Below are 72089 nucleotides of genomic sequence, written 5' to 3'. Positions count from 1 at the left end.
AATGAATAGTGGTTCAAAAAACAGATTTCAAATATGTATAAAACAAAACATTAATTTAATAAACAATTAGAGAGCCTTTATATCATAGAGCACCACCATGGAAAGTGCTTAGAATAAAAAATATAAGATATAATCCCAGACTTTGAGCCATTCACAGTCTAGTTAGGGAACAAATAATTACACAATAGTTCAATTATGTCTTTCCTTTTAAATTTCAATAAGAATAAAGCCTTTTTGTAATCCCTCGGAAAGCTGGGTAAGGTATATTATATCAACAAGACAGTAGATTTTCCAGTCTGGTCTTGACAGATGCACAGGAGATCATCAAGAGAATGAGGAGAAGAGAACTGGGTTTGTGAACATTGCATAGAAATACTATTTATATAAATGGAAAGGATCTTGCAAAAACGTATGCATTTAGAGATGAAAGAGCATAGTTCTGTGTGGTGAGACAGAGAGTAGCAAAGGCTAATCCTGGAAACCCAGGTGAGGCCAGATAATGGAAGAGTCTGCATGTTTTGCTAAGTAATCTGGGTTTTCCCTTGCAAGTAATGAAGAGCCATTGAAGGTTTTTAATTAGAAAAATTACATTACAAAATGTAGACTATGGGTGGAAAAACTGGATAAAGAGAGATGGACAGTAAAAGTGGCCCAGATGAGATCACTAGATGGAGAAGAGGAGAAAATCAGAGCAGCATTTAGGCGGTATAATTGCACATCCCCACCCCCAGATATGTAAAGAGAAGAAAATTTATGCAAAAGAACCCATGATAATCTTGATTAAATCTTTGCATCCTCCTTTAAATTAAAATTTCATTTTCTGAACCTACTCTCTGGGATTTGAGCATTGTAGGGACATGTGATCAGTGTGTGTTGATGTATATGATTTGCCAGCTATTAATTTTGAAATACTTTATACATGGTCTTTGAAAACATTAATATGTAGACTGAATTCTTTTGTGCTAGTACAGATACGTGTGAAAAAGAAAGAAGTTTAAAATGTAACGTCTTTGGTGAAAAAATGTTATATATTTCTGCAGAGGTTAAAATTTATTTATTTGAATTTCAGTACATATTTTCTGTTTGGTTTTACCATCTCTGGGTAAAGATTATGAAAAATGGGTAGAATTATGAGCACAGCTTACAAGAATTCTTTTGGAATCCTCTGGAGTTTAACTTTTCAGTAGACATGGTGTATCTTTCCTAGTAAAAAATGTATTTTGTTAAATATAGGCACTTTATATCCTAGTCTCTGGATTCAGATTGATATGAGAGTGCAGTGGATGAAACACTGGTATTGAATGTTTTTGTGCATAAGATAGCTAATGGGCAGTACATAAGAGTAGCAAGAAGTCCATTGTACACTCCTATGTGTGCTTCTTTAAAAGGAATCACAATTTTTAATAAAAGGTCAGCCCTGAGGACTATATAACGTGGCATGTATCAACATGCTACGTTACCTTTAAGTTTACTGTTAACCTGTAGCCATTCTGGAGATCAATTTCAAGTAAGGCATGTAAGTTTTATATATATATAACTTACTTTATTATATATATTATATATATATATAATATAATATATATATATATAATTCTTTAGTGTTCCCAACCTCTACTGTGGTAGGCTGAAATAAGATGCCTCCCCATGATGGCCATCTCCTAGTTTTTGTTACTCTGTGTAATCCCCTCCTCTTGTGGGTGGTGGGGCCTCAGACTTTCTCATAACCAATAACATATGGCAACAGTGATGAAATGTCACTTCTGTGATTAATTATATTACAGTATATAAGACTCTTGCTAGCAGACTCGTGCTAGGAATTCTCCTTATTATTTTGGTCAAGTAAGTGGCCTTGTTGGTAAAACCACATAGCAAGGCACTATGGACAGCTTCTAGGAAACATGCCTGGTCTCTGGAGCTAAGGGCAGCCTCTTACATTACATCACCAGTTCATACCTAGCAAGCGTCTTGGGCCCTCAGTCTTGGAAAGGGAATGAATTCTGCCAATAACCTGAATGAACTTTGAAGCAGATATTTCCCTCACAGAGCCTCCAGATGAGAACACATCCTGGCCAACACCTTGATTGTGAGACCCTAAGTAAAGGACTCAAACTGTTACCAGCCTCCTAACTATGAAAAACTATGAGATAATTGATGTGTGCTGCTTTAAGCCACGAAATTTGTGCTCATTTGTTGTGCAGCAATAGAAAACGAATACCTCTTCTAAACTCAATAACAGAATGCTTTGGGGAATTCTCTGATGGTCCAGTGGTTAGGACTCTGTGCTTCCACTGCAGGGGGCATGGTTCCATCCCTGGTTGGGGAACTAAGATCCCCCATGTCACTCGTTGTGACCAAAACAAACAAAACAAAACAACCCCAAAATGCTCTGCAGATAACCAAAGTCTGAGATGCTTGCTTCTTTATTTGGCATAATTGAGTTGAGTGAACACTCTAAATAATTATCTGGGTGGAGAAAGGATTGTATGTCAGAGAAAAGGTGGGAAGACAAGAGGAAGGCAGAGGAAGAAGGTAAAAAAAAACTCAGAGAAGAGTAATTAAGTGGATAATTTTGGGGCAACTATTCAAATTTCAAAATTTTAGTCTTACTAACTTAGAACCTATTTTTACTATCTTGAATCTCTCTTTATTCCATGCTGACCTCTAAAGCTTACATGCCAAATGGAGGCATAAGGAATTAGGGGGTTTCTTCTTCCCCCTGCATGAATTATCAGACTTAGCTTGGTTCCTGGGGACACATGGACAACAAGGCCCCCCTCCCCATTCAGAAATTCTGGAAGGGCAAAGAGAACAGTAGACTGTAGTTGAAGAAGGAGGGCTCACCATGCTGACAGCTGCCTACTTAAAACTTATTCATCTTCTGTCAGACACTTTATGACAACTGGGATATTTCACACATGGTTTCCCTTAATACATATGGTTTTCTGTCATAACATGTATGAAAATGTAATATAATAATAAGAAAATATATATTTGGTCTTTATCTCTGGTTCCTGGCACAGAGCTCCTAAAACCCTTGTAATTTTCTAAATAATAAGGGTGATGATAGGAGCATCTTTTTTTTAATAAATGTTTTGTCCTGGCCTCTGGTTTCTATACAAGAGTTTCTAAGACCCCTGCAATCTCCATTGTGTTAAGAATATATTTTTGTATACTAAGGACTGATAGTGGGAGCCCCCAGATAGCTTCAGGATAGGGCTCCTTGCCAGAAAGACCAAGGAGGGTTGAATCTTTCAGTTAATCACCAATGGCCAATGATTTAATTAGTCATGTGTATGCAATAAAGCCTCCATTAAAAACCCAAAAGGACTGGGTTTGGAGAGCTTCTAAGTTGGTGAAAACATTCACATGACAGGAGGGTGGTGCACCCAACTCCACAGTGACAGAAGCTCTTATCTTCAGGATCCTTCTGGACCTTGCCCTATGTACCTCTTCATCTGGGTGCTCATTTGTATCCTTTATAATAATAATACTAATAATATTATTAATAATAAACTGATAAACATAAGTAAAGTTTAAGTAATAAGAATCTGTGAGTTGTTACAGCATATTATCAAACCCAAGTAGGGTGTTATGGGAGTCCCCGATTTACAGCCAGTTGGTCAGAAATATGTGACAATCTGGGACTTGGGACTGGCAGATGAAGTGGGGGACAGTCTTGTGGGACTGAGTCCTTACCCTTTGGGGTTTGTGCTAACTCTGGGTAGTGTAAGAATCGAATTAAATTATAAGGCATCCAATTGGAACCTGCAGATAATTAAATAATTGCTTGCTGTGGAAAACCCACATATTTGATGTCAGAAGTGTGAGTAAAACCAGTTTATTAACATCTAAGTTAGTACTTCCTAAATACATACCTAGATTTTCCTCAGTCTCCCATACATTTCCCTAAGTAACTACTTGTCATCCCTCTAAAGGAATTCTAGTTAAATCACCAACTTCTTCCATATTCTTTTTAACTAAAAGGCATTTCCTGGTCTTGAGGACAAGGAATTTTTATTGTTGGACAAGGAAGATGAAAAATAGGAGAAACATGGTACATAGGAAGTTTCTCCCTACATGTGGCAGCACTCAAAACACAGATACTCCTTAATTGTTATGATTTTATTTTTACTATGAAAAGAATTGTTAGTAATCTTTTTCTAACGCACAGTTTTAGGGAAAAAAGGAGATACTGAAAAGTGTTGAGAATAAAGTTTTGTTATGAGCAAATATTCAAAAATTTCCCCAATCTTGGTATTGCTGGGCTTTGGCCAACGAGGAAGAATACAGAAATGAGTCTCTGGAGTGCAGGTACTTGGAAGTGAATTTTCATTTTAGACACTATATTACTGAGTCATAGTTTGTGATTTGTAGAGGGCTGGAGATCTTAAGGGTGAACAGGGTGTAAATGTACTGAAGTTGCAGCTGAACATTTAGGTTTCCATTTGATTTTCAGAGATTTCAGGTTCAGTGATAAAGTAATAGGGGTACATGTGGAATTCTGGGGAACACGAATAGTTTGAGATAATAAGCAAATTTGTTTAAAAAAGAAAAAGGAAAATAAAAAAGGGCTAAGCTGTCAAGGCAGAAATTTTCCTGCCATGACTCAGCTTCCTTTCTCCCAAATATTAAAGTCTCTCCTCAAGGTCAATGGTTAATTCTGGATATTTTATTTTTAATAGTATACAAAAAGTTGAGAAATAAAATTTTAATGGAAATATAAAAAATATTCTATTTTAGAATAACAGTTAGCAAACAATGCATACATGCATAGTGTACACTCTGGGATTGGTGTTTGACTATTTAAAATGTAGAAGTTTAATTCTACTGCCAATAGACTATTCTTCCCATCTGTGGACACTGATATTTTCCAAATGTCAGGGAGAATTTTCTTTCTGCTTTAGTATAGCAGTTTTCCACTAGAGGAAAATTGATGTATTTACCTATCTCTTAGAAGGAACCATCCATATTTTTCAAACTTTTGAACATTGCAGGGATCTGGGATATATGCCTTGCTTAGATTTCTCCTGGTGACTTGCTATCAATGACCACACACCAAGGACAAAGCCTCCTAAGTCCTGCAAGTTTGAGGGGAAAGAGGTGAGGACACAGCTCACCACAGTTAAATTCTCAGTTTGTCAAAGACACATGACCCAATTTGTGGACCAGCCAAGTTCCTTTCTCTTGTCCTGCTACCATTTTAGTGCTTTTGGGAAACTATAGCAAACCATGAGAGGAGGAATTTTTTAAAATAGAAAAAAAAAAAAGAAATACTAAAATTTTTAGCTGTGATGCTTCTGAAAAATCTGATTTTAACTTCTCTGTGTAAAAGGAAACAAATATAAGAGGTTTACATATGTATCAATTAAGTATTATAACAATTCTTAAACTTTCTAACTGAAAGCTGACTTAACTCAGGCCTGGATTTGTAATGGTGGTGACAAAGAAGCAGGACGGGTGGCAAGGCAGAGGAGGTATGGAGGAGGGATGTATTTCATTTTTTGAACTAAATTCCTGATTCGGTACTGATAAAGTTTTCCAGTAGCAAAAAGCAGGTGATCTGCCCTATGGCTCAGGCAGCATGACTTAGGATGCAGGCCTTTAGACTGTTCTTACCAGCATTGCATGAATCACAAATGTCTGTTCACGGAGATGGCCCAGATTCCAAAGGAATTAATGAGCTCTACCCCACAGAATAGTCCCAATGCCCTTGGCTGGTGTGAATAGCAGAACTTTAGGAATGGAAGAAAATGTAGTCTTCAGATGGGTGAACAAGAACATAGAGAAGGCAAGCTCATGGGTCACAGTCATCCAGCTGCTTCTGTTAGAACTGAACCAGAGCCCACTCTTCCTGGTTGTTTCTCCAGAGTTGTTGGTAGATTCCCTCATGTTAAATTTCCAGGTGTCAAAATCATATAATATCCTTGACATACTGTGATGAGAATGTCACTTTACCTCTGGTCTTCCTCCCCCAAACCCCTAACCCCAGTCTAACTGTGAAAAAAAATCAGACAAATACCACTTAGAGGTCATCATACAAAATATCTGACCAGTACTCCTCAGGACTGTCCAAAACAAGGTCACCAAAACCAAGCAAAATCTGAAAAACCATCACAGCCAAGAGAAGCCAAGGAGACATGATAACAGAATGTAGTAATGTGGTGTCCTGAATGGGATGCTGGGACAGAAAAGGGACACTGACAAAAAATAAGGAAATCTGAATAAAGTATAGACTTTAGTTAATAATAATGAATAATAATGTATCAGTATTAGTTGATTAATTGTGACAAATGTACCATAATAATGTAAGATGTGGAAAACATGGGAAATTGGATGTGGAGTATCTAAAACAATTATAAAATAAAACATTTATTAAAAAATTATATTTATCTATGACAGGCATATCTACCTTTTTATTAAACAGGAATTTGAGTCATTAGTTGTGAGTACAATTATCATTGCCTTTTGGCTTTATAGGAAAATCAAAACAAAATGTTTCTGTGAAATAATGATCATGTTTGCCAAGATTCTGAACATTTTGACATTTATCTGGTTATGAATGCATGAATTTTAAATCCAACTGCTGACTAAAGTAGAAAGATAAATTTTCCAGACAGGGTAAATATTTCCAGAAAGGGTAAATATTTCCATTTCAAGCTGATTCATATTCATAATATTAATTTTCTAATTAATGAATTCCAATTGCTTGCTAACCCTTTTATAAGAATCATTTTTCATCTACTGAGGGAAAAATTCCAGACTACAAAAGGATAAAAAAATATTAAATTATTAAGAATCAGAAAAAATATATCCCACTTACTGGTTCATCCTAAGAGAAAAAAGTGTTCATGAGCAGCCATTTTTTTAAATTATTGTTTTATTTGAGCTAACTGTAAATTTACAGGCAGCTGTAAGAAATGATACAGAAAAATCTGAGTAACCTTCAGTTTTCCCCAAAGGAAGTGTCCTGCATAATTGTGGTGTAGAATCACTGTCAGGAAATTGATACAACCTACCAAACTTATTCAGATTTCATCAGTTTTACATGCACTTGTGTGTGTGTGTGTGTGTGTGTGTGTGTGTGTGTGCGTGCGTGCACCCATGAGCTTAATTCTATTCAATTTTGTCACAGGTATAGAGTCATTTAACCACCATCACAGTGCAGAGGAGGAAAAAGTTTTCCATGAGCCTCTTTGCATTCCTGGCTGGGTCTGAAAATTTAACAGACAAAGACAGATTAACAGGAGAAAAGCATACAAACTAAATTTTTACATGTACATGGGAGCCTTCGTTAGAGAATGAAGACCTGAAGAAATGACCTTTACACCTTTTAGACCAAAAACAATAAATCTGTGAAGAGGCAAAGGGGTTTGGGCTGGGAGTAGTAAATAATGAAGAAATAACTAGGAAGACAAGGATTAGTTCAACAAGGTCTATTTGCATAGATTTCTCAAGCCCTAGTTCCCTGTCTCTGGTGATAAGAGTATCTCCTTTACCTCTGGTCCAGAAGGATACCTCTCACATGGGAGATTTACCTCCTGATTTTAGGGAAGAAAGGCAGGGGGAGGTCAGAATAACCTTTCTGCTTTTGCCATTTTCTCAAACACCTTCAGCTAAGATACAGTATTCAATCTGTCAAGGTGCTGTATTGTGGGGTAGTGGGCCTTGAAGCCCATCCATAGTCAAGATACATAACAATCCCATCAGCACAAATATCCCACCATGGTCACACACCCCTCCAGCTGTGCTCTTGCCGTCTTCCTAATCCCTGGTAACCACAATATATTTTCCATACTTATAATGTCATTTCAAGAATGTTTTATAAATAGAATCACATAGTATATGAACTTTTGACAGTGATTTGTTTTCTCCACTCAGCATAATTCTCTTGAGAGGAATTCATGTAGTTGTATGTATCACTAATTTGTTCCTTTTTATTGTTGAGTAATTTTCCATGGTATGGATGTGTTTAATCATTCACCTATTGAAGGACATCTAGTTTTTTTACAGCTTGTGGCTAGTATAAATAAATCTGCTATAAATATGTGTGTACATATTTTTGTATGAATATATGTTTTTTTTAAATTCTCTGGGATAAATGTTCACGAGTACAACTGTTGGGGCATTGCCTAAGTGCCACAAAACTCTTTCCCAGAATGGTTGTATTACTTATATTCCCACCTGCAATATATGAATGATCTAGTATCTTTGCATTCTCACCAGCATTTGATATTATCACTGTTTTTAATTTTAGCTATTGTGATAAATGTGTAGGGATATCTAATAATTGTGGCTTTAAGTTTGAATTTACCTAATGGTTAATGATGTTGAATATCCTTTCATGTGATTATTATCATTTTTATATATTATTTTCAGTTGGGTGTCTATTTATGTCTTTTGTTTTTTTAATTGGACTGCCTGTTTTATACTTGAGTTTTGAGAGTTTTAATATATTCAATATAAATATAATTCAAGAATATACTTTAAGAGATTTTAATAGATAGATAGATAGATAGATAGATACAAGGTCTTTCTTGGATATGGGGTTTGCAAATATTTTCTCCAGGTCTGTAAATTGTCTTCTCATCCTCTTAACAGGGTCTTTCACAGAGCAAAACTTGGTCTTTCTAAAAAAAAATTTGATGAGATCAACTTTATCAGTTTTTCTTTTCATAGATCATGTTTTTCGTGACAAGTTTAAGGACTCTTTGCCTAGCCCTAAAGTCTCAAAGATTTTCTCCTATATATTTTTTTCTAAAAGTTTTATGGTTTATATTTAAGCCCATGATTGATTCTTAGTGGATTTTTGTATAAAGTATGAAGTTTAGGTTGAGGTTCATATTTTTGTCTTCAGATGTATAATGGCTCCAGCAACATTTATTGAAAAAATTGCTCTTACTTCACTGAATGGTTTTGTACCTTTGTCAAAAATGAGGTGGGTGTAGTTGTGAGGGTCTATTTCTGGGTTCTCTATTCTGTTGCATTGATCTATATTCTCCTGCTAAGTCCACACTATCTTGATTACTGGCATACAGATTTTTTGCAAACCTTAAAAAATTTAAAATTTCCAACATTTTTTCCTCAAGTAATATAACTAGTTTTTACCTTAACAACAAAGAGGACAGTCTGCTAGAACTTCATATCTATCACTGGGGCAGGATTGATTGGCTAGGGACAAAAAGGAAAGAAGGAATCACTTAGGGACTTCCCCAGTGGTCCCATGATTAAGACACCACCCTCTCAATGCAGGGGCCCAGGTTCAATCCATGGCCAGGGAACTAGATCCTTAATGCTGCAACTACAAGAGCCTACATACCACAACTAAAGAGCCCACGTGCTGCAACTAAAGATCCTGAGTGCTTCAATGAAGACTCTGCACAGCCAGATAAATAAATAATTTTTTTTTAAAAGGAAGGAATCACTTAAAATTTAGAGAAGGATAATTAGCAGAGTTCTTCCTTCACTTAGAAAAGGATTGAGATTCCTGATAACTCTGGGAATCCTTTCCCCATTCCTTCCTAACTCTTTGGCACACTCATTTATCCACAATACTTTATCTTCTCTATTTTTACAGATGAAGACATTGAAACTCTTTTTACAGATGAAGACAGAATATGATAGGACAAATGTCATCCTAGGAAGCTAGTTTGGTTTGGTCTCAGAGTTCATAATTTTATCCACTATCTGACACTGCCTCTGCTATGTCAGATTCCAGTGCTACTCAGATCAACAACTCTCACATCCACTTGAAAGATTTTGGAAAGTCTAAATTATTGTCTACTGATTGTGGCCCAAAGCAATCATCATATGGAAAGTGGTTTTGTTAATTTAGTCATAAAAAATTTATTGTGTATCTACAGACATGCCCTGGCTGCCCCAATATGGAACTTACATTTTGTGGGAGAGGAAGACAATGTGTATGTGTATATATATATATATATATATATATATATATATATATATATATATATAATTTGTTTAATAAATATATGTTTGTTTCTATATATATAGAAACATATATATTTCTCCAAATCACCTATTTACAATTCTAAACTCCAAGAGGCCTGAAAGACAAAGATACAAATTTTTATAACTTATCTCATGACAATAGCTCCCTTGAACTGACATGAAGCTATCTACAGTCTTTATTTATCCTACTAGAGATTGATATTAATGAATTTCATTATGAGATGGTGGCTCAGACCAGGGGTATTAGGGTGTTACAAATATACAGTAAAAACTACACACTTTCTTTCTAAAATTAATTCTTCTCAAATATTTTTGCTAAGGAAATATAAACCTGTATTATTAAATTCAGGTGGAATAGGTGCTATAACAAAAAACAGATTCATGAAGGATGAGGGTACTCTCTTAAATAAGGTGCCGGGCAAGTTCTGCCTGAGGAACTGACACCTGAGTGAGTAGAAGGGGTGGGCAAGCCATGGAGAAGGAGCCTCCAGGTGAGGAGCCAGTGCAGGAGACAGATATGAAGTTGCACATAGGCTGTATGCCTTTAATCATGAAGCAAACTTTATCAAGGTGTTTCCACTCCCTTCTTTCCACTAATTACCTGTATGCTATTTAAAAGCCATTTCTATTTCACAGCTGAAATCTCTAAAATGGTTTGGTTGTGGGTTGCAAACACACTACTGTCATCTTTTAGGTCTCAAGACATTGATGTAGCTTCTTTGTAAACAGCAAGAGAAGAATTCTGATTCTTTATAAAATAAAACAGTGATGATATTGACACATGGGTATGCTGAGCTAGAATATATAAAATAACACCTCAATACATGATTCGAAGTCCTTAGGGAAAAATGCTAATTTTAAAATGTAATACTGTATTATAGTTTTTTTTTTATTCAAGGAACATTCTTTAGATAAATCAAGGTTATTGTTCAAAACTATTGAATTAGCATTTTTCTTTTCCTTCTGTTAAATCATTTTCATGGCTACTATTTTCTAAAAGGCAGATTTCTACTAAATCAATGAAGTTTGCTTGACACTTTTCTGCATTAGTTAACCAGTTACTTTTCATAGGATGCTCAGGTCCTTAATAAAGATAAAGGTTTGTAGTCCCTTATTAAATCAACACAAATCTGGGAAGGATAAACTATTATTTAATATACAATCCAGGTGGATTTAGTGGAGAAGGATCTAATCAATTAAAATTCTTTTCTGGAGACAGAATAATGCATTGACCACAAAGTGTGATCTCTGATGCATCTATAGTTTTGCCTGGTTTATTCAAATGCTGATGCAAGAACCTGCTTCTTTCCTATTGATAAATGGAGTATTTCCTGCCATATCAGTAAACAAAGGATGCCACAGTCATCAGCACTTGCAGCCCTCCAATGTGAGCCAGTGAGCCCTGGAAACTCAGGAAGGAAAGAACACCTGCCATCAGCAGCCATCAGATTGCAACCACTCCCTATGACAAGCCCTGAGGAAACTCAGGATGTGAAAACAGAGGATACTGGCCCCAGATAGCTGAGGTGCAGATCAAAGGAATGATTTCAGTGAGCCCAGACTCTTGCATCTTCCCATACATAGAAAAGCACAAAATTCCTTAACTTGGGATACCTGGTTTTCCTTAGTTAACAATAACCTTTCGATGTTCCCGACTACCTGCTCTTTGTTACAAAATGTCTATATAACCTGGCTCTCCACCTCGCCTCCTTGGAGAAGTTCTCTCAGGGTTACTTGAGATGCTGCCTCCCAGGCTTAAAGCCCTAAAAATTCCTGCCAAATAAAACATAACTCTCAACTTTTAGGTTGTGAATAATTTTTTAAGTACACAGTTATGGCGACTGAAGAAGGGACCAGAGCAGCTTCCTCTCCTTCTCCTGAACTCGACAAGGATCTGGACCCTTGGTGTCAGCAGACGCCTTTTGCGCCCACCCACCTCCTCGGCCAGTCCAGATGAATTTGGTGAGTCTCTCCTGGTTCTAAGATCTCACATTATTGGTTGATGATCCTAAGTGTTGTCCTTGAAACTTGGTTTCAAGAAGAGGTACCTGGGTAATCCTCAGTCAAAGGCCTGGGAAGATTTTGCTCAAGTGGGTTATCCTCAGTGTAAAAGGCACTGGGAAGAGAGACTCAGGATACTGAGTAGTTATCCTCAGTTTAGAGACTGGGAAGGCTTTGCTCAGTTAAACACTGAGTAAGATGGGACCGAATTATTAGGGGGAAGACTGCACTGTCATTTTTCCTTGAATTGGCTACCTTAATAGAGTTTGTCGAAATAAAAACTAAAATCTTATGAGACCTTCTGAGCTCCAAAGAAGGGACTCTATCCTCCTGGCTGGCAACGGCTTTCTCCGGCAACTGAGAAACTTGCAGGAGTGGTGGAGGTGAGACCTCATGCTGTGCAGCTGTCCCTGTAGAGAAACCCACTCATTTAATTAACAACCTGCTCAACCGGGTACTCATAACAACTGGCCATTCCGTGAACTGAGCATCTGTGGTAGACTTATACACCACTGGGAGAGCCCAAGACACATAAGAGGGGCCTGAAACAACTCTGGGGCAAAACCTAGAGTAGTTAAGCTCTCAAGCAGCACCCTGGCCCACCACACAATCGTCACCAGCAATTTTATTTTGATAAACAGAATGGAAATAAAGATTTCAAAAAAAAAAAAAAAAGAATGACAGATTGCCAGCCTCCAACTAATACCGCAACCAAGTTAATATACGTACAAAACTCACAAGAATTTACTTACTTGGAAATTTCACCCTAAAAATGATGAGGCTCCTTTATGGCATATGTAGCTAAGTTAAATTGAGGTTAAAAAGCCTGCTTGGTAAAAACATCCTTCCAGAATTCCAACTTTAAACAAAGGCCTTCTAAGGGAAACATGCATTTCTCTGTGTCTTTTGAGATGTAAGTGTTCTACCTGATATTTGTAGGACATTCCATGTGAATATTCATGTATATTTTGAAAACTTGACCTCTGTCATACTATTTTTGAGAGTAAACTCTGGATTTTACTTATGGGGCATCCTCCCCCACTCTCTTATGGGGAAAACACTTGCGTCTTAGTGGTATGAATCACTATTAATACATATATTTTATTAATGGCCAAATGATGGATCCTTTTAAAATTGGGGAAACTAACAAATTGGTGAATCTAGAGCACTCTCATAAACAGCTGTTTTATTGGTAACTATAAAAACAAAAGTCAAATTAAAGGTGGAAAAAATATATCTAATGATTAACCTAAGGATGTCTTTCATTTAAAACAGGAAAACTGGTCTGGGAAGCTTCATTTGGAGTCTTTGTGTCCCCTCAATGGGTCTTAGAGATGCTAATAAAGCATTAGAATAATTAATGTTAATTAATGTTAATGCAGTAATGTTAATTAATGTTAACAGGAAAAACCTGTTTCCAACAAGGTAGAAATTTTGAAAGGAATTATCTCAAATGAATAAAAAAATCTGGGGGCTTCCCTAGTGGCGCAGTGGTTGAGGGTCCGCCTGCCGATGCAGGGGGCGCGGGTTCGTGCCCCGGTCCGGGAATATCCCACTTGCCACGGAGGGGCTGGGCCCGTGAGCCATGGCCTCTGGGCCTGCGCGTCCGGAGCCTGTGCTCCGCAACGGGAGAGGCCACAACAGTGAGAGGCCCGCGTGCTGCAAAAAAAGAAAAAAAAAATCTGTAGATGGTTATTTAAAATGGGATAAATAAAATGGACATTTATATGATTAAAACACGAGGTTTTGGTATTACTACACTACCTAAGGTTAAATGGACCAAAAGGGACTCCCTACTGGTTCTCAATATTAAAAGCCAAACAAGTCCATTCTGTTTACCCAGTTTTAAAATATATTTAAGAGGCTGAAAAAAAATTTACACTGTGATACCTGACCAGCAATTATTTGGGGCAACTGTTAGGGAAAATGGTCTGAATTATTGGTTCAACCCTACTCTGGGGATCCCAGAGCATTTTATATAAAAATAGATAAAATGGACAGGGAACAAGAAAAACTTTTAGAACTCCTCCTGTAAGATAAAAGCTTGCTGATTGGATCCTAATAAAAGCTAAAGTTAAAGGTATAAAATTTGACAGAATTGAGATGAAAGTGTATAAAATTGATATATTTAAATGGGCTTTATAGAAGATGGTTACATCCCTTTTTAAAATTATATTGTGGGATAGGCATGTTTCACTAGGGAATGCTTCCCCTCCATGGTATTAGGAGACAAGGCATACATATTGCCCCTCAGAAAATATTAAACATACTAAAGGAAAGCAATAGTGTTACCTGAGCCATACTAATAAGTAAAAACTGGGAACTAACATTCAAGGGTTAATAAAAATAAAAATAGTGATTTTGCTCTGAGCTTAACTTGTGAACTCAAAATGAAGGTCTTTGCTGAATGTCTCATACAAATCTTTGAAGGCATGATAAATTAAACTCTAAAGTTCTAGAACATAGAACTCATAAAATAAATTTCAGTTTAGTAAGAAATCGTGTCACTGATAAAATCTTTTAGTATCATTTAGGTGACAGACATGTTCTTTGGGGAACTAAAAACAACTGTCTTTCTCATACAGATCTCTACAAACCAAAATGTAAATAAGGCTACAGGGACCTGACACTGGGCCTAATTAGCTCAATCAGGCAAGACCTGAAACCAAGGGGAAAAATGGAAGTTTTAAAATTCAAACCACTGGGAATGCTCCCTCAGGCAAACTTTACAAATAGTAAAACCTGAGTCATCTAAATAAGGAACTTTAATGTATTCCAACTGTTCTTTGTAAACTAATAAGTTTATGTTGTGGTACCTGATTCATAACTAAGTTTTTAAGTGAAGACATGAGATCTCTAGTTGTGCCTGTTTATATTTAATGTCTGTGTACACATTATACATATGAGATATCTCTACCTCTGGAAATTATTATCAAAATTGAATTTATAAATAGCTCTATTTAATATAAAAGAAATCACTTGCAAATAAAGAAACCAGTCAAAATGACTTTCAGATTCACGTGAACTGAGAAATAAACAATATTAAGTTGGTACTTGGTATTAAAGTTTGAGCTGGTTGATCTAATGAATATAGAAATGCTGTTAGAGTTATCAACATGGAGTGTAATACTTTACAGTACCGAGGCTTGATAGAAGTCAAATAAGAACTTACTATACCTGTTGCAAGGAAAATAAATTCATATGTTGAGACTTTAAATGTAAATGAGATAAGAACTTTTGGGTAAACTCTTTAAAAATAATTATATTTTAGAAATGATCTTTCCAGGTATTTGGTGACTTAAAAGTTCTAGAGTTGTACTAATTTTAAATGATGAAAGGTTTTTAAATAGCTAGATAAATTTCCAAAAAACAATAAGATACTGAGATATCAATTCCTAAATAGAGAAACTAAAGGCATCTAGGACTATTAGTGAAAATGTTTGGTGCCACCCTGAGATGTTCTCTATAAGAAAACAAATGTTTTTAGAAATTATCACTAATATTTATGTTCACCAATCTACAGAATGCTAATGTAAAAGGCAGTTCATAATTGCTTACTTCTTAACATTCAGTAAAAATTAAGGTTTTTAAGAGTTGAGGATTCTAATTTAAACATGTAATTAAAACTAATAGGAATAATAAGGAAACATTTCAATGTACAGTAGGAAAGTAGAATGTGTATTTTCAGTAGAAAAAGGTATGAGGAATGGAGTTACATTTTATTGAGGGAAAAGAAAGAATGTCTTAGAACTGGTTGGTTTATTTGGACTGGAGCTAAAATTAACTTGTAAGGAGACAAGTCAGTTTTGTTAGCTAGACTAGGAGAATATTTCTTCATTTTGTGATTTCATAATTCTCTTTTGATCCTATGTGATGACATGATCACAGAGTGCTCTTGCTTGTGCCTTACTCCATCATACCCAGTGGCCTTGTTTGATGACCACTGTGTTGTTTAAAATGGTTTCTGGGGACTTCCCTGGTGGTGCAGTGGTTAAGAATCTGCCTGCCAATGCAGGGGACATGGGTTTGAGTCCTGGTCTGGGAAGAAAGAAAGAGAGAAAGAGAGGCAGAGAGAGAGAGAAAGAAAGAAAGAAAAAAGAAAGAGAGAAAGAGAGGCAGAAAGAAAGAGAAAGAAAGAAAGAAACAAACAAACAAATAAGAAAGAGAGAGAGGAAGGGAAGGGAAGAGAAAGGGAAGAAGAGAAAATAGAAAGAATTATCTGGTGCTGATTGATACCATCCAGCTATGGTAGATTATTAACCCATATCTGTCTATCCCATCTCCCACCATTAGTGTTTCTCCAAATTACTTCCAGGTGTTTCTAGAGGGGCTTCATATATGGCCACAAGCAAGTCCTCTTAGCATTCAGTGTCTCCTGAGCTCTGCCTTGCTGTGCTTTACTATAGTTTCACCCGCTGAAGGTTCTGATGCATTATCTAAAAGCATGGCCTCTGGAAGATGGATCTGTTGCTGGAGATGGTGACTCTGGTTATTAATAACCCCTTCCCACCAAGTTGTACTCCAGCAGAGCCTTACAGTACTGACAGTCCTGTATTAAAGTGGGTTAATTCTTTCTTGCCACCTTTTCACTTGACCTTAGAAAATGCCTCTTTGAACACCCCAAATTTCATAGAGACTTATGAGTAAACACTTCCTTTATTTTATCCTTGCATGCACACTTTGTTACTTTCTGATGTAATTCGTAAGAATCAGAAAGAAAAAAGAAAACAAAGCAAAACTGTGTATATTCGTTTTCTAAGGCTGCAATAATAAAATACCACAGACTGGGTGGCTTAACAACAGAAATTAATTTTCTCACAGTTCTGGAGGCCAGAAGTCCAAGATCAAGGTGCTTTCAGGGTTGGATCTTCTGAGGCCTCTCTGTCTTGTACATGGTCTGTCTTCCTGTTCACATGGTGTTCTTCCTCTGTGTATCCATGTCTCATTTTTTTTTATAAGGACAGCACTCATATTGGATTAGGGTGCACCCTAATGACCCCACTTAACCATGAAGGGATTAATAGCTCATCAAAGTCATATGAAGATTACTTTATGCTGAAAATATCTGAACAATCAACAACCAGGGAAAGAAGCATTACCTAAATTTAAGCAGAGCCTTCTGAAAGTACAGCTGCCATTGACCCACACTGAGAGAGTTTCCTGTTTGGGAGATTGACCCTTGGCACCAGTAGTGGAAATTCAGTTGCAACAAACCACCCTCTCTGGGGGAGCTTCCAGCCAATTCCCATTAGCAACAACATTAGCTTAATAGAGCTCTCCATACTATCCCACTGTAGCCCTTAATCACCTCCCCTAGTTTTGATATGTTGTATATAAAACTGTACCTCTCTCTATTCAGTGAGTTACTCACCTATGAGTGCTTTTGTATACATGTGAATAGACATTGTCTTTTTTTCTGTTAATCTGTGTATTGTCAATTAATTTGCATACACCACTCAATACACACACACACACACACACACACACACACACACATCAGATCATAAGTTGGTGGAGGAAAAGATTTTTCTCCCTACAACTTTTTTCTTTTTGTTTGTTTGTTTTTTGGCTGTGTTCCGTCTTTGTTGCTGCATGCGGGCGTTCTCTGGTTGCAGCGAGCGGGGGCTACTCTTTGTTGCAGTGTGCAGGCTTCTCATTGCAGTGGCTTCTCTTATTGCGAAGCATGGGCTCTAGGCAAGTAGGCTTCAGTAGTTGTGGCACGCAGGCTCAGTAGCTGTGGCACGTGGGCTCTAGAGCACAGGCTCAGTAGTTGTAGCCCACAGGCTTAGTTGATCCACAGCATGTGGGATCTTCCTGGGCCAGGGCTCGAACCCGTGTCCCCTGTACTGGCAGGTGGATTCTAAACCACTGTGCCACCAGGGAAGCCCTCTCTCAACTTTAATTACCTTTTTAGAGGCCCTGTTGCCAAACACAGCAACATTCGGAGGGGCTGAGTGTTAAGACCTCAACCTATTAATTGTAAGGGGGGGCAGATTTCTCCAAGTCACTCTCCCTCTCTGATAATATGAAGCTGCTCTTGTCGAGTAAAAAATTATTCACAACCTAAAAGTTGAGAGTGATGTTTCATTTGGCAGAAATTTTTTAGGACTTCATGCCTGGGAGGCAGCATCTCAAATAACCCTGAGAGAACTGCTTCAAGGGGATGAAGGAGGGAGCCAGGATATATAGGAGTTTTGCAAAAGGTAGGTAGTCTGAACATCAAAAGATTATTGTTAATTAAAGAAAACCAGATATCTCAAATTAAGGAAATCAGTGCTTTTATATGTATACGAAGATGCAAGAGTCTGGGATCACTGAGAACACTCCTTTGATATGTACCTCAGCTATCTGGGTCCAGTATCCTGAGTCTTCACATCCTGAGTTTCCTCAGGGCTTGCTCACTCACAATCAGGGGGTGACTGCAGTTTGATAGCTGATAGATGACAGGTATTCTTTGTTTCTTTCCTGTGGTCCCTCGGAGCTCACAGGCTCACCTTCGGCTGGTGGCTGCAATCACTGATGACTGTGACATCCTTTGTTTACAGATATGGCAGGCAATATTCCATTTGTCATTCTTAAGCAAAACTTGTTCATCCCCTTTCTCCTCCAGTAGGCCTCAAACCTTTACACCAAGAGTCCTCTGAAGAGCCCAACCTGCTTACCCACTGGGCATGCCCAGAGATGTCTTACTCCTGCAGTGAGGGAGAGTGAATTGAGATTCAAGCTGAGAAGCCTGCTGTGTCCTGTAAACTACCCATTATAAACCCAATTTCCAAAATGTGGAGTCGAGACAAATATTCCCTAATGGTTAATAATTTAAGCCAATGATCTCTCTTTTGCTTTGTTTATCTGGATAGTCACCCAAAAGATGAATCTGGATGATCATCCTGAAACAGGAGGGAAGGGGGCAGGGCACAACCTTTAAAAGAATGACATAGCCATAAGACATGACAAGAACTTGTTTGAACCAACTAGGTCCAAGATGGCGGAATATTCCACTTCCAGTGGACCTTGAGCCTCATTAAATACTCATTGTAATACATTAGCATCTAAATGACACACCCACCAGTGCCATGACAGTTTAGAGGTTAACCATAAAAGGCCAAAACCTAGGCAGTGGCCCAATTGCTGGAAATCTTCCCCCCTTCCCCAAAATACTTGGAATAATCCTCCCACTCATTAGTCTATGAAATTACCCAGCCTATGAAAACAAACCACACCATGTTTTGAGGCCTCTCGCCTTCTGAGATGGCCCACACTCTGTCTGTGAATTGTGTTTCTCTCTAAATAAATCCACTTCTTACCTATCAGTTTGTCTCTCACTGAATTCTTTCTGTGATGAGACATCAAGAACCTCAAATTCACTGGACTAATATGAGACTAAAAAGAACTAATATGAGATGATAGTATACTCTAACATTGTTATTTGATGGATACAATCTCAGGCCCATTTTGGGGGGTTACAGAATCTGTACTGACAGTTCTTTCCCAACTCCTGACTAGACCACATAGGACAATGAAAGGAGTGCATGGAAATAATATGGATGCTTTCACTTGCAAATTACAGAGAAGCTTACCCAAAGTGGTTTAATCAATAGAAACACATGTTATTCCATATAACAAAAGGTCTGGAAGTACCTGGTTCTAAGGTAGGTTAGTTACCTCAACAACTCAACAGAGTCAGCACTGTAGCTCAAAATTCTGTGATCCTCTTGGCTTTTCCCTCATACTCTTGACATGGTTGTAGAAGCTCCCAACATCAGGCATTCAGTGTACAAAGGCAGGAACAGAAACACTGCCCCAGAAACCCCACCAATACTTCCCTTTAAACTCCTCTGGCCAGGACACCCATGCTTAAAGAAATCATTGGCAAGTACGATGGAATTGTCTTGATTGGCTTTTGGGCAAAACTATCCTCCTCCCTGGGGACTAGGGAGGGGCCTAAAAAGTATGTGGATGCCAAACATCCTCTTTAAGTGGTATTGTATCAGCAATAAAATAAAGACAGGAAATCTAGCTGTGGGACTGACAAGTACACGGTCTTTCACACTGAATGCTGATAAAAAGAGCAGAAACAGGGTCACTAGAATTTCTCTCCAGTCCATGTAAATATTTTATATGTATAATTGCTAAAAAAAAAAAAAAAGAAAAAGAAAAAAATTTGTGGACTTCTTTCTAAGACAGAAAAAATAGGAAAACACACATGCGTGGACTAAATATATTACAGAGTAGATGTAAATAAATTGTCATGTACTATATAAAATGTACTAGAGTATGGTAGAAATTTAAATATTGACAGTTATTCTATGAAAGTCTTGACAATATTAATGGTACCCTTTCCATTTTAAGTAGAAGTTTTTGTAAATCCTTGCAATAAATTTGTACTTCCTCTGAATGTTGATGCTTCATTTCTTTTTCTGGACTGGAAAAGACAAATATCTCACACAAAACGTTCAGCTAAATGACATTTTTATGGTTGTTGTCCCTGCCAAGGCCTAAATTTTTCTCTTCTAAGAGCAAGTAAAGAAGTAACGCAGGGCTTCCCTGGTGGCGCAGTGGTTGAAAGTCCGCCTGCCGATGCAGGGGACGCGGGTTCGTGCCCCGATCTGGGAAGGTCCCACATGCCGCGGAGAGGCTGGGCCCGTGAGCCATGGCCGCTGAGCCTGTGCGTCCGGAGCCTGTGCTCCGCAACGGGAGAGGCCACAACAGTGAGAGGCCCGCGTACTGCCAAAAAAAAAAAAAAAAAAGAAGTAATGCAATGAGCTGTACTAGCCTGAACCTGCACTTTTCCCCCAAGTGCTCAATTCCAGTAGAGAGACTTCAGTGCTTAGAACAGTTGCTCCAAGTGTTCTACAATAATAAGGACAAGGAGATCTACAAAAACAGTTAATGACCAATGTGTTATGAGATTTTTTCAACCAGTTATTAATGTATTGTTTTATGAAGATTCACTTAAAATATTTTTTAAGTCATAGACTCTATCTGAAAGATGTCTTAGAAATAATCTAATCAATCACCTCAATTTGCAAATGAATAAATTGAGGAGCAGAAATCTCAAAGATGTGTCAAGGCCACACTGTTTGCAAATGGAAGAGCTAACAAAAAAACCCAAAAACACTCCATTCTCCTGGTTACTAGTTCAGTCTTTTTTCCACTTTGGTCTGTTATCATTGTAGTAACTTTTTTTATTCACATTAACAATGCCAACATTAAAGATCAAAAAATATAAACAGTGTTGCATTAAAAATGAAGGATATCCTTTGTTTTCAGAGAGAAGCAACTATAAATAATGATCAGAAACAAGAAAAGTTATATTTTAGATAGTAAGATTCTGCACCCAATTCCACTGGTGGGGGAATTTTCCCACACCACCAAGGAATTCTCTGACGCCAGCTGGGCATCCTACAATTCAACTCAATTTTGATACTACCTTCAAGTAGACAGAATGCTCTCAGGACTTCCCTGGTGGTGCAGTGTTTAAGCATCTGCCTGCCAATTCAGGGGACATGGGTTCGAGCCCTGGTCCAGGAAGAGCCCACATGCTGTGGAGTGACTAAGCCCGTGCACCACAGCTACTGAGCCTGCGCTCTAGAGCCTGTGAGCCACAACTATTGAGCCTACATGCCACAACTACTTAAGCCTGTGTGCCCTAGAGCCCATGCTTTGCAATAAGAGAAGCCACCGCAATGAGAAGCCCAAGCACCACAACAAAATGTATCCCCCACTGGCCGCAACTAGAGAAAGCCAGCATGCAGCAATGAAGACCTAACACAGCGAAAAAAAAAAAAAAAAAAAAAGGAGATAGAATGTTACCTGGGTCCTTTTCATCACTGAGAATGATATTTGCTGTGTGTTTGTCATATATGGCCTTTATTATTTTGAGGTAGGTTCCATCTATGCCCACTTTCTGGAGAGTTTTTATCATAAATGGGTGTTGAATTTTGTCAAAAGCTTTTTCTGAATCAATTGAGATGATCATATGTTTTTTATTCTTCAATTTGTTAATATGGTGTATCACATTGATTGATTTTTCATATATTGAAGAATCCTTGCATCCCTGGGATAAGTCCCACTTGATCATGGTGTGTGATCCTTTTAATGTGTTGCTGGCTTCTGTTTGCTAGTATTTTGTTGAGGATTTTTGCATCTATATTCATCAGAGATATTGGTCTGTAATTTTCTTTTCTTTTTTTTTTTTGAAGTTTCTTTTTTTTTTTTTTGGAGTACCTGGTTTTGGTACCAGGGTGATGGTGGCCTCATAGAATGAGTTTGGGAGTGTTCCTTCATCCACAATTTTTTGGAAGAGTTTGAGAAGGATGGATGTTAGCTCTTCTCTAAATGTTTGATAGAATTCACCTGTGAAGTTCTCTGGTCCTAGACTTTTGTTTGTTGGAAGATTTTTAATCACAGTTTCAATTTCATTATTTGTGATTGGTCTGTTCATATTTTATATTTCTTCCTGGTTCAGTCTTGGAAGGTTATAACTTTTTATGAATTTGTCAATTTCTTCCAGGTTGTCCATTATATTGGCATAGAGTTGTTTGTAGTATTCAAACAACTACTACAACTTGTAAGATGCTTAGTTGTAAGATGATTTGTATTACTGTGGTGTCTGTTTTTTCTCCTTTTTCATTTCTTATTTTATTGATTTGAGTCCTTTCCCTCTTTTTCTTGATAAATCTGGCTAATGCTTTATCAATTTTGTTTATCTTCTCAAAGAACCACCTTTTAGTTTTATTGATCTTTGCTATTTTTTTTTGTTTCTATTTCATTTATTTCTGCTCTGATCTTTATGATTTCTTTCCTTCTGCCAGCTTTGGGTTTTCTTTGTGCTTCTTTCTCTAGTTCCTTTAGGTGTAAGGTTAGATTGTTTATTTGAGATTTTTCTTGTTTCTTGAGGTAGGCTTGTATGGATATAAACTTCCCTCTTAGAACTGCTTTTGCTGCATCCCACAGGTTTTGGATCATCATGTTTTCATTATCATTTGTCTCTAGGTATTTTTTGATTTCCTCTTTGATTTCTTCAGTGATCTCTTGGTTATTTAGTAATGTATTGTTTAGCCCGCATGTGTTTGTGTTTTTTACGTGTTTTTCCCTGTAATTCATTTATAATCTCATAGTGTTGTGGTCAAAAAAAATGCTTGATATTATTTCAATTTGCTTAAATTTACTGAGGCATGATTTGTGACCCAAGATGTGACCTATCCTGGAGAATGTTCCATGTGCACTGGAGAAGAAAGTGTAATCTGCTGTTTTGGGATGGAATGTCCTATAAATATCAATTAAATCTCTCTGGTCTATTGTGTCATTTAAAGCTTGTGTTTCCTTATTTATTTTCTGTTTGGATGATCTGTCCATTGGTGTAAGTGAGGTGTTAAAGTCCTCCACTTTTATTGTGTTACTGTTGATTTCCTCTTTTATAGCTGTTAGCAGTTGCCTTATGTATTGAGGTGCTCCTATGATGGGTGCATATATATTTATAATTGCTATATCTTCTTCTAGGATTGATCTCTTGATCATTATGTAGTGGCCTTCCTTGTCTCTTGTAACATTCTTTATTTTAAAGTCTATTTTATCTGATATGAGTGTTGCTACTCCAGCTTTCTTTTGATTTCCAGTTACATGGAATATCTTTTTTCATCCCTTCGCTTTCAGACTGAATGTGTCCCTAGGTCTGAAGTGGGTCTCTTGTAGACAGCATATATATATGTCTTGTTTTTGTGTCCATTCAGCAAGCCTGTGTCTTTTGGTTGAAGCATTTAATCCATTCATGTTTAAGGTAATTATCAATATGGATGTTCCAATTACCTTTTTCTTAATTGTTTGGGGTTTGTTTTTGTAGGTCCTTTTCTTCTCTTCTGTTTCTCACTTAGAGAAGTTCCTTTAGCATTTGTTGTAGAGCTGGTTTGGTGGTACTGAATTCCCTTAGCTTTTGCTTGTCTGTAAAGCTTTTGATTTCTCTGTCAAAACTGAATGTGATCCTTGTCTGGTAGAGTAATCTTGGTTGTAGGTTTGTCCCTTTCATCCCTTTAAGTATATTATGCCACTCTGTTCTGGCTTGTAAAGTTTCTGCTGAGAAATCAGCTGTTAACCTTATGAGAGTTCCCTTGTTTGTTAATTGTTTTTTTCCCCTTGCTGCTTTCAATAATTTTTCTTTGTCTTTAATTTTTGCCAATTTGATTATTATGTGTCTCAGCCTGTTTCTCCTTGGGTTTATCCTGCTTGGGACTCTCTGTGCTTCCTGGACCTGGGTGGCTATTTCCTTTCCCATGTTATGGAAGTTTTTGACTATAATCTCCTCAAATATTTTCTTGGGTCCTTTCTCTCTCTCTTCCCCTTCTGGGACCCCTATAATGTGAACATTTTTGTGTTTAATGTTGTCCCAGAAGTCTCTTAGGCTGCCTTAATTTCTTTTCATTCTTTTTTCTTTATTCTGTTCCATGGCAGTGAATTCTACCATTCTGTCTTCCAGATCACTTATCCGTTCTTCTGCCTCAGTTATTCTGCTATTGATTCCTTCTAGTGTAGTTTTCATTTCAGTTATTGTGTTGTTCATCTCTGTTTGTTCTTTAAGTCTTCCAGTTGTTTTTTCTTTAATTCTTCTAGGTCTTTGTTAACCATTTCTTGCATCTTCTTTGCATACTCCCCAGTGACCAATTCATTTTAAAACCCGAATCTAGATGTGCAATCATTCACAAAATCAATTATTTCTATGATTATGGTACCTAGATGGTTTTCTTTTTATATTGGAGAATAAACATACTAATAACATGAACAGGTTAGGGAAAGTGATCATGGATCATCAGACTATAAGAATTATCAGGACATGATAAAGGGTTATGTATTTCAATGATAAAAGCAATCTGATTATTAACTCTTCATTTGAAGCAGTTTATCTACAGTTCAAAATGCTTTCAATGCTTTCACCGATTAAACTCTAAGGCATCTTTTTCATTGTCAGCAGAAGTGACCAGCATTTAATTAAAATAGACTCTTCTAACTATAAATAATTGAATAGTTTTAAATTTAGATTGGCTAAAATTGGTGAATTGATAAATAACTAAATAATGCAAGAATAAGAATTATCAAGACACTTTTGAGAACACAGTTCTGCTTGGAGGGCTCCATGGAGGAAGTGCCTCATTTTCAAGAAAGGGATGATGTTTCTTTGGTTTTCGTTCAGTTCTTCCCTTCTTTTCTTTTTTTTCCTAAAGAGAAAATACAAAACTATTTATATATAAATTTATATACAAATATGACCATTATTTTCAAATCAAGTTGCTTGCTGAAGAACAAAATAATCATTATAAGGTATTTAAATGTCATTTGCTAGCTTAATTGGTTATAAAGTAATAGAAGCTAGGGAATATTGCTAATTTATGAGTATACTATCAATAGGCGTTAACGCACCACTTAATTTTTTAAATATTAAAAGTGATAATATTTTAAAAGAATTATGTAAAATAGGGAAAAAAAAGACCTGTAATCCTATAATTCAAAGAGAATAATTATTAGAAGTTAGTGATGACTTTCTGAGAACAGAGTCTCAGAAATAAATTTACTGGGTGCAAAGGTTGAATATGTGATGGCAGCAGAGGATACTTCACAGTGTTTAAAAATATTTAAATATTGAGGTTCATGTTTCTTTGCTTGTTATTGAGCTTGAGCACATTTTCATTTCTTTAGTGCTTTTGTGAAATTTTTGCTCTATTATTTGACTCTTCTAACTGTATGGGTATTGGTGCTTGTAATTTTTAGCAATTTACATATTTTCATATAATAAATATTATCCTTGCAGCATTTTATCTACATTATTTTTAGTCCTTAATTTTTTACCAAAATATTAATATTTCAACCATAGAGAACTAAACTGTTTAAAGAGTAATATAGTCAAAATTTGTGTACCCCCTACCTGCCTTTTGGAATAAAACATGACCAACACTTGTGCAGCCCTTGTACCCACTCCCTCACCACACCTGTTTTCTCTCCACCACCCAGAGATAACCATTACTGAATTTAGCACTTATAGTTGCAGTGCATCCCTTAATACCTTTATCACACACACGTATTCATTGCCAAATAACAAATAATTTTGTTTTGCAGGTTTTTTGAGTTTATGCTAAAAGGTACCATGCTATATATTCTTTTGCATCTGTCTTTTATTCATGACCATATTTCTAAGATCCATCTATATGGAGCTGTAGCTCTAGTTCATTGATGCACAGAATTCCAGTATATCAACATATCACAGTTTACTGATCTATTTTTGTGTTGAAGACATGATGTTCTAATGTTTTTTCCACACAAAGACAATGCTGCTGTAAATATCCCTGTTTCATTCCTTGTGCTTATAAGCCAAGATTTTTTCTCCAAGTATATTCCTAGGAGTGAAATAGCCAGTTTGTAGGGCATGAATATATTCGACTTTGCTGGACAATAATGATTTAATCTCCAAAGTTGTAGGAAATTACCCTCCAGCCAGCAAATATACTGTTTTTTTATTTTGTATTATTAATATGCTGTATTCTATTGTTTGGCACTTTATATTTACTGTTTAAATCTTTTGAAGTTTGTATTGCAGTAAAGTAATTGTTTGAGGTGATTTTATGTCCAAATGTCACAAATAATCCCAACTGTTATTGCCTCGCATCCATTAATTTGTGTTCTGTATTATATAGTACATCCTTATAGGTAACAGGTTCTGAGGCTATTATTCTACTTGTGCTATACTGTAATTTGTGCTCATTCATTCAATGCTAAGCATTGAGATCTTACTCTGGGTCAAGCAGTATACAGGGAGCCATGCATGAAATGATTATAAAATACAAACACACACGTTACTGTTCCTGTCCCTTAGGGAACTTTCAAAATAGATGGTTAATAAACAAGTACATAAACAACAGATAATTCCAAATTGTGTGAAATTCTGTGAAACATATAAACAAGCTGCTGTGATTGATAAAAAATGAAAGGAAGTACTTACTTTCAAAAAAAGTGGATTCAGGGAAAGTCACTTTGAGACGTGATGGGTAAGAGGAGCCACTGGTGATGTGCACTGAGGGGAGGGCACCCCACTCAGACAGAAGAGTGTGTGTGAGGACTCTGACAAGTGGGGAAAACTTGGGATGGGAGAGGAAGCCAGAGAGCCAGTGTGAATAAAGCCTGGCGGGAGATGGGAGCGGGGTTCCAGATGAGAATGACAAGGTATATGTGTAAGATCAGATGGGGCCTGGCAGGCCATGGTAACATTTAGAACACAGGTTTGGAAAAAAAGAAATAGAGTTGTCAACAGGTGATTTGGAGAAGAAAGGCAGAATGCTGAGAGGTAAACTGGGGAACATGGCAGCAGAGGAGGAGACAGCTCAAGTGGAAGGGGAAATCGACTGTGCAGAATGCCCAGAGGTCTACGAAACAGGGCAGAAAAGAATACATACCATAGGCTAGATGCTCTGGCAAAATCATAACTCTCAAAGTTTAGTTTCAGAAAAGGGATAAGATGGGGGTTTACTGAGGAAGAAAAGGATATGAAGAACTAAGGAAGTGTAAACAAACTTTCCAGAAGTTCAACTATTGAAAAAGATGAGGGGCTTCCCTGGTGGTGCAGTGGTTGAGAGTCTGCCTGCCGATGCAGGGGACATGGGTTCGTGCTCCGGTCTGGGAAGATCCCACATGCCGTGGAGCGGCTGGGCCCATGAGCCATGGCCATTGAGCCTGCTCATCTGGAGCCTGTGCTCCGCAATGGGAGAGGCCACAACAGTGAGAGGCCCATGTACCACAAAAAAAAGAAAAAAAAAAAAAAAGAAAAAAAAAAGAGATAAGGATCATAGCTGGAGGGAAATGAAGAATTAAGAGAGTTTATTTTTATTAAGATTACTTATCCTGAGACTTGATGGGAATAATCCAGGAGGGTAGAAGAATGCAGATTCACAGGAGAGTGAAATGGTAAGTTCATATTTCATTGCTTGATTGGTACAGTCCTGCTTCATATTATTTTGAAAATATTATCTTCCATCATCTCACATTTTTATGATACCAGGTGAATTTTAGAACCATTTATTTCATTTTCCTGCTATACTCCCTTCCAAGAAATGACTGAGTATCTGAGGATTAATATGAAATCTAAAAAATGATCTAGGAATACTTGAAATGTAAATAGCATTTGGCCTTTCATCCTGCAGCTTGGACTGTCTCTCTGTTTCTTCAAGTTTCTGCTAAAACTATAAAGTTTAGTGGTTTCCTTGTATTCCAAAGAGCAGTGGTGTCACGGAACACTTGGACAACCCTGCCTCTGCAGGCTGAATGGCTTGGGAGGAGTGGCATTTTGGTAAATTATTAGGTGTCTATGCTTCTTTCATCAGTACATAAATGGAATTGATAATGTCACAAGAAGAATATGGTAATGTAAGGTTCCATTAACATATAATTATTCACATATAACAAAAGGATTTAAGAGAGGTGTGAATTTTTCTTTTTGTCTTAACATTTTGCTCTTCATCATGAGAATGTTTTCATCCTTGCTATTTCTAATAAACAGAGAACCTCATTTCAGAATCCTAACTGAGAAAATAAAAGCTGTAATTGGACCACGGTCAATCATCTTATTACTTTAGAGAGAGGCAGGCCCTCTAGCTAGATGAGAGAAAAGCAGTGACCATACAGTGTCCTCAGAAACTGACTGAAAAAACCTCATTGTCCATTCCATTTAACATAGGGAGAGAGAGGAACTGGGCACAAACTTGAGTTTGCCGGTAGGTGCTAAAATGTCAGGGCAGGAAATAGGCAAATAATTATCAAACTTAATATCAATTTACATGAATCAATGTTATCTTGAGTAATAATTAAAAGAGGTTACTTAAAAAAGTCCTTCTGTCTGTTGTTTGCTGGGGGCTGAATCTTTTGCTTATTTTCTTATTAAAGGTAACTATGAATTAATCTGGGAACCAGCTTGAAGAAGCATCTTACCTGATCTTTGGCTACAATTTTCACCTAAAACAGTGACCCATCAATTGCTCACTCCCCAAACTAGGTTTTACATCAAAATTTTGAGATGTTACTTTACATGAAAATTGAAGTAATTAGCTCTTCTTTATAGGGGTATTTTTCCATTCTCCCTGCAAACAAATTTCAGTAAGAAACTGGTAAGATGGGGAATAGAGGTGTAACATGTTGTACATGGATTTTTTTTTAGGTAGCGCTGTATTGTATGGATATATTGTATACCAAAGCAAGTTATTTTGTCTTAGGTCTTTGATGAGTTTTTGTTTTCCAGAGGATTGATTAGAATGAGAAACCACTGTAATAAAACATTGTGTACCTAACTATGACTTAGTCACTAAGGAAATTCTATCTCATTTTCAAGACAATGTGAAAATAAAACTGAAAACTGAAACATTTACATTCAGTTACTACTCTAAAAGATACTAGCAGAATTAGCATACGTCCCCTTAATATAAGGAGATTTTTTATTTTTCTTAGAACAAAGCATTATTTAAGAGTTTAATCTAAGGAAATCATCATAGAACACTACTATCCTCATTCAAACGACTGAACTAATTTTGATCGCCTTATTACTATTTCTCGGCATGGATTTAGCATTATAGCAGTACTAAAGTCAACACATAAAGAACAATAAATTCTGTTTGTATTTTTATTAGGATTGCATTAAATTTGTAAATTACTTCAGGGAAAACTGACATCTTTATAGCATTATTATAAGATTGTTTCTATACAAGGACAGTTTTGTTCTAATTTCTCAGGTATTCATTTGTGTCCTTCAGAAGTTTTCTTTATATTGGTATTGCACATTTCCTAAGTTTATTCCTAAGTGTTACATCTTTTTATCCTATCTTTAAATAGCCTGATTTGGGTCCTGTGTGTGTCTCTAGCTACTACTGATTCTAAATTGTATGTGGAAAAAAAAAAAAAACCAAGAATATTCAGAAATACTTTGAATGAAGAGTTATGAAGTGAGATTAACCCAAACATATATGAAAATATATAAAGTCCTGATGATGAAACAGTGTCGTACTAGAATATGTACAGTGAGAATGACCAATGGAACAGAAAGTTAAGAAACAAGCAGACCTGAAAATATGGGAATGATCTAATGTATCATATAATAAAGACAGTACCTCAAATCAGTGGGTAAAAGATGTGCTGTTTTATGAAAGTTGTATGTGGAAAAAATAAAGATGGAATCATATTTCCCATCATACACTAGGATAAATTCTAAGTAGAGCAAATGTTAAAATGTTAAATATTAAAATCATAAAGTTATTAGAAGAAAAATGGGAGCTTTGACCCTAAATTTTGGAGAAAGTCCTTTCAACTACACCTGAAAATTCAGAAGCCATAAAAAAAGACTGATAGATTTGAAAACTGAAAATAAAATTAAATTCTTCATGGAATAAAATGATATAAGACTTCCTTGGTGGCACAGTGGTTAAGAATCCACCTGCCAATGCAGAGGACACGGGTTTGAGCCCTGATCCAGGAAGATCCCACATGTTGTGGAGCAACTAAGCCCATGTGCCACAACTACTGAACCTGTTCTCTAGAACCCGTGAGCCAGAGCTACTTAGACCACGTGCCACAACTACTAAAGCCCATGCACCCTAGAGCCCATGCTTCACAACAAAAGAAGCCACTGCTATGAGAAGCCCACACGTCGCAATGAAGAGTAACCCCTGCTTGCCACAACTAGAGAAAGCCTGTGCGCAGTGAAGACCCAATACAGTGAAAAATAAATAATAAATAAATAAATTTACTAAAATAATGATATAAGCAAAGTTGAGAGACCAACAATACAATGGGAAAAAATTTGTAACTCATATCAGAAATGGTAGGCTAATTTCCCTAGTACCTAAAGAAGCTTCTAGAAATCTGTAAGAAAAAGACTAATGAAAAAATGTTCAGTTTATGAATTGACACTTTACAGGAAAAAAAAATACAAATTATCTTCACACAAATGAAAGGATACTCAAGCTCAACCCTAACCAGAGAAATGCAAATAAAAAAATACTCTGGATGACATTTTTTTTAACTTGCTGATAGACATGAATTCAAAAAATTTGATAAGAAACCCTACTGGACCCTAAGCCCTGTGGAGAAATTTTGCACTTTTTGATTGCTGAACATGTGAATATGTTAACTATTCACATAAAGTACTTATGCATCTGAAATGTATTACTTATTTACTTATTCAAAAATAAATGAATAAAATACATATTTCTATTGATATTTTAAAACAGAAAACAGTATTTTGCTTGCTATCACTGAAAAGTAACTATAAACATAAGTACATTGAAACAAAGAACATAAAGTCCTGCTACATATCATTTCTCCCAACGTTCATACTTGATTGCTTTCATTAAAAAAACACTTAAATAAGACCTTCTCCTTGAGGTCATCAGAAAGGTCAAAAGAAAATAAAAAAATGGAATAACTTTCTCATTAAATACAATTTTACTGTGTGTCAGGACCAAGTTCCACCTAAATTAACCTGGTATACCTTCAGTAATACGCTTGTCAGTACACTTTTTTATAATTTTAGGTAGAAGAATCATTGCAAAGGATGAATGGGCATGACTGGTAAGTGACTAAATGTGGGGATGTAGGTGAGGAACATTATTATGACTAAAGTTTTAAGCCTGAGTGTTTTAAGGAATAGTAGAATCATTAATAGAAATGAGTAGATCAAATAAATTATGATATATGTAGGAGAGAATGAATTCAACAAGGTAGCTTCCATGTAGAAATGGTCAGTAGTCATGGGACAAATAGAACTGGAATTAGGGTCAGAAAAGTCAGAACAGGTACATTTAAAAGACACAGTGCATTAACAAATAACACCTACCAGCCATTTTTCATATTCATCAAGAGCTTGTTTATCTTTATTTTTTTTCTCAGCTCTTTTCAGTTCTTCTTTTCTTTTCTCATTTATTTTCTCTTTTTCCTTTTCCTTGAAAAAAGCTTCCTTTTTTTCATTCCTATGTAGGATAGTCAAAACACTGGCAAGTTAAAGGAGAATATATAATAAAGGTTCCCTAAAGTGTCTTTGCAATAATGAGACTGAGTGCATTAGTAACATTCAAGTAAATGAATTTTAGAAAAGCCTAAAGTGTTACTAATTTAAGATCCGTCAAAACATTTATCATTTTGGATTACCATTTTTCAACAGCAGTTAAGTTATCTTTCCTTTTCTCAGCAACAGTTTCCTCCTCTTTCTGTTTCTTTGCTCTTTCATATTCTTTCTCTTTTTTACTTTTCTCTTTAAGATATTCCATCTTTTTCTCTTTCCATTTTTCAAAAGACTGAAAAAGTTCAGAGTTACTTTCTTATTTAATGTGAATATAATAAAATAGTAAAAACACAGTTAATCATTAATTTTCAAATATTTTAAAAATAATTAAGATATTCAAAACCACTGTATACTTGTAGTGCTTCTCTTTTTCTCACAGCACTTTCTTCTTCAGTTTTCTTCTTGTTTTTTTCCTCAAGCCTTTTTTTTGCAGCTACCTTCTTTGCTTCCTTTTCTTTCATGGATTTCCAGGCCTCAAATGATGCTAAGGCTTCTTCTCTCTTAACAGCTCTTTTCTATTTTGGAAAATAATAGACAGTAATATGTATATGTATAAATAGACAAATATAGATAGATATAGATATACATACATTCATTTTTTTTAATTCCCTTCATATTCATCAATTTAGGTTTCAAAGCAATCTATTTAAAATAGATTTAGAGAAGGTAATTGATAAAAATGTTATCTGAATTATTCACTGCATTTTAAAATGTCCTTTCTTAAACATTTATCAGATATTGATCTACTACCATGCATGGGAAGGAATTTTTTTTGGAAGTATACTGAACAAAGGCTATGAAAATAAACTGTAAAAGGCTAATTGGTACTGCAAAGTGCTCATAATGCAATATCGCACTAAAAGAAAAATATCAGGAAAGTTACAGGCCAGAAAGGTAAAGTTATATACTTTACCTTTCTGGCCTGTAACTTTCCTGATATTTTAACTTTAACTTGACCTTTCTGGCCTGTCAGAGTAAGGTAAATTGGCCAAGTCACACAGTAAACTACAGATCTGTGTTTTAACCCTGAGTTTTGACTGACATCAGAGCATAAAATTCTTACTGCATAAACATATCCCAAGTGTTGAAAACATGTGTCAGATTAGAAAATATGTAGGTGAACATATAGCAAGTATGTTATTACTTTACTTACTTCAATCTAATCCCATAATATTCTATGTTTGTCTTATAATATTGCTTAGCATTAAATGATATAAAGCTTTATTACAGAGATAACATAATTTAGAAGTAAAAGTATGAGCTCCCTCACTGATTTGTGAAGAGCAAATGAGGTATCTGGCACTGACTGTGGCAGATAATGCTACAAAGGCAGTGCCAGTGTCCAGGCACGTCCCCTGCAGGGCTGCTCCACACAGTGCTGTACGCTGGAGAAATATGTTTCTATCCATGGTAGTATTAAAAGCACAATGAAGGGTTTTTTTTTTTTTTCTTTTCTTTTTTTCAGGGATTTTACTTTAGAAGATGGGAAAGAACTGGAGCATGTTGTAGGCAGGAGTTAGAGGCAGAGGGTGAAGTACAGGAGAGAATGAAATGAGAGCCCAGCTCCAGACAGTGGGAAGGATAGGGGCAAATACTCAGGTAGAGGCTGCTCTTGAAGATACATACAAAACTCAAGATAGAAAAGGGGAAAACTGAAGGTTAATGTCTGATGATCCTTTATATTCCTGGCTAAGTTGCAATATCAAAGTCAATTTTTAATAATGAAATAGGTACATGGTCACAGAAAAAATAAGTTCATAATCAGTAGTGCCAAAGCTATTGCTCACATATAAATAATAAAAATCTCTGTGTATCCATGTTTTCATGTAAAACAGTTATATTTATATCAAACTAAAAGTGTATAAAGTACCAGAGAAATAAAATCAGAAATCAATTCTTTTATATACAATTTATTTCACCATTTAAAAAACAGTTGATTTAGAAATACTAAACATTCAGGCTATTTTACTGACTTAAAAATCCAGAATATTTTTCACTTCTATATTCAGAATACCTGTTCATTTTGAATCCTTAAGTTTTCATTTTCGATTCTTTTAACTCTGTGCATTTCATGTAAATAAACATTTTTCTTTTCTAACCACTCCTGTGGGAAAAAGAAAAAGGCAATATGATATTCAACGTTTTGCAAATGAAGTAGAATTCTTATTTATTTCTGAAATATATGATTAAAACTTTTAAAAAGCAAAACATAAAACATAGATTTTATATGTACTAGTATCATTCTTTTTCTGATAATATTCTAATAGTAAAGATGAGCAAGAATTAAGAAAATCATGTGTTTATATGATTTATATATGTGTAATATAATGACTACATATATTAACATTTTTCTCTGAAATTCACATGGACAATTTTCCAAAGTGTACGATATTCTGTACAACAAATAAGACAAAAAAAAAAAAAAAAGACTTCTTTTTTGGAATTGTAAAAAAATTCGGACAGCTTTCTTCTATGTCAGTTTAACTCAAATGCAGAAAGTCTCAGGAAAGAAAAAAAATTAAAACGCTTTTTGTTCATAACTATATAAACTTTAAGGAGAAAAGGTATAGAACATAGGTGTACCTCAACTATATTTTGCTTTTGCTGTATTTTTATCAATTGCCATGGCATATTCTCTTTCCTTAAGAACAACTATGATCAGTTAAACAAAGCCTGGAAGGAGATAATTTAGTATAAAAAGAAAAAAAGCTTTGGATTGCTCAGGTATTATAAAGGAAATAAATTAAACATTAAATCATCATCTCTGACAGGGTCATTTTATTTCCTGATAAACAAACCTTATGTAAGTGATTAAGTCTTCTAATTTTTTAAAAAAATATTTTCCTTTTTACCTGATAAACAGCTGCCCTTATGTTATCTGCTCTGTCAGGTTCTGTGTTCTGTTTCTGTGAAGGCTTTTGGTCCAAGACTCTCAAAGTCCCTAAATAGTGAGAAGTGGGAACTGTCAACGGAGTTCTCCTTAGAGAACCAGGTTTCTTTAAGAACTCAGAGGTAACTAATCTGAAAAGATCCAAATGAATCAAGATTAACTATTACAATTGCACTTGGTAGAAGAGAGATTCATTAGATTTTGCAAATACTATATTTGAAAATTACATTATAATTTAATAAATTATAATTACTTTGAAAATGATGTGTTCTTAGTACACAAAGACCCCTATACAACATAATTTAAATTTTATTACTTTAAGTTATATAGCTTCAATGCAATTTTTCTTTTTAGGTTTTGTAATTAAAACATTTTTAACAAACATGGACTCAAGGTACATGGGAAAAGACAGTATTAATAAGTAGGTTTTAATGGTTTCTTATGTTATTTTGCTACATAAACTATCTTAAATATAAAGTTAGACTAGTAACCTCTATTTCAGGGTTGGTGGGGAAATCTGGCCCCCATCTATTCTGGTATATAAAGTTTATTGCACCCTGGCTTTTTCATTTATTTTCATAATACCAACAGTGTCTTCCCTGCTACAATAACAGAACTGAGTAGTTACAAGAGAGACAATATGGCCTACAAGACCTGACATATGTACTAACTGGCAAATTTACAGAAAACGTTTGCTGACCCCTGTTCTATTTGACTAATGATAATTTAAAAGATTCAGAAGGTTTTGAATAGCATTTATGAGTTCTTATCATTTTAATAAACCAACTTAGTCCATAGAACCTCTAAGTTTAAAGTACAATTTTTCATGTGTTGGACAAAGACATTTAATATAGAAGGTGAATGCTGGACTTCAGCTTTATTACCACTGTATATCTACTGTCTCAGGAAAAATAAAAGAAAGAAACTATATCCCAGGAGCAATGTAGAACATAGAGGATCATTGATCAATTCCTTTTAATAAATGAATATATTCAACTAGGGAGATTTACTATGAAGAAACTACTTCATTGTTCTCATAAGAAGAAAATTAAGTGACACCAAATGAAATTCACTGTACAGAAGTTAAACTAAAACTAGTTTTCTTGGAATGTAAACCCATAACTGAGGGAAAATGATAATTTTATTACCTGCCAGATGCATTGGATGCTCTATTATTTGTTGACTTTTTATTCTTCATATTTCTATCTTGAATTATTTTCTATGAAATAGAAAAAGCCAAAGATGGATTACTCACTGTATCTATCACAGTTAGACTTAGAGGCCAATCTTCCAGTAAATCGATGTCTTTTAAGCATCTACTATGTGTCAAGTATTTCTGTCACCAGGAACAAATAAGGATATTACATTTTAGGGAGGTTGACTGGCAATAAACACGTAAACTAATGTCACTCATGAAGGAGATAAACTAGGGCCCAGTGACAGTGACAGAGTGGAGTTGATGAGCCACAATAGTGAATGTGATCAGGGAAGGCCTCCCTGAAGGCTCGACGTCAGAGCTCAGACAAATGATGAATAACAAAGGGCCACATGATGTTCTATGGAGAGCTTGATAATTTTGAGAAACCAAAAAAGGTGAAAGATGCTGAGGCACAGTGAATGGCAGGGAGAGCTGAGGAGTATAAGGTCCGGGAAGAATCGTATGAGATCTCCAGTGGTGAGGAGTCTGCATTTTATTCCATGGGGAGAATCCAACAAATAAACCTTAGAGGGGAATGATTAATCAGACTTCAGATTACTCAGTAGAGAGTAAGAGTAAAGCTAAGGATTCATTCAAAAGAAATATGTTATAATCTTACTTGTTATATATAAAACACCTATTCTAATTTAGAATTACCTCTGTTAAACATTTCTAAGACCTGTCTATAAATTCCAGAGTACCCTTCTTCCTTTTAAGGAATAACGTTTCTACTTTACATGGACAGATGGGTGCTAACACTAAAGTGAGAGCAGATGTAAACACATCCCTAGCTTGGCATTAGCACTTTTTCCTAAGGAAACTGGTTAATGACAATATACCTGGAATGTGGCTTAATGAACCTTCTCCATAAAATTTAATAAAAACTTAATACTCTGTATTATAAAAGTCCTGTTCAACCACAAATTCTCAGCTAACTGTTATCTCCCCTAGTAATAAGTATACATAGCCACCAATTAACTGCAGGAGAAACTGCATAAAGAAAATTTAGGAGAAATAGGGCTTCCCTGGTGGCGCAGTGGTTGAGAGCCCACCTGCCGATGCAGGGGACACAGGTTCGTGCCCCGGTCTGGGAAGATTCCACATGCTACGGAGCAGCTAGGCCCGTGAGCCATGGCCACTGAGCCTGTGCGTCCGGAGCCTGTGCTTTGCAACAGGAGAGGCCACAACTGTGAGAGGCCTGTGTACCACAAAAAAAAAAAAAAAAAAAAAAAAAAAAGAAAAAGAAAATTTAGGAGAAATAAAGACTAAAGTGCTCCCCATAAATTTTAACAGTATAGTACTCTGGTGCAATGTAGTGTAGGGACAAGTAATCCTACATATCACAAATCTTCTCAAGGTAATAATAATAATATTCCTGATAATGATCCTGTCCATCCATTTAAATAGGTATGGATGTTGATAAACTTTCCTTAAAGACTTTTATTAAATTTTATAAAATATTTAAAAATGATATCCAAAGGAATATCCTTCACTAACTCGAAACCTTAGAAATTATTCCAGACAGCTTCATTTTTATAACATGAAGACCTACAGAAACCTACCCACTTCTGGGTATGTATTTCTGAAACATTTAAAAGTATATTATGATCATATACTCTAATAACTTTTAATGAAATGTTGGGTTTTATTATTTTCACTGCAAACCTCCCCTGAAGTTAAAATTCTATTGAATAAGAATCACTTGACAGTATAATACCATTATTTCCACAGATAATTCAGATGTACCTAACATGGAAGATAAAATATTTAAAAGTTCTATTTTGAATTTTAAGCTGTAGTATAGCAGGTACAATTTTATATAAATACCTTTACAGACTCAGTGCATAAGATACTCTGAAGTTGAAATAGTGGTGGATCATCAACTGTTAAGTCATCATTCATAATCAGTTCAGTTTTCTCCTTTTCTTCTTCAAGGTCACCAGTAGTCACTTGACTTTCCTTGGGTTTCTCAAGTGTAGTAACAAAGTCTATCAAAAATGAGTTCTCTTCATTTTCAATTGATTTCAAGGAATTATGGTTTTCAGTGCATTCTTCATTCTGACCTATTTTGTGACAGAGTAACAGAACTAAATCTCCCTTCTGAATTAATAAGGTGAATAACAGATTCATTTGCTTTCTGCTAAATTAAAACTGTCTATAATCTCTTTCTTGCAAAATAATAAATAGAGAAAACTATCATATTCAACTTGAATAAACTTTTTTCCCAAGTGAGCTACAAAAGAAAAAAATGGCTACTAAATCTACTAAAGCATTTGACACACCTTAGAAAATGGAAAAACAACCCTAAACCATAGGCATGCCACAAGCCCTTGTTGGTGTATAAACCAAGTAAGTGAAATGGCAATATCTGTTCTATTCAAAAGCCTGTGTTTCTTAGCTGGAGCAAGAGGCACAGATTTCTAAGATACTACAGTTACTAACAATACACTTATAATACTGTACAGATGTAGAGAGAACCAAGAATCAATGCAGTTCTAGAAGAGGCCACCACACAGAGAGAATAAAGCCATCCTTTAGAGTTTTACTCCCACTAAGATGCAGTGTTGCCTCTGATACCAAAAGGGCAGGAAAGGAAGGCCTAGTACTTACCCTCTCAGTGCTCAAGGGACAGGCTTAAAATCTGGCATGGAGGATTCAGTTTTGCTTTTACAGAATTGCTTCTATTATTCTGATTCTACCACACTTTAGAATGTGTAAACAGTTCTTTTAGAATGTGTAAACAGAAAACCAGTGCTTTCTGCGTTGATCACCAACTTTCAGTTCTACTAGGATCCACCTACTGGCTAACCTGTATCTTTACTGTCAAAGTCTTAATTACGAGGCTTTCATTACAGCCATTTCTGGGGAACTCATTTTGAGGTAAGCTAGATATAATATCACTTTATAATTCCAGTTATACATTCATATTTGGAGACTACTCATGATTCAAAGTATCATTAATGGATTCTTCAGAGCTGCTAATCAAAGTACTCGGTGAAAAGAACAAGGACTTTGGAGCCAAAGATTCAAATTATGGCTCCATCACTGACTTTGGATATGTTTCCCAATATCTTTGCACTTCAGTTTTTCTCATCCGTAATATGACAAAAATTATACTACATAGTAAGCACTTAATAAATGTAAGTTATACATCCCAGTCTTAAAAACAGCTATGCCTTTAGCTCTCATTAAGTTATATGTCATAAGACTAAGGAAAGAAACAATGTTAACTACTCATACCTCACACTTACTATGTGCTAACGATGGTTCTGTTCTACATGCTTTACATGTATTAAAACTAATTTAATTCTCACAACCACCCTACTCTTATTAATCCCATTTTAAAGAGCAACATTCAGAGCCAGAAAGGTTAGTTACTGTCTCATGGAGTTGTACCTAGATTCAAATCCAGCTTAGTCTCACTCTAAAAGTTCACCTAACCATTATGCTGACTATTGCAGCAACACCCACATAATAATAGCTCACATTTAGTGAATACTGTACTTGTGCCAGGAATTGAGTTAGTGGCTAAAATGCATAGTATCACTTAATTTTCACAATAGCCTTATGAGATTGGTCTTATTATAACTTGGGGGATTGAGGCATTGAGAGATCAAGTTCTGCATCTACAATCACATGGTTAATAAATTGGATTTTGGGGATTAAAACTCAGGCAAACACAAACATATTTTCCCTATAACTGTGTAAAGTACTATTTCTTTTACAAATAGCATTCTAAGCAACATTGAGTTCATAAATAAAATAAGGGAAAATAATTTGATATAATCACCTGTAATGGAGGCTTTTTCCCCAGATACTGGTGAAGAGGAATTTCCGAGACTTTCTTTAAGGGATGATGATGATAGACTTGTTAACCATGCATCCTGTTTAAAGAAAATGTATTTACTAGTAAGTTTAGTTCTCAAGATTTGTTGGGGGGGGCAATAGGATTATTAAAACTACTTCATAACTCTGAAATCTGCATTATTAGTTTTCTGCTAAACACCAAAAGTAAGTCAAAGGAGGTTATAATATGCTTAACTTTCAAGCCTTTATATCTTGATCATTAAAAGAGGTCAGGGCTTCCCTGGTGGCGCAGTGGTTTTGAGTCCGACTGCCAATGCAGGGGACACAGGTTCATACCCCAGTCCGGGAGGATCTCACATGCCGTGGAGCGGCTGGGCCCGTGAGCCATGGCTGCTGAGCCTGTGCGTCCAGAGCCTTTGCTCCACATTGAGAAAGGCAACAACAGTGAGAAGCCCACATACGGCAAAAAATATATATAATAATAATGATAATAATAATAATAATAAAAGAGGTCACTAAGAGCTATTCCAGTTCTTTAACTGAAACCTCTATATTTTCAAAACTCCTGCTGCTCTAAAATCAAATCTCAGAAATATTTAAGGTAAATATTTGACATCTCTTTCTCTAAGTATATACTTTATTAGAAAGTATAAAGGAAATAGTAGGTAAAAACCTAGTTTCAAACAAATATTACTTGTTGACCAAATGAAAGCAATTTATAAAACCAAGTAGACAGTTACTTCCAAATATTTTAGATAAAAAACTACATAGGGGCTTCCCTGGTGGCACAGTGGTTGAGAGTCCACCTACCGATTCAGGGGACACGGGTTCGTGCCCCGGTCTGGGAAGATCCCACATGCCGCAGAGCAGCTGGGCCCGTGAGCCATGGCCGCTGAGCCTGTGCGTCCAGAGCCTGTGCTCCACAACGGGAGAGGCCACAACAGTGAGAGGCTCGCATAACGCAAAAAAAAAAAAAAAAAAAAAAAAAACTACATAGATTTCATACACTTTAGTTTTCCTCAAAATTCCTGTATCTGAATTAAAATAATTATTATATTTGAAATGAAGTAATTATATTTGTGTGCATAAATTAAACATCTCTTTATAGAATAATACTCTAGTCTAAAAGTGATGATATTATAATGTAAGAAGTTTGATTTTGTTGCATATTTTTATTTTCTTTTGCATAATATTTACAAAGAAAATTATATGTCAAAAGCAATAGAGAGAAACCATCTGGGCAGATGGCAGAAGGGCTCAAACACTGGAGTCTACCCTGAGAAGGGAAGATTTACCCAAGGAGATTTGCAAGTTAGTCGCCTTTTTCCTGAGGAAATTCCCCCAACTGTGCAGCTTAGTAGAAGGCTGCAGCATTACTAGACTGGCTTGAGGGGTCAGAAGATAGAGTTTAGGACTAGAAGGTCAGCCAATAAATTTGGAGAAGAGCTGCAGAAGGCATGAACCCAAATATCTGCATATAAATCCACCTCAAACACTTGGCTCATCTATGCATGGCATGGGAAAGACCTCAGAGGGTCCTGTAAAATCACAGTAGCTAGAAAGTGAAAAAACTAAGCAGAGATTTCAGTCAATGTCCATGGCAAGGGAGACAGAGCTGGGAATTTGTCTAGCCATAATATCTGTGTGCTAGAACACATGTTCAGAAGAACATAACAGAATCCAGAATCTCTACAACATATAATTCATAATGTTCAGTAGTCAATCAAAAAGTTAATAGGTAAAGTTTAAAAAAATGGTGACACATACTCATGAAAACAAAAACAACAAAAACACTCTATAGTAACCAAGCCAGAGATGACCCAGATGTTGCAATTAGCAAACAAGAACTTTAAAGTAGGGATTATAAATATGTTCAATCACTTAGGAGGAAATATATACATAGTGGCTGAACAGATGGGATATCTTATTATTAGATACAGAAAATACAAAAAATACCAATGGAAATTCTAGAGTTGAACACTACTGAAATTTTTAAAAAAATCACTGATAGACTGAACAGCAGATCAGGAATGGTAGAAAAAGGCAGTGAACTTGAAGACAGAACAATACAACTTATTCAATCTAAAAAAAACAAAGGGAAAAAAGATTAAATAAGCATGAAAGAAATTTAGAGATCAGTGAGACATATCAAAAATTTCAGTGTACATGCAATTACAAACAAGAGGAAGGAAAATAAAACAGAAAAAATAATTTTAACTTCCCATCTGCATGGAAATTATCAGTTTACAAATCCTGAAATCTCAACAAAACCCAAGCAGGATAAATATAAAGAAAACCACATCTAGGTACCTCATAGTCAAATTGCTGTAATTCAAAGAAAAAAGATTAAATCTTGAAAATAATTCTGAAAGTCACTAGAAAAAACAAAACATTGTATAATGAGGATAGCAAAATAAATTTTTGCTGATTTCCTAACAGAAATAATAGAGGCCAGGAACAATGGAAACCTATAAAGAGCTGAGGATAAGAGAAGAAAACTGTCAGCCAAGAAGTGTACATTCAACTAAGCCATCCTTCAAAAATGAAGATAAAGTGAATATGTTTTAGATAAGCAAAGACTGAGAGAATCCATCACTGGTAAACCAAGAAATGCAAAAATAAGTTCTTAAGATTGAAGGGAAATAACACTAGAAGGTAATCTGGATCTATAGGAAGAAATGAAGATCCGTAGAAATGGTATATATATCTAAGAAAACTATAAATGTTTATTCTTTTCTTCTTTTAGTTCTTTAAAAGTCTAAGACAAAAAGTTTAAAAGGCTCTTTAAAGAAAAGTTATAACTCTGTGTTGTGGAAATTATATCCTATGTAGGTGTAATATACATGATATCAACAGCATGATGGATGAGGGAGTATATGGAACTATACTGTTACAAGGTTTCTATTTTAAATGTGAAACAATACAGTGTCAACTCTATTCTGATCATTTATAGATGCATCTTGTAATCCATAAGACAACTACTAAAAATATAACGTGAATAGGTATAGTCAAAAGGCAACAGAGAAAACTAATGGAAAACTAAAACCTATAAGATTAACTCTGAATAAAAAGTCAAGAAAGAAGTTATAGAGGAACAACAACTTCAATTTTTAAAAAATAGATAAAATAAATAGAAAACAGACAGCAACAAATTGGCCCTAAGTGTACTTATATTAAATGTATATGGACTGGATTTACCTGGTGGCGCATTGGTTAAGAATCCACCTGCCAATGCAGGGGACACGGGTCCAAGCCCTGGTCTGGGGAGATCCCACATGCTGTGGAGCAACTAAGCCCATGAGCCACAACTACTGAGCCTGCACTCTAGAGCCCGTGAGCCACAACTGCTGAGCCTGAGAACCACAACTACTGAAGCCTGTGTACGTAGAGCCCATGCTCCACAACAAGAGAAGCCACCACAATGAGAAGCCCGCACACCACAACAAAGGGTAGCCCCCCACTTGCCATAACTAGAGCAAGCCCGTGCACAGCAACGAAGACCCAATGCAGCCAAAAATAAAATAAATAAAATAAATAAATTTATTTTTAAAAAGTATATGGACTAAACACTCATAAATGGAATAATGAATTCATAAGTAGATCACAATTAAAAAGCAGATTGTCAGACTTGATAAAAAAGTAGTACCAAACTGCTATTACAAGAGTCATTTAAAGAAAAAGGAAAAAAATTGTTTGAAAGAAAAGGATGGAAAAAGTGATACCATGCAAATACTGAAATGTTGAAATATCAGGCAAAACAAACTGAAAGATATGAAACATTACCAGAGATACAAAAATTTCATAATGCTAAATAGAGTCAAGAACTAATAATGATGAATGTGTATGTGTCTAATTACAGAGTCATGGAATGCTGACAGAACAAAAAGGAAGTACAGAGAAATTCACAAACATAACTGGAGATTTTAACACACTCTATTTAGTACATGGTAAATCAACTAGACAAATATTCGGTAAGAATGGAGAAGATCTGAATGACACTACCAACCATCTTGACTAAACTGAAATTACAAAACGTTATATCTAACACCTGCAGAACACACGTTCTTTGTTAATACAAATGAAACTTTCACAAGACACACTTAGTCTGGGCCATAAAAAAAAAATCTCAACAATTTTTAAAAATGTGAATTCATATAAGATATATTCTTTGATCATAATAAAATTAAATTATAAATTTATGCAAGAATATATCTAGAGAAGATCTAAATATGTGGAAATAAAATCATTCACCATAAAATAACCATTTGGTCAAAAAAGAGATCACAAGGAAATTAGAAAATATATTTAAAGGAATGATAATGAAAATAAATGGCATCAAAAAAATTGAGTGCTGCTAATCAGTGCATTAGAGGAAAATTTATAGTTTTCAAAGGTTTTGACAGAAAGGATGAAAAGCTTAAAATGAATGGACACATTTTCTAACTTAAAGGTAAGCAAATTAAATCCAAAGAAAATAAAAGAAAGAAATAATAAAGAGTGAAAATCAATGAAATTGGAAACAAACAACGGAGAAAGCTAACAAAGCCAACACTGGTTCTTAGGAAAGTTTTAACAAAACTGAGCAATGCCTATCGAAATTTAACAAGAAAGACAGAAAACACAAACTACATATTAGAAATGAAAGATGGAATGTCGTGATAATTTTACTGTCATCAAAAGGATATGGGAATACCACAAAAAAACTTTATAAATTCAACATCTCAGATAAAGTGGACAAATTTCTAAATAGATATAAATTACCAAACTGATGAGAAAATCTGGATACTAAATATTTGCCAAAAAAAAAAAAATCAAACTTAGTGTCAAAGACCTCTCCACAAAGAAAATTCTAGGCCCAGATAATTTCGCTGGTGAATTATCTCAATTAAGGGGAAAATGACACTAAACTTTTGGTTTCATACCAAACAAACTTTTCGAAAATAAAGGAGGAAGAGACACTCCCCAATTCATATGATACTCACACCTGATAACAACATTATAAGGAAAAAAATATAGACAACTTCCATAAATATTGATGTAGAAATCTTAACAAAATATTAAAAAATCAAATCCCACACAAAAATGGTCTACCATGATTGACTAGATTTTATCCCAGGAATAATGAGTTGATTTAACATATAAACATAGATATATATCATCATACACACACACACACACATGCACACACAAAGTAAAGGTGGGAAGTGAGGTTGTAGAGAGAAAGAAAATGTCACCCTTTTGATACCCAGCTGTGACATTTGCAGGAAGGTAAGGCAATAGGGAGAGAGGTACAGTGTCATGTGAAAGCTTATACAAAGTTAGAGAGGCTTCAGCATAGTTGAATGTGGATGAAAATAGACTCTTCCAGAGCCAAAGATTATAGACATAGGAGAGAGAAGGGTTGGACACAAAATAAATGGGAAATCCCTGAAAATGTGGGTTTAAAGAAGATTCAGAGCATGGTCAGGAAAATTTTATAATGAGGAATAAGGAAAATTTAGACTATTAAAAACAGAAGTAGCTAATATACCCAACAAAGATAATATCTCTACAATATGGGCTATGTTATAGTCATTAAGGTGAACATAGTCTCAAGATCACCCAGCAACATGGAAACACTTCATGACCTAATGTTAAGAGATTAAACAAAAAAGCATGATACAAAACATTGTGAATGTTAAGATGACAAATATAAAAACAAGTATAGGAAAACAGCCCAAAAGGGGAGTAAGAATAATGAATATAGTTGTTATTAGGTGGTGGGATTACGGGTAGATATTTTTCAATTAAATTTTCTGTCATAATATAATGTTACTTTAAAAACTTTAGGAATACTTTTTTTCTTTAATCAAGGGATATAGAATACATCACAAAGAGCAATTAAAGTTAGGTATCACTATCAGTTTGAATAGTGTTCCCTCAAAATTCATGTCTATCCCAAATCTCCAAACGTGATCTTATTTGAAAATAAGGTGTTTGCAGATGGAATTAGTTAAGATGAGAACCTCCTGGAGTAGGGCGGACCCTAAATCAAATGACTGGTGTCTTTTTTTAGAGAAAAATGAGGGGAGACACAGAGACCCAGGGAAGAAGACCATGGGTTGATGGAGGCAAGGACTGGAGTGATGCAGCTACAAGCCAAGGACTACCAAAGATTTCTGACAACCACCAGAAGCTGGAAGAAGCAAAGAAGGGTTTTCCCTAGAGCCTTCAGAGGGAATATGGCCCTGTCCACACCCTGATATTGGACTTCTGACCTCCAGAACTGAGAGAACTTCTGTTATTTTAAGTCATCTATTTGTGGCAATTTGTTACAGCAGCTACAGTGAACTAACACAGTATCCACTGGGCCAGATGAATTTATTAAACATAAAATAATTGTTTGGTTTTGATAACACCCCCTCTTCACCTGATTTTCAGAACAAATTAAGACATAGCACATTGAAGTCAGGCAAATTTATATCAAATTGCCAGCTTTTCTGGTAAAGCTAACCTACAGGATGAGTGGAATCAGAGCCTACTGTGCTCATACTTCTGACCTGAATTGGACAGTTTAATCTGTTTAGTTATGATACAAAGGACTTCCTCTGTCTGCTTTTGTACTACCTCCCAGGGAGCAGATCTTTTCTCACATCAGTAGCACAGAGGAGTCAGGAGAAGAAGAAAGAAGCTTAGCCAGTACTGTTTAGTTCCTTTTCTCTGATCTGCTCAAGCAGATTGTGGAGGAGGAATGTTCTTCCCATACTTATCCCTTCTGAAATGTGAGGTGGAACTTCTCTAACTATAGTGAAATGTAAAGACAGGCGGCCAGGTGTTCTTCCCTAATAACAATACACAGTAAACTCCTGATGAAGTCATGAAGGATCATATCTACATCCCTTCTGGTATATCCCAAAAAATATAGGACTGTTCTATGAACACTCAGTATACATTTGTTGAGTGATTAAAACCAAATGAATAAAATGATGCTGGCCATAAATTATACAATTCAAAGATATGTAAATAAAAACTCTTGCAATTAAAGTGTTGCATAGATTCAAAAAGGCAACAGTTTTTTCACATTTTACTTTGTCTGAAATTGGATGCATCGTATGTTACAGTTTAGCAGTTTTCTTCTTTCTTAGCAGTACATAAAATAATGCTGTATTTTTGCTATATCTTACAATTGAGTTTTAGATCCAATAAAATATAATATATTTTTAAAAACAAAATTATTTCCTTATCAATTGCTGAAGAAATCGCATAAAACACACACACATGCAAGCGCACACACAAATATTCTTTCTCTCATAATCAGATGCAAAAACCTGAATTAGAAACACGGTTTAGCAGTAGTGCAAACCTCAGGGCCAAGGTTTTCAGAGAATACATTTTCCTCAGCTTCTGGTTGTCTGCCATTCAGCCTTGGGAGGCACGATGGCGCAGAATGTGCCTCTAACTCTTCATGGAGGGCAGTGTCTTTGTCTTCTCCTAGCCTGTCTTTCTCCTCCCTGTGGCTGTGCTTTCTCAACATGCTCCTTGGCCGAGGTGAAGGCTTAAAGTGGTTGTCTGCTTCAAGGCTGCTGTTATTTTCTGCAGAAAAATACAGTATTTTAATACATTAAATACAATTTAATACACTAAAAAAATACATTTTTCAGATGACCATGGCTTCTCCTACACCGCAGGTGCCACCACACTTCCCTCCTGTGCCCAAGCACCTTGGCTTTCTATCCTGGAGAGTCTAGAAGAAGCCCACACCCTTCTCTACACAGAACTCCAGAAAGTACAAGGAGGTGATAGTTCATAACCAAATACATTTTTTTAATGGCTGTCATCCTGGAAGTAACTAATATACTTCTCTTTTGTGAGTAGTTAACTCATCAACTCTCATGGTATTAAAAAAAGATGTTTTTTTTTAACAAACAAAACCAAACTGCCTGAGTTTCAGCCTTTATAAAATGAGGCCGTTCATCCATCAAACCTTTATTGAGTATCTGCTGTCAGGCCCCATACACATCACTCACATTAATGGACCTCAGAATCAAGACACTGGCAATGGCCCTGTCCAAGGAATTTAGAGGTTGGGAAAGGAGACGATTCTAAACAAATAAAATTATAAGACAAAGGTAAGTGCTGTTACAAGTATAAAGATGATGTCAGTACAGGGAATAGAAGAGCTAAATGTCCCTGGAAGGAGGAACAGAAAACTGGATAACTTGTGAGCTGCTGTTCTCTGAGTCCATAAAACCTCTCCAGCAGTTATTAAAATATCTCAGTTACTATTCCATTACTTCTAAGTTTAAAACAACAGTCTAATGCTGGTATACTTCCAGCCCTCAAAACATGATAAGAAACATTTTACATGAACTTTTCCCTAAATTTTACCTGTTATACATATCCATCTCTCCATTGTTCTACCACTGTATTTTTCTGATGAAACTTCAAAACTGAACTAATGAATACCTTTATCCTTTTTATCTATAAGTGGAGTTATAAATCCTGCTAGAAGATTCTACAAACATACGTAATTGGAACTGCTATAAATGTTTCATTGCCAATTTTATGTGTGTCCTAAACTCTGGTCAAATGTCCAATCCAAGACCCAAGAGTCATCCTAGATTCCTCCCACAAAATCCAAAGAATCACAATACCCTATCCATTGTACTTGCTAAATTTCTCTCTCATTTATCCCACTTTCTACATCCCCACTCTCAGTTCCTCATCTACTCTTTCATAGATTACTGCCTCAGTGATATTTATAAAACACAAATCAGGTCACCACTCCTCTCCACAAAAGTTTTCAATGGCTCCCCATCAGCCAGTCTTACAGAATAAAAAGCTCATTGCCTCTGAACAATATAAAATGTTTCATGGATTTGTTCCTGGCTACCTGTGCTGCCTTATCACTGACACACCCTCTTAGTAATCTGTCCTGAAATGCTGGGCTCACTGTCCTTCTGCAGCTGTGCCACATCCCTCCTGCCACCAGAGCTTGCCACCCAAGCTCTCCCTCTGCCTAGGATGTCCACTTCCTCTTTCTCCTCCTGACAAATGTTTGCCTGTCTTTGGAACCTCAGTTTTAGCAGAATATTGTGTAATGCCTGGTTTTGAGTCATTTTTTTATTGTAAGAACACTTAATAGGAGGTCCACCCTCTTAACAAATTTTCAAGTGCACATTACAGTATTATTAGCTAAAGGCACAATGCCATAAGGCAGAGCTCTAGAACTTATTCATCTTGCATAACTGAAACTTTACATCTGTTGACTAGCAACTCCCATTTCCCTCTCCCTCCAGCCCCTCATAACCACCATTCTACCCACTCTCTGTATGGGTTGCCTATTTCTGATATTTCATACTTGAATCTTGCTCTGACACTTATTAGCATTGTAAACTTACACGAATCAGATAACTGTCACACACTCCAGTTTTCCTATAGGTAGAATTAGCTAAGATTTGCTAAAGTGCTCATGGGACTTGAGTAAGATAATACATACAAAGCACACAACACAGTGTCTGACACATGGGAAGTGCTCAATGAATATCAATGATTATATAGACATTTCCTGTTCTGGTTTGTCCACCACTCCTGTTTTCTTTTTGGGTATCCTCTCCTCCTTTCTATCCATGTGAATCTGGTGGGTTAATAAATATCTCCTCCATACCTCAGTGAGAATGATGGGCACTTGATGCAGTCCCCTCCTTCCTGTGCAGCTTATCACAGAAACTTCATTTCCCCTGACCACAGCAGGCAGTCAGGAGGTAAGGATTTTTCTACTTGGAGTTGGTGGATGTGCCTTTAAGGCCATGGAGCTAGAAGGATGTGATTTAGAGACCGCTAGTGGCATTCTCTGCTGCCAAGTGAAGGGCTGTCTGAGACAAAGAAACCAAATGACAGAAAAATGGACCAGGGGATGGAGTAAATGGGGCAGTGACAGTGCAGGAGGAGAGAATGAGAGGGTCAGGGAGGGAGGACAAAAGTAAAAAGAGAGAATCCTGATGATATAGAAATACCGATTCTCTACACTTAATCACACCTAAAGCAAGGACTTCTGACATCCATGCTCAACATAGAGGTAAACTCTTTCCACTGATGTTTGAATTGGGTCATTTGCATCTGACAGTCCTGTCTACAGGTACTATTATTTTTCAGTTATATCTATTAACACCAGCTCCTCTAGGAAGCCTTCCCTAATGCCCTCAGGTAAATTTAGATGCCCACTTTCCTGTGTTCTTACTATACCTTTTATACACCTTCCCACCAAATTGTAAAGTCTTTGCTATGGTCTGAATGTTTGTGTCCCCACCCAATTCTTATGTTGAAATCTTGACCCCAAAAGTGACGTGTTAGGAAGTGAGGCCTTTGGGAGGTGATTAAGTCATGAGGGTAGAATCTTCATGAATGGGATTAATTCCCTTAAAACAATGCTCTACAAAGTTCCTTTGCCCTTTCCACCACAAAAAGATACAATGAGAAGCCTGCAACCCGGAAGAGGGCCCTATCCAACCATGTGAGCCCTGTGATTTCAGACTTCCAGCCTCCAGAACTGTAAGAAACAGGTTTCTGTTGGTTATAAACTACCCAGTCTGTGGTATTGAGTTACAGCAGACCGAACGGACTAAGACAGTATTGGAGGATTGGTAATGCCGCAGTGATAGCTACTATCACAGTGCTTGTAACAGTGAATCATATCGTACCCACAATAAATATGTGGGATAAATAAAATGATCCGCTTATGAACAAATGCTGAATAATAAAATGAATAGTAAAAGCATTTATAGAGTGCTTAATTTATGCCAAGATTGCTCTAAGCACTTCAAATACATGAACTCAATTTAATTGCCTCAAACCCCTAGTGGTGGTTCAACTATTGTCTCCATTTTACAGGTAAATAAAATGAGGAACAAAGAGGTCATGTGCCCATAGTCATAAACTCTAGTTTGTGGGATTAAAGCAGGAGCACCCAGACTCCAATACTAATGGAATCAAGGTTCTCCTGCTTTAAAGTTAAAATAAAAACAGCATAACCTGTAAAAATTACTTTCTACAATCACTACCAACGTGACCATTACCTGATAAAAGTGAAAGAGTTTGATTATTGTACTAGTTACAGAAGACAAGCAAGAACAAAGGAAATTTTCAGGTTCTAATATTTTTATAAAGGATTAAGTGATACTCAGCAATATCTCATCACATTAAAAACATTAAGTTCTAAACTCTATAAGAAAAAAAAAAAGTCTAAAAATTTAGAGGATAAAGCCAAGTTCATTAACCACTTTCCTTCTTTAATGAATGAATTATTCATTTATTCATTTATACATTCAAATACTTAATGAATTCTACATGCCAGGCACTAACCAGCAACCTCAACTTTTTTCTTCAACTTGAATAACCTAGGAATAATGATTTTAATATATTTTATACCAAAATTCCACTTCCAGAAGCATCATCAAGTTTTCAGAAAAAAAAAATACATCTATACATTATCAAAATGTTTTATTTTACAATCAAATGTAAATGATTACTTGTTTTGGTAATTTTTTTTATCCTACATATATTGAATTGCAAATGGTTAATGATTGTTTAAAAATACAGTATTGCACATTTAGAATCCTGAGCTATCTTGTGGTCAAAATACAGTATATCTCCATTCATTTTAATTTCTCACAGGTTTTAAAAAATGTATTAAATGGGTGGATTATTGCTGATTATCTACCATAAAGTTCTAATTATATACTTCTATCTATATCAGACTAATTTTTAGCTTCTATAATATGCTCACATTTTCTTATTAACCTAATGAAAAGCTTTTTAGAATCAGGACAAATAGAATAAACGTAATCCATAAAAATAGGTTTTTAAACTCAACTAAGACTAGGAAACACTGCATACTCTTTCTTGAGGATTCACCGTGCATATGTCTTTATTAACACTTCCAAGAAGTTCATAAAGAAATTGGTTTAAAATTCCTATAACTCTATGTTTTCCCCTCAATACCAATGAACAAACTGTGGAACATACTTTGGGAAATGGTGATGTAATGGATTATTCACTGTTTGATTACATTTCCCTTCTCTCCATTTTTGATTTTACTCAGTACACTGGGAAGGTACATTTTAGCAAGTTAATTCTGTTTCATTAGGACTTGTGCTTACACTTTTGTAGAAGTTTATAGTTTGAGACATACTTCAGTAGATTCTTAAAACAATTCTGTAGGAAAGGAGAGTAGGTTTCCTCCCCATACCCCCCCATGAAGACAGTGAGGCTTACCCTACGGCTGAGGTCACACATAATTAACTTGCAGTAGCTTTTCCCCTAGTATCCCTGCTTGCTCATATCTTCTCCTCATTTGAAAGTGGATGGAATTGTGGGGGTGGAAAAAGGAGTGTCTGAAATATAGCTCTGCCTAAGGTTACCAGTGCTATTACATAAAGTATGAAATACTTACCAGCACCATATTTAATGACGATATGGAGGAAAGAGGTTTTTGTGAAGGTTAGCATCAACTACTATTTTTTTTTTTCCTATAGAACAGAAAAAGACTGGAAGACTCCAAATCCTTAAACTTCTATGCCCTTGTTTCTGCATAACAGCCCAGGGGATGTCACAGCAGTTTGTGCCTGCTTCACTCCATCTCTGCTGCACTATGCACAGAGCTCAGTAGAACTGTGGAGAAACTACTGTAATCACACCAGGAGCATCCTCACAGAAAATTGAGTTTTAGTGGATTTTCCTGGGGAACAGACAAACCAAATGGAGATTCTCTTTTCTTAAGGAAAGTCTGGAGGCTTAAACAATGACAGCAACAACACCTCCCCCCACTACCCCCTTCAAATATACAAATGCCAAAAATATTCTGGCAAATGGCTGTATGGAAATGATTGTTTTAAGGACTAGCTCCAATGCTGCTATAACCCTGATGTGTGGAGAGTGAGATGGATTAGAAAGGATTCCATTGTCGTTCCACTGCTAAAAACAAAATTGGAGCTCACAGGCCTAAGCAAGGCTGGACCCAGGAGCTTTGGAGACACAGCTGTGGATGACTGAAGGTACTTTGGCCAGCTATCAGGCACTAGCAGAGATACAATACTGAATGTACAACTGGACATCAGAATTATGGTTTTTCTCTATGGTTCTATTATTTTTATTTATATCTGTAAAATTGAAAAGTTAAGTCTGATTTTTTTTTTCTTAAATATCTACTAGCCACCATAAGCAGTGGTTAAGAATCCGCCTGCCAATGTGGGAGACACGGGTTCGTTCCCTGGTCTGGAAAGATCCCACATGCCACGGAGCAACTAAGCACATGCACCACAACTACTGAGCCTGTGCTCTAGAACCAGTGAGCCACAGCTACTGAACCCATGCAGCACAGCTACTGAAGCCCGCATGCTCCACAACAAGAGAAACCACTGCAATGAGAAGCCCGTGCACTGCAATGAAGAGTAACCCCTGCTCTCCACAACTAGAGAAAGCCGGTGAGCGGCAACAAAGACCCAACGCAGCCAAATATAAATAATAAATAAATAAATAAAAATTTAGAAGAATCTCTTAGCTACCATATAAAAGTATTTTGTGACTGATTATCTTAAAATAAATTTTCAAGAAATGCAATTACAGTAACCTAACAAATTACCTGAAGATGCACTTTTGATTGGAAGAATTTTAGGTTTCGTTGCCATTTTAATTTTCTCTTTTTCAGTTTCTTGTTGTTTATTTTGAGATTCAGATAAGGGATTTACAATCATGCCTTTACCACCATCAGGTGCCATCTCATCGTTTTTGATAGAGACGACTGGCTCATCTTTCCTCACATCATTCATTGATTTCTTGGTTTTCAAAAAAGACAGTTTTGGAGAATTCTTTTCTTCATCATCTGATATATGAAAATCATTAATCCTTTTCTTAACTGAATTTTCATCTACTGAAGTGTCAGAAAAGTCACCTAAGGAAACTGAAAAATAGAAGAGAAAAAATATTTTCAATAGTATATTTTAAAGTTTTGAAGATTACATCAATCAAAAAGATTACCGTAAAGACTGGAAATGAATTTACAACTGTGAATAGATTTGCAGCCCTACAAAACAGCTAACTTTGGCAGGTTTTATTGGCATTTGTAAAATAAAAATTTCAGTTTCATTAATTTATTCAAAACATACTTAATGAGTATGAATAGTTTGTCAAGCCAAGCACTGTGCTTGCTCTGAGAAAAGTCCTTCAAAAGTTCTTCAAAGTAATAATCAGCCATGGACATTTAAATTAGATTTTGGACTCTAAATCTTTTCTATTTTTTTTCAAAAACTTCATAAAATCAATAATATTTGTAAATGGAAGAATTTGCTAATAATGTTTTTTCATAAAAATTTTGGAACTGCAGTTCCATCCATACCACAGTATTAGATTTTACTATGAGAATAATAAAGAATGCTAACTGAACTATAAAGCAATGATTTAACTATTGTTCTGATTACTTTTACAGAGAACATTGAGAGTTATTCACTGAAAGTATAAAACACTGAATTTCAAGTTTAGAATTTTGTATGTTTATCCTGAAATGTAAAATATTAATATTTTACATAATCAAAAGAAACCAAATTAACCATACAGTACTGATATACTGGGTTTTTTAAACTGATTCCCTTTCACAGCCAAAAAACCCTTGATTTATAAAAAAGCATTATAAAAGTGATCCTAACGTGCACAAAGTTTAGTTCTATGGGCCCTAGTTATTACCTTATAGGGTTGACCTTAAAGATGAACTTGTTATCTCCAATGTGGTTTACCACTAACAAGCAAATCTGCTGTCAGTTAAATTTTATTTTCATACACACATTCAGAAGAAAACCAAGGACAATCATACAACTTCTTTAAAATTAAGAGTGGCTTATTACTCATTAAAAAGTTGGAGGGTTTCCCTGGTGCCACAGTGTTTGAGAGTTCGCCTGCTGATGCAGAGGACACAGGTTCGTGCCCCGGTCTGGGAAGATCCCACCAGCTGCGGAGCAGCTGGGTCCGTGAGCTATGATCACTGAGCCCGCGCATCCGGAGCCTGTGCTCCACAACGAGAGAGGCCACAACAGTGAGATGCCCACGTACCGCAAAAAAAAAAAAAAGAAAAGTTGGAGATCTAAAACCTGTGAGTTCATAAGTATTATTTCAACATAGTGATTTTTTTGCAGAGTTGGGCTAAACCTAACTAAAGAAGCAAAAAGAAGAGAAGTGGTTTACTTTCCCATGTTCTCACATACCAATCTCATCACTGTCAAAGTCATCTGAGTATTCAGAACTTCTTTGTCTGGCTGAGCGAGCTGTAATTGCTTGTATTAGTTCATACTGAAATGAAATAATTAAAATCAATTTCTACCCAAATGTGGAGGTCTCATATATTGAATTCATTCTTTAAACAAATAATGCTTGATTAATAACTGCATTAAAACTTAAGTTTCATTCATTTAACAGATATTCACTGAAAGCCTACCTTATGCCATGCACCCAACCCCTAAGACTCAATGCAGAACATCACAGACAATTCCTTTCCTCATGGAGCTTTGGGTTAAATTAAAGAAGACAGACAACACCAAGCAAATTAATTGAAGGAGTCAATTTACACAGGGTTCATTATAATTTGGCATTATGGAAGAAACTGGTATTCTTTATGATCTTTTTTTTCAGCATATTGCTGTTAACAGATGTAATCAATACTGCAAATTTAGAGGCTGAGTTCAAAATTGTAGTGACTGGACAGAGAAAGTCTAAATGTTATAATGTTACACCAGAGGGAAAAAAAAACAATTTTTATATGAAAATGGCAATTAGAAGCTGCTATTCAACTTTTAAAAGCTAATTTAACTTTTTAATATAGTAAGAACCTAGTATTGAGTTTAGTTTGGTAGTCTTAAAGCCACACAGAAGAGTTGGTAATACTGGAGCCCAAATACAATCATCTGCAAAATTTCAAAAGAAACATAGATTTACTCCAGGTTTACATAGGACTGTTGTATTGAATGGAAGCACTTTCAAGTCCAATATTCCTAATACAGTGTTTACCTGGTAAAATCATTCAAAATAAAAATACTTTACCTGGAAAGTAGTTCTTTTGGTGACTTTTGGACTCTTTGTATATGCCAAAGTTGTGCTAAAAACTTCATCAGACATAGTGTTTATTTTAATTCTCTAATTTTATAAAATGGCTAACAAATGATAGGGATAATTCAACCTCTGATGGTGGCTGAAATATATAAAAAACAAATCAGACTTTTTTTCATGCTTGAGAATTTCCATTACTACACTTAGTTCTCCCTCCCTGACCCCAAAGCCAAACTAAAACCAGAAAAGCATCATATGAACATTGAGTTATATCTTCACTTTTAAGTAGCAGAGTAATAAACAGAATTCTTGTAAAGAAAAAGCAAATTCTATTAACAAACTTGTTTTCAGAAAAATAAAATTCAAACTGAAGTTATCCAAAAATATTTCTACAACTATTTTATTATCCTAAATAAATTTTACAATTATTGCACTCATTTAAATAATGAGTGCAATAGGTTGTTGCCAATTGAAATAGAAACTTTTTCACCTCTCTTCCATTCAAAAAGTATAATATAGCCTACAAAACAGCCATACTTATTTAAAAGGCTACAAAGAAGACGATTGTCAGCATAAAGTACAGCAACGTTCCCCAACCTTTTTGGCACCAGGGACCAGTTTCGTGGAAGACAATTTTTCCACAGATGGTGGGTGGGGGGATTGTTCGGGCGGTAATGCAAGCGATGGGGAGTGATAGGGGTCGGCAGATGAAGCTTCGCTCACTCGCCCGCCGTTCACCCACTGCTGTGCGGTCCAGTTCCTCCTTCCTAACAGGGGTCTGCGGCCTGGGGTTGGGGGCCCCTGAAGTACAGAAGTCCCCTACATACCAGTGAGTTCCATTCTAAGATTGTGTTTGTAAGTCCAATTTGTTCGTAAGTCCAACAAATTTAGCCTAGGTACCCAACAGTAGTACAGTACAACAACTAGCATACAGGGGCCGGCATCAAGTGAACAGGCAAGAAGAGTTACTGACTGGACGAGGGAGAGGAGGAGGGAGACGGTAGAGCTGAAGGATTGTCAGCAATAGGAGACGGAGGGCGAGCTGCAATTTCACTCACGCCTGACTTTGATGGCACATATTCTCCTTCCTGGCTGCCTTCAATTCTATCTACCCTCTTGCTTCCGGGGATCCTGGGCTTGAAATAAAGATACTGAACTACTGTGCCTTATAAAGTACTGTACAGTAAAGTACACAAAAGCACAACCACTTGTAGAGGACGCACACACGTGACAGTGTACACGATACACATGAACTAACGTACGTGATTGGACATGAGAATGCAGGTTCCCATCTTTTAAAGTTCGCAACTTGAAGGTTCATAGGTAGGGGACTTAGTGTACATAACTAAGAACATAACCATTTTTTTTTTAAGTTTACATACAGTGCTGGGAAAGAAAAAGATCGTAAATAGTGATATTTTTTCCAGCCACTCTTCCCTGTCACAAGTGTTGAAATACTATTAGATAAAACAAAAAGAAGCTTCTGCGATGGACTGCATTAAAATCTCTGTTAAATGGTCCTGTGGACGTTTCCAGTGCTCCAGGAGGAGGCTGCTCACTCTCCCCGCCGCCCTCAGCAGCGCGGGGCGGGGGACTGCTCCGACCCGGCCAGGTGGCGCCCTGTCCCTGCCCGCTCTGCCCCGCGTGGCCGACCAAGCACCCGCCACCAGCCAGGTCGGTGCACAGCCGAGCGCCGCCTCCGCCCCGATTCTCCACAACCCGCAAGTCCCGCGTTCTGTACTCACTGCATTCCTGCGGATGTCTCCCCGCGACCGGAGGAACCAGCTGTTGGCCCGTCTCCTGGGCCTGCGCCTGGCTGCTCTCAGAGACCAGCTCTGCAGTGAGCGAGGAGGCGGTACTAAGAACGGAGGTGGGAAGCAGTTGCTAGGAAACAGCGTCTCCGGGAGGAAGTGACATACGGCGCCGCAGGTCTCTCGGGTACCTAACACCGCCCTACAGCCCTCCGTGTCACTGGTGCAACCGCCCAGACGAAGGAAATGACATCAGCCTTCTGGGTCTGGGGAGAAGGGTGCTTTATCGGCCGCCTGTGCTTCAGTCATTACCTAGGAGACAGGACCTGTCCAGCTCCCACCTGCGCGCTGAGAGCTGGCGCTTGTCAGTGGCGTTAAGATCTTCAGCCGCACAAAGCACATCCATCGTTTTGCCACAGTTGTTAGAGACATGAAGTTCTGTGAATCGAGGTAGTGCACTAACGGACTAGTGCACTGACAGACGGGTCAGAATAGCAAGATAGAGACGTTTGCAGGCTCAGGAGTCCAACTGCGCGTTTGAATCCTGGTGCACCTCCCTCTGTCCATGTGACGTCGTGCAAGTTAACGTCTGGACACCCCAGTTTCCTCTTTTGTAAAATAAATAAATAAAGATAATAATATTAATAGCCAACTTAAGAGCGTTGCTGTCAGTATTGAATGAAATCATGCACATGGAATATTTGGAAGAGTGCCTGGGATTGCATTCTGTCAATGTTAGATACTCTCTTTGTGCAACTCAGCCACAAAGGGCCTGGATAGAGGTCACCCCTTGTCGACACAGCTGAAAACCCATTCCGAGTGTTTCTTTAATGTAAAGTTCCCCGCTTTGTATATGTACTCAGTGGATAATCTGGCTAAAATCAAACCAGTCCACAAAATGATCTAATAGGCAGAGGACTGTGTGTTGATAAGGTAACCAAAATCAACATCACTTAATTAACATAGGTAATCCTTAAACAAATAAACAAAGACTTTTCTTTAAAGACTTTAAAATAACAAGGATTTCTACTTTTTTTTTTAATTTAGAAGAAGCTCAATCCTAAATTGTCTGAATGCAGTTATTATTCATTGACAAGTAATTAAACTTGTTGCCGGTATTTTCCCCCTGACTCTGAAATTTATTTTCACTTGTTCAACAATTATTCATAAACAAATCACATTGAGATATAAGTTTAATAAATCAATGTGTTGAGAAACCAAATGTGCATAACAAGAAATACGAAATTTAGTGTAAAAAACAACCTATGCTTTTAACAATATGTGCAGTGCAATTTTTTAAATACCATGTTCAGTTTATGCTCAACTTGTCCTTGTTTGAAAAACTCATTTTGATCAACATTTGCTTAACTTTGATGTTTTCAAACATTTTTGGATGTCTGCATCAAAGATTTTTCATTCACCACTTACTGTTAACTTTCTGACCCATATAAGTTATTAATCAACAAATATGATTCCATCATAGTACCTGTGTCTACAAAGAAAGGACAATGTCCACATTTTCCTTATATGTGGAGTACTAATTTGCTTATGTTGAAATATTTATATTCATTCAAAATGCTCTGTTCATTTTTTTCATCCATTTGGCTAATATAGTTTTCACTTAGATATGGCTTAAGAAGATAAAATTCAAAAAGATATTAATAAAAAGAGCCTTTAAGGAAAGAGTCTACCTTTTTTTACAGAACCCACTAGATTTATATTTTTAACTTCATTCAAAATAATTAATACAGGATATAAAAGCTATGTCATACATAGCTGTAGTAAATAAGACAGTTAACCTGAACTAGTTAATTTCTTACAAGCCCTAAAGCACAATGTCTTTCCACTATTACGTTAAGCAGCAGAATATCATGCACTTTATTAATATTTTCAGGTAGCTTCAGTATAATAATATGTTAATAATGACATTATATAAACCTGAATTAATAACATGATGTTTTCTGATGTATAGTTTGCAATAAATAACTGTTGAATGAATGAATGAAATCAAGAATAAACAAATAGCATTTAAAGCTGAAAAATAATTTTTGAAACATTCCTATAAAAGCTCATGGATACTCACCTAAGAAAATGAAAACACTCCAACAGACAAAATTTCAGTAGCTTATGTAACATTTTCTCTACATTTCACTTTTCTAATATGTATTTGATCACAGAAGTATTTGCCTAGCAAACTTTTTTGAGTTTACTACTCTTTTCATTTCCAAACTTTGCCTTCATTCATTCATTCAATAAGTAAGTATACCCATAACATTTTGGGTCAGATTTGGTGAGTTCCAAGGTAAAGAAGACTACGTCCCTGCCTGGGGATCCTGTAGACTAGAGAGAGCTAGAAGGCTGAGTAAACACATAATGACTGTACACTGTGAGAATTTCTCTATAGGAATACAAATTAAGAAGCTCTCAAGAGAGAAAAATTCTTCCTGGAGGTTCTAAAGAGTTTTCACAGAGAAAGTGAATTCAAGTTGATTAATGGATTTAGAAGATAAGGAAGAATTTTAAGCAGAGGAAATGGTCTATGAATATGGAGGCTAACACTGTTCTATCTGAGAGGCAAAGAGGGGAGTGAGAAGCTCTACTTCCAGATCAAGAAGGAAATGAAAGGTGACTCTTCAAAATTTCCCTGCCTTCACAAGAACAGGCAAATTGTTAATGTCTTTTGACTGGCAGTTAGAGAAAATTGATCTTGAACTCACAGGCAGCACTGGTTGAAAACATACAGCAGGTGTCTAACATCTTGAGAAGTATGCTACAAAAGCGAATCCCTCTGGGTGTCAATTGATAAAGATTATACTTGCATTAAGCATTGAATACCTATGTTGTCAGAGGATAGGAGAAAGAGCCCAGATTCAAGTGCACTTACCAATCAATACCAGGGCCGATTTGTGGGAGAAGAACAGCAAGAAGCTTATAGAAGGTGAATATCAGACTCTTGAAGAAAGACAAACATGATGAACTACACTAGCCATCTTTAGTCAAATATAGCAGTATGTATTCTTTTGGGCTGTTAAGCAGACATACATGAATACAGCAAGAGAAGCATGATTCCTCATAATTCGAACTCAGAAGTTGTAATTCAAACAAGTACCTACAGTGTGATTTTTTCCCCCATGTTAGTTTACAACTGCATCCAGCTAAGAGATGCAAATGTGACTGGGAGAGAAAGCACTTCCACTGCCTAAAAAGGCTTGTGTTCTGTGCAGTAATCCTATGTGTCTTCTGAAAGTGAGAGGAAAGGAATTTCAGGCATGATGTACTTTCTCTGTAAAAAAAACAAAACAAAACAAAACAAAAAAATCATCTCCAAAGGAAGTAGGACTTCGTGAATTGTTCCTGAGCTCGGCAATATTCTTGCATCTTCAGCTAAATGAAGAGACAGACTTAGGTTAATTCCCTAGGGTAACTAGAAGTGAATGTCTTTAAGACTGTTGCAAGGCTTGCATCCTACTGGGTAAAACATACGGATTTTTGCAAGCTACTAGGAGGAATGGGAGAACATACCAAAGACTGGGAGACTGACCTTAGGCCAGTGACTGAGAGATGAAAGCATTGGGGAAGGACTGGTCTTTTCAAGACTTATATGGGCTACAGTTGAAACGCTTCTCCATAAGGTGTTTGACCAAGAATGGTTAAGACACAAGTTTTCAGCCCTCCTAGCAGAAACAATTCCTTTCCTATGTACAAGGCCTTTCTTCACATCCATGTGTACCAAGGCCAGGCACGGACGTTTCAGTGAAGAGTAATATTAGGAAGGATGGAATGCCCACTGCAATTAGAGGTCTGGTGATCTTCAGCTGAGCATTGCCAAGGGCAGTATGAAATGGTAAGTGAAACCGTTTGTGAAAACAGTTCTTAGGAAGAGGCTTTGTGTTACCGGGTTAGACCTGTTTCTCCTCCACGGAGAGTAGGGCGTACTTACTGTATATAGCAGAGAAGGTCTAGGTGCAGAGACCTTTCCTTAGGTGGATGATCAAATGGAAATCAAGTGCATGGGGAGCCCTGTTAAAGGGACAGCCAAGCAAGATAAGAGGAGTCACTTGAAAAATGCACTCATCTTAGGGTAGCTGGTACCTGCAATTACTGTGTGAAACCTGTATCCTGCGAGCTGCTCTCTTTAGGCCATCAGCATTCAGATGCATGCTAGATATCAGAAATTTCATACATTGTATTGATTCACCACGTGAAACTCTTCAGTCACACTGGAAACAGGTTACTATTCGTCTGACAGCCTGCACTACAATGGTTTCCTCAGCTTAGTTTATAGTTGCCTTCAAGTAAGAAGTGCAAGCCTGAATTGCCTAGGAAGTGTTTCCACTATTAAAAGGCCCATATTCCAACCAGTAAATATTTTTGTCATCTCCAACTGAGACAAAAGGAATTTCATTCACAGTGTACAGTCTCTGTCAAAGAGTCCCCACCAGAGGAAGCAGGGTGTGAGAATGTTTGCAGAGCTCTGAAATACTCTTCGTCTTCAGCCGAATGACGAGAAGGGCTCAGCTTGGTTTCCTAGTGTGTCTAGAGACGAATGCCTTTAAGTGTGTATGAAAGGCTGGTGTCCTACTGGTAAAACATATGTGAGTATACCTAGCCACAAAGAGGATGGTTGAGAAGACATTGACCTCTGTGGAGACGCACTTTCACACTTGGATAATGAGAGAAGAGCTGTGGGTGTAAGACTTATGTATCTGCTGCTTCTATGGCCTAAACTGAACACCCTCCTCCCTGTGGTGTTTAACTGAGAATGAGAGGGAAAAGCGTACAACCAGCCAAAGAGAAGTAGTTTCCTTTCTGAAGCAGAAAGCCTTTCTGCAATGCTATGTGAAGGGCCTTGTGTTCCAGGTGGGTGAGAAAAAGGTAATGTTACAGAAGGAAAAATTCGCAGTGTGTGTGGAGACCAGGCAGTGCCCAGGGTAGTTTTACCAATGGCAGCTTTCATTGCAAACGTTGACAGTTTAGTGGAAGTATTTGAAAGGCCGAATCCTTAGTGTTACCTGGTTAGACTTGTCTCTCTTACACGGAGAGAAGGGTTTGCTTACTAGGTACTGCAGGGAAAGACTAGGTGCAGATACCTCTCCTTAGGTGGATGATGAAAAGAAAGTCAAGTGCATGGGGAGCCCTGTTAAAGGGACAACCTGGCAAATTAAGAAGAGGCACTTTAAAAATGCACTCATCTCAGCGTACATGATAGAATCGTCCAGAGTGAAGGCTTTGTGAAATGTGTATCCTATGAGCTGTTCTCCAAAGGCCATGGGTAAGTCTGATGCATGCTAGATCTCAGAAACTTCACACATTGTATTCATTCACCTTTTGAAACTCTTTGCTTACTTTGGAATAAGGCTACAATTCCTCTGGCAGGCCTACACAATGACGGTTTCCCCACGTTAGTTTATATCTGTAAGAGGAGCAAGGGTGAGTCAGCTAGAAAGTGCTTCCACTGCCTTAAAAGATCTGTATTTCGACCAGAAAATATTTTTTGTCTTTTCAAATTGAGAAGAAGGGAAATACAGGCACTGTGTACTGTCTCTGTCAGAGAGTCTCTGTCAAAGAGTCATCCACAGAGGGAGCAGTGTGTGAGAATGGCTGTAGAGTTCTACGACACTCTTCATTTCAGCCGAATGACAAAAAGCGCTCAGCTTAATTTCCTAGGGTAACTACAGAAAAATGCATTTTACTTTGTTTGAAAGGCTGGTGTCCTACTGGTAAAATATATGTGACTTTTCAAGCCAAAAGAAGGATGGTTGAGAAGACACCAACCTCTGTGGAGATGGACTATCATGCTTGGATCACGCTAGGAGAGCTGTAGGCATAGGGCTTTGGTCGCTGCTGCTTCTAGGGCCTAACCTGAACACCCTCCTCCCGGTGGTATTTAACTTAGAATGGTAGGGAAAAAACTTCAAACTGCCACAAAGAAGTACCTTCCTTTCAGAAGGAGAAAATCTTTCTTCAATGCTATATGAAGGGCCTTCTCTTCCAGATGGCTGAGAAAAAGGTAATATTACAAAAGGAGAAATTCGCACTGTTCGTGGAATCCTGGGGATTCTCAGAGGAGTTTTGCCGAGGGTAGCTTTCATTGTGAACGTTGACCGTTTGGTGGAAGCATTTGCAAGGACAAGTTTAATCTTGCCTGGTTAGACCTGTCTCTCGTACATGGAGACTAGGACTTGCTTACTGGATACTGCAGGGAAAGTCTAGGTGCAGAGCTGTCGCCTTAGGTGGAGGACCAAATGTAAGGCAAGTGCATGGGGACCACTGTTAAAGGGAAAACCTGGAAAATAAGAAGAAGCACTCATCTCAGCGTAAAAGGTAGAATCCTCTAGAGTGATGACTGTGTGAAATGAGTATCCTACGAGCTGCACTCCGAAGGCCAAGTGGGAGTCTGATGCAAACGAGATTTCAGAAATTTCACACATTGTATCATTTCAGCCATTGAAACATTTCGGGCACTTTGGAATAATGCTAGAATTCCGGCTTGCATACACTCTATTGCAGAGAAAGTCTAGGATCAGCACTCTATCTTTTGGGGGATGACCATGTAGAGGTCAAGTACCTGGGGAGCTCTGTTAAATCGACAGTCCAAGCAAGATGTGAAGAGCCACTTGAAAAATGCACTCATCTTCACGTACCCGGTAGAAGCAAACACTCTGTGAAATGTGTATCCTGCGAGCTGCTCTCCTTAGGTCATGGGTGATTCGGAGGCACTCTCGATTTTAGAAATTTCACACACTGTATTGATTCGGAATGTGAGACTCCTCAGTCACAACGGAACAGGCTACTGTTCGCCCGGCAAGCCGGCACTACAACGGTCTCCTCTCCTTAGTTCAAAGCTGCCTTCACGTAAGAGGTGCAAGCCTGTGTTGGCTACACAGTGTTTCCTCTATGTAAAAAGGCACCTTTCCGGAACAGTAAATTTTGTTGTCCTGTCACATGGAGAAAACGGGATTTCACTCACGGTGTACTGTCTCTGTCATGGAGTCCCCACCAGAGGAAGCAGGATGGGTGGGTGAAATGTTTCAGAGCCCTGAAATACACTTCGTCTTCAGCCAAAAGACGAGAAGCAATCAGTTTACTTTCCTAGGGTGAGTAGAGGCAAATTCCTTTAGTTTGCATGAAAGGCTGGTATCCAACTGGTAAAATATATGTGAGATTTCCTAGACTGAAGGAGGATGGTTGAGAAGACAACGACCTCAGCGGAGAGGGACTTCGTGCTTGGCTCAAGAAAGAGCTTTATGTATAGGGCTTTGGTCTCTGCTGATTTTATAGCTTAAGCTGAACACCCTCCTCCCTGTGGAATTTAACTGAGAATGACAGGAAAAAGCATTCCAACTGCCAAGGGGAAGGACTTTTATTCGTGAGGCAGAAAGCCTTTTTGAAATGCCATCTGAAGGGACTTGCTTCCTGGCAGGTGAGAAAAAGGTAATGTTACAGAAGGAGAAATTCCCACTCTGTGTGGAGCCCTGGCATTGCTCAAAGGAGTTTTGCCGAGGGCAGCTTTCATTGGGAATGGTGACCACTGGTGGAATCATTTGAAAGGCTGAGTCTTTAGTGTTACCTGAGGAGACCTGTCTCTTACACAGAGAGTAAGGCTTGCTTTCTGGGAACTGCAGGGAATTCTACGTGCCGAGCCCTCTCCTTAGGTGGATGATCTAATGGAAGTCAAGTACGCGGGGAGCCCTTAAGGGCACAAAAAGGCATATTAACAAGAGGCACTTGAAACATGCACTCACCACAGTGAGCATGGTAGCATGGCCTACAGTGAAGGATGTGTAAAATGTGTATCCTACAAGCTGCTCTCTGAAGGCCATAGGGGAGTCTGATGCATGCTACATCTCAGAATCTTCACACATTGGGTTGAATCTGCTTTGGAAACTCTTCAGTCACTTTGAATAAGGCAAAAATTCCACTGGCAATGCTTCATTACCACGGTTTCCTCAGGTTTACGGTACAGGTGAGGGTACGGAAAACTGTTAGGGTCAGGGTATGTGTTAGGGCACAGGTTAGTGTTAGTGTGTGGGTTAGGATTAGGGTACGGGTAAGGTGTAGGGTTAGGTTTAGGGTTAGGTTTAGGGTTAGGGTTAGTGTTAGCAAATGGGTAAGGTTTAGGGTACAGGTGAGGGTACAGAAACGTGTTAGGGTCAGGGTACATGTTAGGTCATGGGTTAGTCTTAGTGTACGGGTTAGGATTAGGGTACGGGTTAGGGTAAGGTGTAGGGTTAGGGTTAGGGTTAAGTTTAGGGTTAAGGTTATGGTTAGCGAACGGTAAGGTTCAGGGTACTGGTGAGGCTATGGAAACATGCTAGTGTCAGGGTACGTGTTAGGGTAGGGGTTAGTGTTAGTGTACGCTTTAGGATTAGTGTATGTGTTAGGGTAAGGAGTAGGGTTAGGGTTAGGGTTAGGTTTAAGGTTAGGTTTAGGGTTAGGGTAAGATGTGGCATTAGGGTTACGGTTAGGTTTAGCGAACGGGTAAGTTTTAGCATACAGGTGAGGGTACAATAGCGTGTTAGGGTCAGGGTACGTGTTAGGGCACGGGTTGGTGTTAGTGTACGTGTTAGGATTAGGGTACGGTTCAGGGTAAGGCATAGGGTTCGGGTTAGGGATAGGGTTAGGGTTTAGGGTTAGGCTTAGGGTCAGGATTTAGGGTTAAGTATAGGGTTAGTGTTAGTGTTAGGGTTAGGGTTAGGGTTTAGGTTTAGGGTTAGTGTTAGGGTTAGGGTTAGGGTTAGGAATAGTCCTAGGGTTAGGGTTAGGGTTTAGGGTTAGGGTTAGAGTTAGGGTTAGGGAATGGGTTCAATTTAGTGTACAGGTTACACTATGACATTGGGTTAGTGTAAGTGTATGTGTTAGGATATGTGTTAGTGTATGGGTTAGGATTGTTAGTAAAGTGGCTGGAATTGCGAACACGAACAGCAGAAGTGGAAAAACGAGGTGCACTTTAGAAACCTTTCCCAACCACACGGTTTACCATCCTCTGGTTTACCTGTTCATTTTTTAGCTGTAGGAAGATTCCCTTAAACCTGGAGAGTTGGGACCCCTGGAATTGATATCATGAAATATTGCTTTAAAAGGTCTGCATTTGCTCTCCCAACCTCACCAATCCTCTCAGCCCCAAGTGTCCAGCCTTATGTCTCATCCAGCTCTGGGTGTAGATGTTGTCAATCCCGGTTGCATCACAGCCCCTGAACGAATTTTGTAAGAATTTCTCACTCTTTCACTGTCTTTGTGCTTTGTTTTTGAAATTTATTTTTATAATAAAGTTTCACTGGTTTTCACTGCTGTGTTTATGCTGCTCTACATACACTAGATTCCTTTATGGAGACATATAAATACATAGGTTTTAAGATTCTTACTTGTCAGATATATTCGTCTTCGGTGAATAGGTGGTGTTGTGTCCAGTTCATTGAGCAAGGAGTAGGTCTTGTCTATTACATATTTGGAATGGTTTCTGTGCTAATTTCAAACTCTGGTTTTACGCATCACCCTACATCACCTTTCCCCTTAAGCAGGCATAAGTATGTTTCCTAAATGTGTAACTCTTTTCTCTTTTGTAATTCAGTTCATGTGTAGCCATGTTTATATTCCCTCTATAAGTGATATCTTACAATAAGTTTCTTTTTCTGTGTGACGTATTTCACTTAGAAACTTCATACCAAAATCCACTCATTATGCTGCTACTGGCCTTATGACATTGATTTTATGGCTGAGTGACATTACATTATACATAAGTACCACAACTTCTTTATCCTTTTTTTTTCTTTCCTGGGATATTTAAAGTGTACCAAAGTCGAGGTTCTTGTAAACAGAGCAGCCCTAAACTTTGGGGTGGCTGTGTCTTGTTGATTTTTAATTTTCCCGTTATACGGCCCTGAGTGGAAGTGCCCTAGGCTCTGTCGTTCTGTTTCTTAGATGTTTTAGGAAACACCATACACTTATGCAGAGTGGCTGTTGGCAATTTACATCCCACCCATCAGCGTAACAGGGCTCACTATTCTCCATGGCCTGTCCTGCCTTTCTGGTTTTTACACCTTTATCAGATGACCCTTGTGAGCGTTGGGAAGTGAAACTTCTTAGCAGTGCAGATTTGCATGGCCCGCTTGCTTGGCTGGTCCAAAACGGAGTATGTGATTTTTCCTGAATATATTCAGGAAAAAACGCATACACCCTTTTTGGCCAACTGCATCATTGTCGAAGTCCTGCCACTTTTCATGTGCTTTAAAGGCGACCCTAATCTACCTCTTGAAATATTTTTCTTGCAATTCTGCCTTGCTTTCATATCCTCTTCATTGCCTTATCTCAATATATTTTTGGACGATAGTTGTCTTTTGTAATTCAGCAGGTTTGTGAATCGCCTTGCCCCTGAGCTTCATTTTTCATCTCGCTTTATACTGAGCTGCCTGCAAAACCGCAGGATTGCTTCAGGACCTATTTTGGTTCAGGGGAGGCAGGCTGAGCATTTGGTTAATTCTTCTTCCTGATGGGAAATTAGAGTGACATGTGCCCGTCCAAACTCCTACAGCTAGTTTCTCATTGGTTCTCCTTCTTCCCATTCATCCTCCGCACAAATTGGAAACTGTGTGAAACAGGACGTTAAAGGTGCTGATTCTCCATGTGAGGAGGTTGTTAGTAAAGTGGCTGAAAAGGCGAACTGGAGCACCAGTTGATGAAAAATGAATTGCGTTTTAGAAACCTTTCTAGATCACATGGTGTACCATCCACTGGGTTTCCCATGCATCTTTTAACTGTAGGAAGATTCCCTTGAGCCTGGAGAGTTGGGACCCATGGAGTGGGTAGCACTCAGAATTACTTTAAAGGGTCTGCCTTTGCTCACCCAACCACACCAATCCTCTCAGCCCCAAGAGTGTTCAGCCTTGTCTCATCTAGCTGTGGATATGGATGTGATAATTCTAGGTTGCATCACAGCCCCTGAACGAATTTTGTAAGAATTTCTTTCTCTTTCACTGTCTTTGTGTTTTGTGTTTGATATTTATTTTTATAATGGCATTTACCTGAGTTTCACTGCCATGCTTATGCCGCTCTACACACACTTGATTCACCTACGGTGACATATCAATACATAGGTTTTAAGATTCTTACTAGTCATATATATTCCTCTGAAGTGAATAGGGAGTGTTGAGTCCAGTTCACTGAGCAAGGAGTAGGTCTTTTCTATTACATATTTGGTTTATAGATAGGTATCTGTGCTAATTTCAAAGTCTTGTTTTATGCATCACCCCACCTCACCTTTCCCCTTAAGCAGGCATAAGTGTGTTTTCTAAATGTGTGACTCTGTTCTGTTTTGTAATTCAGTTCATGTGTAGCCATGTTTACATTCCCTCTATAAGTGATATCTTATGATAAGTTTCTTTTTCTGTGTGACTTATTTCACTTAGAATCATTGTACCTAAATCCACTCATTATGCTGCTACTGGTCTTATGACATTGATTTCATGTCTGAGTGATATTCCGCTGTACAAAAGTACCACAACTTCTTTATCCATTTTTCTCTTTCCTGGGATATTTAAGGTGTACCGAAGTCGAGGTTCTTGTAAACAGAGGAGCCCTAAACTTTGGGGTGACTGTTTCTTTTTGATTTTTAGTCTTCACAAGTTATATGCCCATGAGTGGAAGTGCCCTATGTTCTGTAGCTCTGTTTTTTAGATGTTTTAGGAAACAGAATACACTACTCCAGAGTGGCTCTTGGAAATTTATACCCCACCCATCAGCATAATAATGCTCCCTGTTCTCCATGGCCTGTCCTGCATTTCTTGTTTTTACAATTTTTTCGGATGGCCCTCTTGACCAGTGGGAAGTGAGACTTCTTTGTTCTGTGGATTTGCATTACCCACTTGCTTGGTTGGCCAAAAAGTGCGTATGCGTTTTTTCCTGAATATATTCAGGAAAAAACGCATACGCCCTTTTTGTCCAAGTGCATCATTGTCGAAGTTCTACTGCTTTTCATGTGCTTTAAAGGCGATTGCAATCTACTTCTTGAAATCTGTTTCCTACAATTCTGCCTTGTATTCAGATCCTCTTCGTTGCCTTACCTCAACATATTTTTGGACATTAGTTATCATTTATAACTCTTCAGTTTTGTGAATTGCACTGCCCCTGAGCTCCATTTTTCAACTCTCTTTTTTGTGAGCTGGCTGCAAATTTGCACGATTGCTTCAGGCCCTATTCTGGTTCCGGGGAGGCAGGCTGAGCCTTTGGTTAATTTTTCTTCCTGATGGGAAATTAGAGTGACATGTGCCTGTCAAAACTCCTACAGCTAGTCTCTCAATGGTTCCCCCTCTTCCCTTTCATCCTCCACACAAATTGCAAACTGTGTGAAACAGGAGGTTAAAGGCGCTGATTCTCCAAGTTGGGAGATTTTTAGTAACGTGGCTGGAATGGCGAACCCGAGCACCAGGAGATCAAAAATGAGGTGCATTTTATACACCTTTCCCGATCACATGGTGTACAGTCCTCTGGGTTTCCCATGCATGTTTTCTCTGTAGGAAGATTCCCTTGAGCCTGCAGATTTGGGACCCATGGATTGGGTACCAGGCAGTATTACTTGAAGAGGTCTGCATTTCCTCACCCAACCTCACTAATATCTCTTAGCGCGAATAGTTTCCAGCCTTATATCTCATCCTGCTGTGGGTCTAGATGTGTTCAATCCATGTTGCATCATAGCCCTTGAGCAAAATTTGTAAGAATTTTTCTCTGTCTCACTGTCTTTTTTTAAAATTTATTATTATACTGGTTACAGCTGATTTTCAAAGCTCTGTTTTTTGCTGCTGTACATCCACTTGATTCACATACTGAGAGACATCAATAAGTTCTTTTTCAGATTCTTACCAGTCGTATATAGTATTTTCCGGTGACTTGAGTGTGAGTGCAGTTCTTTGAGGTACGTGTAGGCCTTGTCGATTACCAGTTTGGTATTTGGAATGGTATCTTTGCTAATTTCAACCTCCTGGATAATGCCTCACCCCTCCCTGCCTTTCCCCTTTAGCAGCCTTATGTGTGTTTTCTACATATTTTACTCTGTTTCTGTTTTGTAATTTATTTCATGTGTATCCATTTTTGATTCCACCTTTAAGTGACATCTTATGATATGTGTCTTTTTCTTTCTGACTTATGTCACTTAGAATGATCGTACATAACTCCCCCAGAGTTGTTGCAAATGGCCTTATTTCATTGATTTCCAGCTGAGTAATAATCCACTCTACATAAGTACCACATCTTTTTTATCCATTTTATCCTTCCAGGGACATTTTGGTTATATCCAAGTGGAGGCTCTTTGTAACAGAGAGGTGGTAAACGGTGTGCCTGTGTCCTGTCGATATTTGTTTTTCCCAAGATATACGCCCATGAGTGCAAGTGCCCTATGCTCTGTAGCTCATTTTTCAGATGTTTTAGTAACAAAATACACTTCTCCAGAGTGGCCGTTGGCCATTTACATTTCCACTATCAGCCTCACAGGGCTCCCTTTTCTCCTCGCCCTGTCCTGAATTTCTGGTGTCTACACTTTATGAGGATGGCTCTTCTGATTAATGGGAAGTGATACATTTTGTAATATTGATTTCCAGTGCCCACCTGTTTGGTTGGCTAAAAAGGGTGTATGCCCTTTCCTTGAATATATTCAGAAAAAATGCATACACCCTCTTTGGCCAGCTGCATCGTTGGCAATGTTCAAGCCCTTTGCTTGTGCTTTAATGGCGAGTCGTTTCTACCTCTTCAAATCCGTTTCCTGTCATTCTCCCTTGCTTACAAGTCCTTTTCTGTGACTTACCTCAAGACATTTTTCGACGATAGATATTTTCAACTCTGCAGTTTTGTGAATTTTAGTGCCCCTGAGTTCCATTTTTCAACTAGTGTTTTTGGAAACTGGCCACAAAACAGTGGGATTTCCTCAAGCCCTATTCTGTTTCCATGGGCAGTCCTAGCCTTTGGTGAATTCGTCTTCCTGATTGGAAATTAGAGTGACATGTGCCTGTCCAAGCACCTAGGACTTGTCTCTCATTGTTTCTCATCCTTCCGCTTCATCCTCTGGACAAATTCCAAACTGTGCACAACAGGATGTTGACGGTGCTGACATCCCCAAGTGAGGAGATTGTTAGGAAAGATGCTGGAGGGGTGAACCCGAGCACCAGGAGATGAGGAGATGTGGTGCCTTTTCCAAACTCTTCCTGATCAAACGGTGTACCATCCTCTGCGTGTGACAGGCATGTTTTAGCTGTAGGAAGGGTCCCGTGCATGTAAGGAGAACACCAGGGATTTTTCCAAATCAGTGCCTCCCCGAACCCCAAACTGGAGAATTTTTAA

General features: G+C 37.3%; 1 protein-coding gene across 1 annotated transcript; it reads right to left on the bottom strand.

The window, feature by feature from the left end:
* Positions 1 to 24952: 24952 nt before the first annotated feature.
* Positions 24953 to 56082, bottom strand: MAP9 (microtubule associated protein 9; the record flags this gene model as incomplete). The annotated part of the gene is made up of 13 exons (XM_079728458.1): positions 24953 to 25178; positions 31826 to 31958; positions 32137 to 32282; positions 32404 to 32565; positions 34065 to 34154; positions 34903 to 35071; positions 36089 to 36159; positions 37966 to 38201; positions 39929 to 40022; positions 47288 to 47517; positions 53564 to 53881; positions 55176 to 55260; positions 56008 to 56082. The coding sequence occupies 13 exons, from the start codon at positions 56080 to 56082 to the stop codon at positions 25056 to 25058; spliced, it is 1932 nt and encodes a 643-aa protein (XP_079584584.1). The 3' UTR covers positions 24953 to 25055.
* Between the last annotated feature and the right edge of the window lie 16007 nt (positions 56083 to 72089).

Source organism: Hyperoodon ampullatus, assembly GCF_949752795.1.
Source record: "Hyperoodon ampullatus genome assembly, chromosome: 1".
Lineage (NCBI taxonomy): Eukaryota > Metazoa > Chordata > Mammalia > Artiodactyla > Ziphiidae > Hyperoodon > Hyperoodon ampullatus.
This window is presented reverse-complemented; position numbering and strand designations above follow the sequence as displayed.